This window comes from Balaenoptera musculus, chromosome 11, assembly GCF_009873245.2.
Source record: "Balaenoptera musculus isolate JJ_BM4_2016_0621 chromosome 11, mBalMus1.pri.v3, whole genome shotgun sequence".
Classification (NCBI taxonomy): Eukaryota; Metazoa; Chordata; class Mammalia; order Artiodactyla; family Balaenopteridae; genus Balaenoptera; species Balaenoptera musculus.
The window spans coordinates 24,213,421-24,285,119 of NC_045795.1; the positions used below are offsets into that span (position 1 = coordinate 24,213,421).

The 71,699-nt window shown below is 38.9% G+C and overlaps 4 protein-coding genes across 4 annotated transcripts; 1 reads left to right on the plus strand and 3 right to left on the minus strand.

Moving 5' to 3' along the window:
* Window positions 1–9,728: 9,728 nt before the first annotated feature.
* Window positions 9,729–10,217, minus strand: LOC118904160 (sorting nexin-3-like). Its single transcript, XM_036870029.1, has 2 exons — window positions 10,062–10,217; window positions 9,729–9,965 (listed from the first exon to the last, which is right to left on the minus strand). The coding sequence occupies exons 1-2, from the start codon at window positions 10,215–10,217 to the stop codon at window positions 9,729–9,731; spliced, it is 393 nt and encodes a 130-aa protein (XP_036725924.1).
* An 11,968-nt stretch (window positions 10,218–22,185) lies between these two features.
* Window positions 22,186–28,843, minus strand: LOC118903557 (butyrophilin-like protein 1). The gene is made up of 9 exons (XM_036868709.1): window positions 28,762–28,843; window positions 27,443–27,793; window positions 26,572–26,853; window positions 26,230–26,430; window positions 25,635–25,655; window positions 25,518–25,544; window positions 25,307–25,333; window positions 23,423–23,449; window positions 22,186–22,709 (listed from the first exon to the last, which is right to left on the minus strand). The coding sequence occupies exons 1-9, from the start codon at window positions 28,841–28,843 to the stop codon at window positions 22,186–22,188; spliced, it is 1,542 nt and encodes a 513-aa protein (XP_036724604.1).
* Window positions 28,844–35,621: 6,778 nt separating this feature from the next.
* On the plus strand, window positions 35,622–43,402 carry LOC118903106 (butyrophilin subfamily 1 member A1-like). The gene is made up of 9 exons (XM_036867816.1): window positions 35,622–35,700; window positions 36,279–36,626; window positions 39,100–39,381; window positions 39,499–39,666; window positions 40,042–40,062; window positions 40,156–40,182; window positions 41,012–41,038; window positions 41,244–41,270; window positions 42,744–43,402. Exons 1-9 carry the CDS (start codon window positions 35,622–35,624, stop codon window positions 43,400–43,402), a joined length of 1,638 nt encoding a protein of 545 aa, XP_036723711.1.
* Window positions 43,403–45,841: 2,439 nt separating this feature from the next.
* On the minus strand, window positions 45,842–59,997 carry BTNL2 (butyrophilin like 2). The gene is made up of 11 exons (XM_036870243.1): window positions 59,919–59,997; window positions 56,813–57,160; window positions 54,837–55,118; window positions 53,599–53,619; window positions 49,783–50,130; window positions 48,461–48,742; window positions 47,669–47,771; window positions 47,564–47,577; window positions 47,416–47,428; window positions 46,643–46,671; window positions 45,842–45,903 (listed from the first exon to the last, which is right to left on the minus strand). Exons 1-11 carry the CDS (start codon window positions 59,995–59,997, stop codon window positions 45,842–45,844), a joined length of 1,581 nt encoding a protein of 526 aa, XP_036726138.1.
* Between the last annotated feature and the right edge of the window lie 11,702 nt (window positions 59,998–71,699).

Below are 71,699 nucleotides of genomic sequence, written 5' to 3' on the forward strand. Positions count from 1 at the left end.
AGTTCATACTCTGCTCCTCTCTGTTATCATCACCACTCAGGAACCATGTCAAAGTCTGTCAGAGTAGTGGACAGTTCTCTTAAGATGTCATCACTTTAATTATTTAAATATTTAGTAACTTACCATTTTTGCGATATTCCTCCCAGGATACGTTAATAATAAAGAACATCACTAAGAGGTAGAGAAGGCAAGTTGCAGGGAATGTGTCTACGTCATCTACTTTGGGGTGAGATTCTGAAAAAGGTATGCCAGAGAATTTTCTTATTACCATTCAGCCCAATCTTATTGCTGTTTCTACAACAGAAGTTTTATTCTACACTTCAGGTAACCTGTAGGTCTATGACCAAGTTTCAGTCTTCATAGATAGACTTGAGGGATCTCATTACTTCTAAGTATCACAGGGGTGGATTGCAGCAGCCACTCAGAAAACACTGTGGGATTGAATATCTCAGGGTAGACCAGGGGTTAGAGAAGTGCTTCTCCCATGGGTTGTGAAGGATTGCTGAGTGTGGACACTTCACAATAAATGAGGGGATCTCTGCCAAATTCCAGATATGCCCTCATCACTTTGCTGTATCCTATGAAGCTAAACGTGATCTAGGGCAGGGATTGGCCAACTCAAGTCTGACATACATTTTTGGAAGGCTTGTGATTTCAGAATGGATCTCACATTTTTACGTCATTGGAAAAATGAAAAGAATAGTACTTGTGACACAAAAATAAAAAATTCAAATTTTGCTGTCCACTGAACTCAGCTATGCTTATTCATATACATATGGTCTATAGCTGCTTTTTCACTACAGTAACAGAGATGAGTAGTTGCATCAAGACAAAGTGCAGTGACACAGTTATAACTCCACATCATTTTGAGTGGCTGGACTGTCACAGCACTGCAACACTTTATTTTATATCTTTGTTTTATTACCAGGGAACCATAATCATGTCAAAACAAGTAAAGGAGAAAAAAAGTAGACTTTGAATAAAACATTTTAAGGTACATTAGAGTGTGGATTATTTTATTATTGAATTATATGTATTTATTATGCAAAGATACTGTAGCTTTGCTAAAAAATAACAATATACACTGGCATTACCAGACTAGCACCCATTATAATATTTTCAAATTATCGTAAAGCAACTGTGGGAAAAATTATAAAATTAAATATCTCATTATAGAAAATTTTTTCATGAAAATATAAAAGGAAAAATGATGCTGCAACCAAAGAAAGTTTTTAATAACAGTTTTTAGTCAAGTAAGAGACACCATCAACCAAAGTTGAGTGAGATAAATTGTGTTTGATTGAAGAAGCCAAAGAAATGTGACCAGAGAAAATAAACTCAAGTCTATTAGTTGTTTGGTGAGAACGTTTGTTCGAATGGTTGAAGACATTAGAAACAATATCATCAGTCAATTAAGAAACCAAGGGATTACCTAGTTCTGGGACAAAATGGAATAGACACACTTTTCCCTATTCCTCATAATAACTGAAGCCTAAAACTGTACATATATATACATAAAACAAATACAAGAAGACTCTGAAAGGTGTCAAAAATGACACGTAGTGAGTTCTCCGGGTTTTTTTTTTTTTTTTTCCCTAATATATCCCTGGCTGGGTGCTGGAGAAGCCAACAACCCAGAAATGCCAGTGGGAGAAGATAAACTAATCCCCAAGGAAAGCCTGCTCTTTGTGATCACAGGACCAGGAATAGGCAATCTAACAAAGTGAAAACTTTTAGACAATAACTCCCCTACTCCAACCAAACACCACAGAGAAAACTGTAGCCCCACTCCCGCTATTCAGCAAAGACTGAGGAGTCTAGAGGTTCACCTTCATTCAGCTAACAATGTACCCCTTCTCGTCCTGGCTGTTGTCAGTGAAGGCAAAGTGGAGAGCTGGAACTTTCATTCCCATCCAGCAGCAGTGAGGCCAGTCCCGCTGCCTTGCCACCAAGTCAGTGGAGCTCACACAGAGAACAATAATGAGGTTGCCCTCACTCTACCAGGTGAGGTCGTGTCAGCAGAGGACCAGAGGGGAGCCTGAGCCTTCAGCCCTACACAGCAGTAACAAAGTGCCTCTCTCCTTCCACAGTGTCAATGCTGAGTGGGGAATCTGTAGTTCCACCTTCACTTAGCAGTATGAGATATCTTCTTTTTCTCATACATTTGGTGCCATCTGAGCCTTGATAAAATAGATGATGTAAATAAATTCCATAGTCTCGTAAATAAGACCCAAAATGTCCAGGATACAATAGAAAATCACAATTCATACCTGGGAGAACCAAGAAAATATCATCTCAAATAAAAAAAAGACAATCAATACACATCAACATCAAAATGACAAAGACATTTGAATGATCTGTCAAGGATTTCATGGTGGTCATCGTAAAAATAAGCAATTATGAACACACTTTTAACAAATCAAACAACATAGAAAGTCTCAGTAAATAAATAGAAAGGAGAACAAAATAGAAATTTAAGAAAATACAATGTCCAAAATAAAATACTCACTGAATAGGCTTAGCAGAGAATAGAGATGACAGAAGAATTAGTCGGTGAACTTGAAGATAGTACTATACTAATTATCCAATCTGAACAACAAAGAGACTGAAATAAATGAATAAAGACTCAGGGTCCTGTGGAGCTATAACAAAAGATCTAATGTATATGTCATTGGGGTCCCAGGAGAGGAGAAAGACTGTGGAGCTGAAAAAGCATTTGTAGAAATGATGGCTGAAAATTTCCCAAATGTGACAAAGGACATTAACTTATATATTCAATAAGCTGAGCAAACCACAAATAGGATAAACCTGAATAAATTCGTGCCGAGACACATCATAATCCAACTTCTGAAAATTAATGAGAAAAAAATCTTGAAGGTAGAGGAATGATTCTTTAACTTTATGGGAAAAACTATTAGAATTACAGTAGATTTCTAATCAGAAACCACGGAAATCAGAGGAAGTGGCAGAATATTTTTAAAGTGCTGAAAAAAAAATAACTCAATCAGAATTCTCTACTCAGTGAAAACACCCTTTAGGAATGAAAGGGAAATAAAGACATCTTCAGATTAAGGTTAACTAAGGAATTTCTTGCCAGCAGACCTGTCTTAAAGGAATGGCTAAATAAAGTCTTGAAATGGAAAGGGAATTATAAAACAAGGAATCTTGGAACATCAGTAAGGAAGACAGAACAAGGAAGGAGAACAAATATGGACAAATATGATAGATTTTCCTTTTCCTTTTGAGTTTTCTGGAATACATTTGATGGTTGAAGCAAAAGTTATAACATTATATGATGTGCTTCTCAATGTATATAGAGGCTATATTTAATATAATTATGACTGAGGGAAAGTAAGTGGATCTAAAAGGAGCTCAAGTTTCAAAAATGTATTCAAGCTAGTGAAATGTCAACAGCAGTAGTCTGTGGTAAAGTATTCATGCAGCATACTACCAGACTATTCTCCTATTTGTCTACTCAGAGAACCCTTAGTTTTTGCTTTCATTGTCAGATTAGCTACATACTCAGCCTCCTAATATTGTTTCAGAATCTTATGACACATTTGGACCTTCTTTTTGCTTTTTCACAACCATCTCTCTTTTTTCCTTGTTACTCTTTGGCTCTCACTTTGACTCTTAACCATTCATCCTACCATGAAGCTACCTTCCCACATAAGACTCCATATCACATTCCAGCTCAGCCAGAACCAGACATCTTTCAGGCCTTGCTCCCTGCTTTGTGAGGGGCCTCAGACACACCCAGGAGTCCTAAGCCTTGAATGTGGTAAAGAGGGTCATATTCTTGGTGCTGCAAAGGAAGGAGTGTGGTTATATTAAAGAGTTATCATTTGTTATCATTCTCCTCCCCTTTTGAAATTAAACAAATAAATTTGTACATTAGGCACTGAATCAACCAGAAGAGCAAAATAAAATGTTAATGTGTTTTCTAGGCAGTTGTGTAAGAAATTCCATCTTCTACATATTCTTTTATTTTGAAATTTTTTTCATATATCTATGGAATATATATATGGAATATTACTCAACCATAAAAAAGGAATGAAAATTTGCCATTTGCAATAACATGGATGGACCTGGGTGGTATTATGCTCAGTGAAATAAGTCAGACAGAGAAATAAAAATACTGTATATTTTCCCTTATATGTTGAGTCTAAAAAAACAAAACAATTCAACAAAAGAGAAACTGACACAGATACAGAGAACAAACTAGTGGTCACAAGTGGGAAGAAATTTGGGGAAGGAGGTAGATAAGAGAAGGGGATTAAAAGTATAAACTACTAGATATAAATACATAAGATATCAGAATGTAACGTTACATTCTGATATCTTATGTATTTATATCTAGTAGAATGCACGTTACATTCTGATATCTTATGTATTTATATCTAGTAGTTTATACTTTTAATCCCCTTCTCTTATCTTATACATGCAGCACAGGGTATATAGCCAATATTATATAATAATTTAAATGGAGTATAATATATAAAAACATCAAATCAATAAGTTGTACACTTGAAACTAATATATTGTAAATCAACTATACTTCAATAAAAAGAGACACAGTAAAAAATGATACACTTAAATATTTCAATTATGTGTGTTTCAATTCTATATTTAAAACATCTAACTGCAAACTAATAGAGGTTAGGAGATGAGTTACCTGAAGATTTAAATTTGACTAAAAATCCAATACAATTTTGAATAAAGAGTAATAAAAGAACTCACCTATCTTTTCCAATTGATTTCCTGGAAATTAAAATTTGAGTACATGTCAGTACTTTAAAATAATATATAAAGGATGAAATCTGAAATTTTATTTGGTGAGGTAAATGCATCACTACGTGGAGACAATCACATCAAAGGGAATCAAATTTTACACAAAAAGCAAGAATCTGAGAAATGAGCAATAAACAGGGAAAATCCTTTTTCATCTTTGAATCTGATCTTTACTTTGAAAGCCTGTATGAAAAAACTCATTCATTCTTTTTTTATAAACAATTTTAAAGGAGGGAGGGGCAATATAGGGGTGGGGGAGTGGGAGGTCCAAACTACTGAGTGTAGGACAGGCTGCTAGGATGCATTATACAACACAGGAAATATATTTTTGCTGTGCCAATGTTTTGTAATAACTGTAAATGGAGTGCAGCCTTTAAAAATTATAGAAAAAACTCATTCATTCTGAATGTAAATTCTACATGTTTAAATTTTTTTCAGAAAATGCATTTGAAGATAATATGGTCTCATGTCATTCAGATTATTTAATTGTTGCTTTTTAAAAATAATTATTTAAGTAATTGAGACAAATTCCAAGAATTCCAAGAATTTAAGTAATCAAGATGTAGCCATCTTTACTTTATTCAACTGGCTGGAACATGACTCAGTTATATTCTCACTTCCTGTCCATATTATCATTTTTCTTCTTGCTAGAGACCAACAATTTTCTACTTATTTCTCAGCCAAATGCCTGAGAAATGCCTGAGAGAATTGGATTTATTTACATAATTACTATTGGTACTGTTTGACCAGGAAGTTTGGTCCAGCTTTCCTAGATAAATGGTCATATCATCTGTTGGTATCTTTGTTCTTGCATCCAATCTTCTTCCTCAAAAAATTGCCAGATCACCTGCCTTTGTCTTATGTGTCATGTATAATTACACTTTTTCTCCTAATATTACATTGTAAATTCACTGGCAATGGTCAACAGCAGTGACATCGCTAAATCAGCTGCTCACTTTTCAATGTTCTTCAATTTTCTACAATCTGAATATCTACCACTCCATTCAAATTGATTTGTCCTTTTATAACAACATTGTTTCCTGCATCTACTCCTGCCCATATGACTCTCATTTTCTGTCACTTGTTTGGTCCTCATATTTTTCCACTATTGAATATTGCTTTGAAATTAAGCATATTATGTATATGACATATATATAAAATCATAATAAGGCAATGAGAAAAATTGTGTTAAATTTCAAAAGTGATAAATAAACATCATTGAGGAAGAGAACATAAACTGCATTTCCTTTCCTGTTATATTTGCATAATTTTAGATTCTAAATAGATAGTCAATAATAGCAAAAAAAAATGCTTGTGTAATAATATGGTCTTGTACATAAGAAAACATAGGGGAAATTTACCTGTACAATCCAACCATTCTACTGAAAAAATAACAGTGACAAAAAGAAGGAGTTCATTAAATATTGCAAAACACTTAAATGTTTAAAGTTAACATCAAAGTAGTCCAATACCACATTCTTGCATAAAAAATTTTTAGAGCATTATATAAATCTTATGTTAGGATAATTTGAATAATACCCCACTGATGGCCAGAAATAACATTTCCCACTCTCTATCTGTCCATGAGTTGTCCTTGATTGTTTATTTTTCCAAACAGAGAAGGTTAATTACTTACCCACAGTCTCATTATACGTCAGTTTTTTTCAGGATTTACTATGAATCAGAATATTAGCCACTATAGGTTGGATCTCTACTCCTAAAATGCCCAATTACTGCACATTAAAATGTCTTTACCATGAATATTAAAAGCATCTTGGAATTCCACAGCAACACGTTCCTTAAAAGAAGCTTTTATTTCATTATTACAAAGAGTGGCCAGTATAAGAGTATTGGTTTTCAATCCTATAAGGTAATTTTTCATGACTTTAGAATGCAAATAGCACACTTATCAATTGCTAATTTCTGGTTATATTTTTGAAATAAGTAATGTTCTAATGACATATAGAAAAGGATGTGTGGCAGTCAGGTTGATCAGACTTGAGAGAGTAAAAGATCCCAGTCTTATGTCTTGTACCCTGAGGTCTGCTCTATCTTTGTGACTCAAATATTTTTCTTAGAAGCACTAGACCTAGTCTCTCTCTCTCTCTCTCTCTCTCTCTCTCTCTCTCCTACACATACATACACACACACACACACACAGACAAGCACAAACAATAACAGCAATATCTAAAAATAAAACTCACCCTCATGATTTTCATTTGTCATAGGTAATCTTCTGTAGTGATCTATTGGATAAGTAACCATCTTTGGCAGGAAATTGTTTCACGACTGTCACTTGTGGCCCACAGAAAATTCTCAACTTGGTTCTGAGCTGTGTTGGCAGGATTTTGAAATGTCTTTATGTGTCCCCTCTACAAACACAGGGGGAAGAGATTATACCACCCAAGGCAATATCCTTGGGTCAGAGAGAATTTTCAGTCATGCAAATCAGGTTTCTGGCTCCTGAGCTCTGAAGCTAGGTGCAGTATGGAATTAATCAGAAGCAGGAGGAGACTCTGGACTCTGGACCTTATAGGATTATAAAGCAATACTTTAGTTGCAGTTGTTCATTTGCTCATTTGAATAAATGCACAAATAATTGCTTATACACAGAAAATCAATTGATAAATGGGAGATTAGATTTCTTTTTTTTATATCTCTCTTCATGCACATCAACCTGAGCTAGAGTATCTATTGCTGAAAGAGGAAGAAATTTTATGTTCACTTGATAATTTATACAGACCAATAAAACTAAGCCAGGATTGTTACAGAATAGGTTCCTCTTCTTTTTTTTCTCAAAACTTTATCCACTGATACCAGTCTCCTTGCCTCAAGCGTTTTCTTCAGCTGCCCAAATTCAGTCCTAGACGCAATGCTCCTCAGATTCTGTGACCTTCTGAACCCTTTCTGCTATGTTGGACCTAGACTCTGCCATGGGTTCTCCTTGCATCTCTAATCCTTACGTCGGTCCACTGGGCTCTTCAGTGGAGTCCCTGGGACTCCGTCTCTGACCTCATCTCACACCCATTTGATCACCTGCTCTAACCAGACCAGTCTCCTTGCTGCTCCATGAATACTCCAAGCTGCTTTTGTTTTCTGCTTACTCTTTCCTCCGCCTGGAATACTCTTCCTCCAGATATCCCCACGGCTCTCTCAGGTCTTTATTCTCCTTTCCAGTGAGACTCTCCCTGGACAAACAGTCTAATGTTGCCACCCTCATGCAACCCTTATCTACCTTTGCTACTTTATCTTCTCCTCAGTATTTATCACAGTTTAATGCACTCCGTATTTAACTTATTTAATGTTTATTATCTCCCTTCACAAGAATGTAAACTCCTTAAAGGTGGGAATTTGTATCTACTTTCTTCTCTGCTCTATACCTATAGAACATGAATTAATCCAGTTTTTAAATTAATTATTTAATTTACAATATTACTATTTTTCTCGGTTTACTGCTCTAGTGAGAACCTCCAATAAACTGTACAATAGACGATCTGGTATTTTACATCCTTACTCTGTTTGTTTTCACATCTGGCTAACTCCATTGTCTTTTGAGACTTCTACTTGCATCAGGTAAGGACTTGAAGCTCCAGAATTCAAGTCCTTACTTTTCTTTCAGGTCAATCACAATCTTGTTTGGGGGACAGATTAGTATAAAGGGCACCAAAACACATAGTGATGTCACATAGTAATATCTCACAAAATATTTGTATTTTTAATAGAATTATATGTTTATCGTATCAGGTATAATCGTTTATTAGTATTGATATTTTCCCTAGTGTTCTTGTCACTACAGGCATACCTCAGAGATACTGTGGGTTCAATTCCAGACACCTCAATAAAGTGAATATTGCAATAAAGCTAGTCATACTAAATTTTTGGTTTCCCAGTGCATTAAAAGTTACACTATACTGTAGCCTATTAAGTATGAAATAGGATTATATCTCAAAAAGTACATACCTTAATTTTAAAATATTTTATTGCTAAAATATGCTAACCATCATCTGAGCCTTCAGCAAATCTTAGTCTTTTTTCAATAGTAACATCAAAGATCACTGATCACAGATCACCATAACAAATATAGTTAAGTTTGAAATATTGCAAGAATTATCAAAATGTGTCACAGAGACACTAAATAAGCAAATGCTGTTGGGAAAACGGCGCTGATAGACTTACCGTATGCAGGATTGCCACAAACCTTTAGTTTGTAGAAAAAAGCATTGTCTGAGAAACACAATAAAGCAAAGCACAATAAAACCAGATATGCCAGTATTTTAACTTCAGTGAATTTTATTTTTGTGTATCAGAAATACATTTTTATTTTTATTTGAAAACAACCTAAATTTTTAGACAAATGATTTTAGTATATAAATTTGATTTTGTTTTTATATAGAATATAAAGATTTTCCTCACTGATCTTCCATGTGAAGGGGATTACAAGCCTGAAGGGAGATACCTTCTGCACACAAGCGTGTATCTTACGTGTAGGGTACTGGAAACCAACGTGTAGTGCTTCCACACATAAATTAGGTCGTGACACCACCTATTAAAAAGGGGATAAGAGAAAAATTCTATTAATCAGACTCAAGAAGCAAACATGACACAAAAACTGCAGGTAAGACCAAATGAGTAATTTTAGTTAGAACACTGCAGGTTATACTGGAGTAACAGGTTTGTGAAGCTACAGTGTGTACCACATTAAAACAGCAAGAAAGGGCTATTTATATAGAAAGGCTGGAATGAGGGATTTTTTCACTAAAGCAAATCAACTTCTTGTCAACTGCCAAAACAAAACAAAACTGAGCATTATGAGTTTAGTATACTGAAGGCATATTATACCAGTTTTTATGCAGCATACTAAAGTTAGAACTTCTTCACTGGTGCATATGAATCATTAATAGTCATGGAAAGTTTTTTTTGCCCCTTCTTGCCAAATTTCAGGCATGTCTTATTTTTGATGGAGCATTACATGTGTCTATAATTTCATCCTGTAAAAACATATGAAGACAACTTTCATTCTGTGCCAAAGGATGACCAGCGACCTTGTTCATAAACTGCTCCAGCCCTTGCTTCCTTTCTTCAATAAAACTGTCAACAAATATTCCATCATCTCTTCTAAAAGAAAGTTGACGCAAAAATGCTTTCCCAGGGACTGGGGGAACTACAACCTTGATCTCTCTTTCTAATTCACTTCGCAGCTACTCAAAGTCACTGTATCTTCTTCTAACGGCAGATTCCTTCAGCTTGAAAATAGGCAGATTTGTCTTGACCCTGATTTCGTAGGTGGTGAACCGACCCCGGCCTACACGCACTGTCTGCGGGTTGCTCACATCGATCTCGAGGAAGTTGCTGCGAGGCCCGGAGGCGTCGTTCAGGTTCTGCGGCTTGGTGATCAGCCGCCGGGTACCCGCCACGGTCTCCGCCATTTCACGGCTGTAGCCGACGCCGCCGCGGGCTCCCTCCTCCCCTTCCGCGTTCTGCCAACCCCGCCGCGGGGACGCCGAGCTCGCGCGCAACTTTAGTGAATTTTACAGTGCATTTTTTAATACAGTCATTTGAAAATAATCGTTTTCAGTAAAGACTTTCTAATTAATGAAGGATGAATAAGAAATGATTCATCTACTGTTGCTATTCTGTTTCTCTCTTTTCTGTTTTCTTGTGATCCATGCTTGCTTCCCTCTGTTTTCAAGGAAGTTAAAAATGAGCAGTTGTGATCATATTTAATGATCTTTTTTAAAAAAATTAATTAATTAATTTTTTTTGGCTGTGTTGGGTCTTCGTCTCTGTGCGAGGGCTTTCTCTAGTTGTGGCAAGCGGGGGCCACTCTTTATCGCGGCGCGCGGGTCTCTCACTATCGCGGCCTCTCTTGTTGCGGAGCACAGGCTCCAGACGCGCAGGCTCAGTAATTGTGGCTCACGGGCCCAGCTGCTCCGCGGCACGTGGGATCTTCCCAGACCAGGGCTCGAACCCGTGTCGCCTGCATTAGCAGGCAGATTCTCAACCACTGCGCCACCAGGGAAGCCCTGGCAGGTGGATTCTTAACCACTGCGCCACCAGGGAAGCCCTTTAATAATCTTTTTTACACTTTCATGGTGTCATGTTGAGTGGACTGTGTCTAATTAGAAGTTACAACCTCTCTTCTCTCCCTCTCTCACTGTATTTCTCTTGCTTTTTCCTGCTCTCTTCCTGGAATCCATGAATGCTACTTCATATTTACAAAATAAAACATATCAAGGTCATATAATGGATTTCTGGGGGAGAGGAGATTTTTCTTTAGAAATGTTCTTTTCTTTATATAATTCTGTTGGATATAAATAGTTGGCTGGTTGGATAAGAGGGTCCTTGAACAATGCATTTTCTTCCACCTCACCCTGTCTTGAGGGCTCAGCAGGAGCTGATAGACAAGGGGTAGGAGGCATGGAGATGGCAGCCTAGGCCTGTGCTTCTTAATCCTGGGTGCACAGTATAATCACTTGAGACTAATTTTTTTTAAAGTTTTATTGGAGTATAGTTGGTTTACAATGTTTTTTAGTTTCTGCTGTACAGCAAAGTGAATCAGTTATACATATACATATATCCACTCTTTTTTAGATTCTTTTCCCATACAGGTCATTATAGAGTATTGAGTAGAGTTCCCTGTGCTATACATTAGGTCCTTATTAGTTATTTTATATACAGTAGTGTGTATATGTCAATCCCAATCTCCCAATGAAATTATTTTTAAATTACTGATTCACAGCCCTGTTCTTTTCCTCCCTTCCCCCTCCCCTCTCCCAAGAAATTTCTATCTGATTAGTCTATGATGGTACATTTTACAAACAGGGTAATTTTGGACAGGACAATCCTGTGCTCTATTTCACAAATTTTACATGTAAATGAATAATGCAAAGAATGGAAAGTGTTTTAAGTCTTTTGACAACACTGGAAAAAGAAAGGGAATTTCTCCTCTTTTCCCTGAAGGTCTTACATAATCTGTTGATGGGGAGGAAAAATTTGACCAGAAAGAATGTCATCAGTGCTAATTTCCAAGAATGTTCACCCAGAGACTAAAGCATAACTTATCTAGGCTACCTGCCTCAATCTTTCTTAGCTTGAAGTGACTTACTGGAGAATTACCCTCTTCAAAAATTCTTACCTTTCTAGCTTTATGAAAGGAGGTTGTGTATTCTCCTTATTTTCCCAACTTTATAGAAAGATGAGAGGTAATCCTAAGAGAGGCAGTCCCTATTGTTTCCACTGTTGTTCTCCTTTTTTTTAAATTGAAGTACAGTTAATTTACAATATTATATTGGTTTCAGGTGTACAATATAGTGATTCAATATTTGTATAGATTAAACTCCATTTAAAGTTATTACAAAACAATGGCTATCATAGCAATCAGAGAAGAAAAAGAAATAAAAGGAATCCAAATTGGAAAAGAAGAGGCAAAACTGTCACTGTTTGCAGATGACATGATATTATACATAGAGAATCCTAAAGATGCTACCAGAAAACTATTAGAGCTAATCAATGAATTTGGTAAAGTAGCAGGATACAAAATTAATGCACATAAATCTCTTGCATTCCTATACACTAATGATGAAAAATCTAAAAGAGAAATTAAGGAAACACTCCCATTTACCATTGCAACAAAAAGAATAAAATACCTAGGAATAAACCTACCTAAGGAGACAAAAGACCTGTATGCAGAAAACTATAAGACACTGATGAAAGAAAATAAGATGATACAAACAGATGGAGAGATATACTATGTTCTTGGATTGGAAGTATCAACACTGTGAAAATGACTATACTAGCCAAAGCAATGTACAGATTCAATGCAATCCCTATCAAACTACCAATAGCATTTTTAACAGAACTAGAACAAAAAATTTCACAATTTGTATGGAAACACAAAAGACCCCGAATAGCCAAAGCAACCTTGAGAAAGAAAAAAGGAGCTGGAAGAATCAGACTCCCTGACTTCAGACTATACTACAAAGCTACAGTAATCAAGACAGTATGGTACTGGCACAAAAACAGAAACGTAGATCAATGGAACAAGATAGAAAGCCCAGAGATAAACCCATGCACCCATGGTCACCTTATCTTTGATAAAGGAGGCAAGAATATATAATGGAGAAAAGACAACCTCTTCAATAAGTGGTGCTGGGAAAACTGGACAGCTACATGTAAAAGAATGAAATTAGAACACTCCCTAACACCATACACAAAAATAAACTCAAAATGGATTAAAGACCTAAATGTAAGACCAGACACTATAAAATTCTTAGAGGAAAACATAGGCAGAACACTCTATGACATAAATCACAGCAAGATCCTTTATGACCCGCCTCCTAGAAAAATGGAAATAAAAACAAAAATAAACAAATGGAACCTAATGAAACTTCAAAGCTTTTGCACAGCAAAGGAAACCATAAACAAGATGAAAAGACAACCCTCAGAATGGGAGAAAATATTTGGAAACAAAGCAACTGACAAAGGATTAATCTCCAACATTTACAAGCGCTCAATAACAAAAAAACAAACAACCCAATCCAAAAATGGGCAGAAGACCTAAATAGACATTTCTCCAAAGAAGATATACAGATTGCCAACAAACACATGAAAGAATGCTCAATGTCATTAATCATTAGAGAAATGCAAATCAAAACTACAATGAGATATCATCTCACACTGGTCAGAATGGCCATCATCAAAAAATCTAGAAACAATAAATGCTGGGGAGGGTGTGGAGAAAAGGGAACACTCTTGCACTGTTGGTGGGAATGTAAATTGATACAGTCACTATGGAGAACGGTATGGAGGTTCCTTAAAAAACTAAAAATAGAACTACCATAAGACCCAGCAATCCCACTACTGGGCATATACCCTGAGAAAACCATAATTCAAATAGAGTCATGTACCAAAATGTTCATTGCATCTCTATTTACAATAGCCAGGACATGGAAGCAACCTAAGTGTCCATCGACAGATGAATGGATAAAGAAGATATGGTACATATATACAATGGAATATTACTCAGCCATAAAAAGAAACGAAATTGAGTTATTTGTAGTGAGGTGGATAGACCTAGAGTCTGTCATACAGAGTGAAGTAAGTCAGAAAGAGAAAAACAAATACCGTATGCTAACACATATATATGGAATCTAAGAAAGAAAGAAAAAAAAGGTCATGAAGAACCTAAGGGTAGGATGGGAATAAAGACACAGACCTACTAGAGAATGGACTTGAGGATATGGGGAAGGGGAAGGGTAAGCTGTGACAAAGTGAGAGAGTGGCATGGACATATATATACTACCAAATGTAAAATAGATAGCTAGTGGGAAGCACCCACATAGCACAGGGAGATCAGCTCGGTGGTTTGTGACCACCTAGAGGGGTGGGATAGGGAGGGTGGGAGGGAGGGAGACACAAGAGGGAAGAGATATGGGAACATATGTATATGTATAACTGATTCACTTTGTTATAAAGCAGAAACTAACACACGATTGTAAAGCAATTATACTCCAATAAAGATGTTAAAAAAATAAAGATAAAAAAATACTGAAAAATTCACAATTATGTAGAAATTAAACAACACACTCTTAAACACCAATGAGTCAAAGAAGAAATAACAAAAGAAAATTTTGCAAATATCTTGAGACCAGTGAAAACAAAAATGCAACACATCCAACGTCTGAGATACAGTGAAAGCAGGGAAATTTATGGCTGTAAACTATTAAAAGAAGAAGTAACATACCAAATCACAATTAAACTTTACAATTTAAGGGGCTTAAAAAAAAAGAACAGATTTATCCCACAGCTAGCAGAAGAAAGAAAATAATAAAGATTAGAGTGAAGACAAACAAAATAGTAGAAAAACAATAGTGAAAAGCAATGAAACAAAAAGTTGTTTCTTTAAAAAAAAAAGTTATTCACCATTTGATCTAAGATGGCCATTTTAACATTTTCAGTACTTATTCTGATTGCTGAATGTTAAGGACTTCCAATATTTGAAAACAGCTTTTACCTTCTCCACAATTTTCTCCATTCAAAGCTAAATGTCATTAGTCCCTTTAAATTTTCATCTTATTCCAAGTGTTCAGACCCTTCACAATTCTGTATATTATACCTTTGACATACTCCTTATTAAATTTTTTTCAAATTCAATTTCCCAGCACTAAGCAAAGAACTCTAACTAAAAATATGACCATAGAAAAGTACATTGACATCTCTTGCTTGGAGATTACTTCTGCACTGAGAAGCTCAGAATATGTTCATCTCTGTTCTCAACTCAAGGGTAAATTATTTTAGGGGGGGGGGGGTGGTATTCCCTTTAGATCACAAGATGATTCTGACTTACCGTTTTCATGTGGCTTCTAATACATGAAATAACATGTGATTGCTATCAGGATTTATATACATATGGCCAGACTGATATTGCATAAATTATTCCAAGATGGATATCTAAAAAATCCACTCCAGATGTGTTTATGGTGGACTCACTGATCAAACAATGTTACTTCTTAGTTCCTTCCTTTCAAGGACACTCTAGATACACAGCCGAGCTTGGGCCTCCCCCAGAGTTCAGGCAACCCCCATCTCTCTCCAGAAAGGAGACATTGAATTGATACTGGGGAGAGCTTGGGTAAATTGATTTATGAATTTGTGTGGCTATGAAGGATCCTCTTGCCTTGGTGGGCAATGAGTGTGTTACTTCATGTGGACCAGAGTAAGTGAAGATAACATGTCTACTCTCAGAGGAAGCTTCAAGCAGTTCACAGTGATAATCATATCCATAGAGACAGAAAAAGTGTATAAATCTTATGTGAAGGTAACTTGAATGCCACCCCATTAATGGCAAGAAATAACTTTTCTTATTCGGGTAAACCTTTCCTCATTCACCAGTTGTGCATGAACAGACATTGGTAACCTGTAAACTTTGTCAAATCGTTGTTTATCTTTCAAGACAGAAAAGGTTAATCGTTTGTTCAAAGTCTCATTTTATATACTTTTTCACTACTTAATATGAATTGGAACTATAATCACTAGAGACTGGATTTCTACTCCACCCTTAGAACCTCCAAATAGTGCACATTAAAATGTTTTGATCATGCATATTAATATCCACTTATAATTCCATATCAATATATTATTTTAAAGGTTTGATTTTGTTATTTTGCAAGGTGCCCAGTATGAGAGTATTGGTTTTCAATTTTACAAGGTGATTTTTCCCTACTTTTGGAATATAAAAATGGATGGATTAAAGTGAGATTACTCAAGGAGTTTGAATTGTGAGTTTGGAGTAGAGAGAAGATTCAAAATATGCAGGAAGCATATTACCAGAAGCATCACAGATATGAAGAGGAGAAATATGGGAAGAGTGATAGTATCCACAAATTAAAGTGTACTGAAAGAAGGGAGGTAGAAGAAAGAGGTGGAAGAAAAATCAGTATATAATGAGAGATAGATTGGTGAGGTAAGAACTATTTAAAGATGGCTAATTAGGGAATGAGAAGACAGGTTGACCAGACCTCAAAGTAACAGCTCCAACCCCTAGGCTTTGTACCCTGCGGTCTGCTCTATCTTTGTGGCCCAAATACTTTTACAGAGACTCTAGATACATAGATTCATACATACATATACATACAAAAACAAGCAATAACAGTAACAAAAAATCAAACTTAACTTCTCAACTCTCAGAGTTTGTAAACAGTTTTCTAAACCAACTCATTGTCTGAGTCAGAAGGGCGTTTGTTTCATGTCTGTCACTCTTGGTCCACAGGAAATTCCCGGCTTTATTCTGATCTGGGTTGCCAGAGTTTGAAATGTCTTTGTGCTTCCTATACCAGTACAGAAGAGAGGGACTGTACCACCCAGGGCGGTATCCTTGGGGCAGAGAGCTTCAGTGACGTGAACCACGTTTCTTGCTCCTGAGCTCTGTAGCCAAGTAGAGTATGGAGTATCTCAGAAGCAGGGAAGGAGACTCTGGAGTTTTGTCCTTGTAGGGTGATAAAACAATATTTTAGTTGCAGGTATCCATTTGCTCACTTGAATGCACACAGAAATTATCACATATACACACCAAGTTCAGTTGATAAGTGGCTTTTTTTTTCCCCTTCATACAGATAAAGCCCAATGAGACTGTCTAGTGCTGGAAAAGGAAGAAATTTTATGTTCACTTGACAATCTATGAGAACCAATAAAACTTAAGCCAGGGTTGTTACAGAGTAGGCAGTGATTCTGGGTTCCTTTCCTTTTCCCCAAACTTTATCTGTTGATTCCAGTCCTTGCTCCAGGATTATACTTCTGCAGTCCAAATTTAGGACTAACCTCTATCCTTCTCAAATTCTGCCTGTCAATGTAAACCTAGACTCTGCTTTGTATATTTCTAATCCTTACATGGGTCCACATTAATTTTATGGTGGAAAAATGTGCCATGTGTGGCTGTACCACATTTTGTGTATGCATTGATAGACATTTGGGTTCTTTCCACTTTTTTGGCCATTGAGAAAAATGCTGCTATGAACATTTTTGTACACATTTTTTGTGAATGTATACTTTAATTTCTCTTGGGTATATAAATTGGAGTGGAATTACAGAGTGATGGTAGTTCTATGTATAACTTTTTGAGAAACTTCCAAACTGTTTTCCACAGTGATTGTGCCATTTTACATGCAACAGGCAATGTATAAAATTTTTAAAAAAATTCTATTGGGGTATAGTTGACTTATAATGTTGTGTTAGTTTCAGGTGTACAGTGAAGTGAATCTGTTATATGTATACATATATCCACTCTTTTTTAGATTCTTTTCCTATATAAACCATTACAGAGTACTGAGTAGAGTTCCCTGTGCTATACAGTAGGTCCTTATTAGTTATCTATTTTATATATAAAAGTGTGTATATGTCAATCCCAATCTCCCAATTTATCCCTCCCCTCCTTACCCCCTGGTAACCATAAGTTTATTTTCTATATCTGTAACTCTATTTCTGTTTTGTAGATAAGTTCATTTTTACCCTTTTTTTAGATTCCACATATAAGCGATATCATATGATATTTGTCTTTGTCTGACTTAACTTCACTCAGTATGACAATCTCTAGGTCCATCCATGTTGCTGCAAATGGCATTATTTCATTCCTTTTTTATGGCTGAGTAATATTCCATTGTATATATGTACCATATCTTCTTTATCCATTCCTCTGTTGATGGACATTTAGGTTGCTTCCATATCCTGGCTATTGTAAATAGTGCTGCAATTAACATTGGGGTGCATGTATCTTTTCAAATTATGGCTTTTTCCAGATACATGCCCAGGAGGATCATACGGTAGCTCTATTTTAGTTTTTTAAGGAACCTCCATGCTGTTCTCCATAGTGGCTGTACCAGTTTACATTCCCACCGACAGTGCAGAAGGGCTCCCTTTTCCTCACACCCTCTCCAGAATTTGTTTGTAGAATTTTTGATGATGGCCAATCTGACCAATGTGAGGTGATACATCATTGTAGTTTTGATTTGCATAGCTGTATGAGATTTCTAATTTCTCTGCATCCTTTCCCATACTTGTTATTTTCATTTTTTGGCAGGGGGGGTGTAGGGAGGGCATAGGGTAGACATTCTAGAGGGTATGTGTGATATTACATTGTGGTTTACATTTCCCAAATGACTAATTGTGTTGTACATTTTTTCACGTGCTTATTGATCATTTGCACATCTTCTTCAGATGAATGTCTATTCAAATCATCTGTTCATTTAAAAAATTGAATTGCTTTTCTTTTTATTGTTTAGCATTAAGAATCTTTATATATTCTTCATACTAAACTCTGATAAATAATTTGTAAATATTTTTTCCCTTTCTATGAATTGCCTCTTCACTTTTTTGATAGTGTCTTTTTCAAAAATTTATTTATTTTATTTATTTTTGTCTGTGCTGGGTCTTCGTTGCTGCACACAGGCTTTCTCTAGCTGCAGCCAGCGGGGGCTGCTCTTCGTTGTGGTGAGCAGGCTTCTCATTGTGGTGGCTTATCTTGTTGCAGAGCACGGGATCTAGGCGCACGGGCTTCAGTAGTTGTAGCACGTGGGCTCAGTAGTTGTGGCGCACAGGCTTAATTGCTCCTCAGCATGTGGGATCTTCTTGGACCAGGGCTTGAACCCGTGTCCCCGGTGTTGGCAGGTGGATTCTTAACTACTGTGCCACCAGGGAAACCCCTGATAGTGTCTTTTCAGACACAAACCTTTTAATAAAGTCAAATTTATTTATTTTTCCTCTGTTTGGTTGTGCTCTTGGTATAATATCTAAGAAGCCAGTGTCTAAGTCAAGATTTATACATATGCTTACATTTAGATCTTTAATCCATTTTGAGTTGATGTTCTATATATGATGTGAGATAGAGGGCAACTTCATTCTTTTGCCTGTGGATGTTTATTGTTTCTTCACCATTTATTGAAAAGGGTATTCTTTTCCTATCAAATGGATGAAGTGATTTTTTTGATGCTTGTGAAAAATCAATTGGCCATAAAAGTGTGAGCTTATTCTGGATTCTCAATAAATTCCATTGACTTATATGTTTATCCTTATGCCAGAACCACACTGTATTGATCACTGCAGCTTTGTAGTAAGTTTTGAAATTGAGAGATGTGAGTTTTCCAACTTTATTCTTCATCAAACCATCTTGAGATGGTTTTGGCTTTTCTGGGTCCCTTGAATTTTCATCTGAACTTTACAATCAGATTGTCTATTTCTTCAAAAAATGTGTTTGGCATTTTGACAAAGATTGCATTGAATCTGTAGGTCACTTTGGATAGTATTATCATCTTAAAAATATTTTTTCCAATCCATGTACACAGAATATCTTTCCATTTATCTATGTCTTTGTTAATTTCTTCCAACAATATTTTGTAATTTTCAATTTGTAATCTTGCACTTCCTTGATTATATTTATTCCTAAGTATTTTATTATTTTGATGCTGCTATAAATAAAACTTTTTCTTAATTTTATCTTTGGATTGTTCATTGCTAGTGCGTAGAAATGCAACTGAATTTTGTGTGTTGATCTTAAACTTTGCAACTTTGCTGAATTTCTTTATTACCTCTAATAGTGTGTGTGAGTGGGGATGTGTGTGTGTGTACTGTATGTATTTTCTGTATAAGAGGCTTTTGAGTCTATAAATGATGTAGACTTCAGGAAGTTTTTTCATGTGCCAGGAGCTGCTCTGTAGTCCTTCCAGGTGCATAAGGCACAGGTAATATCTGTCACTGTAAAAGGATACTTCTGAATATATTCAGCTTAACAAGATGCATGTTCAACTTCAACTTAAGGAATTTAAAGAATTCTTATATTTAATAAATACATTATCTAGACTCTGCAGTTTTTATGAGGTCTCAATTGATGACCATAGATATTTTCCATATATTTTAAAATGTAACAATGTTTCAACGTGTGGTTGTGAGATTGTAAAACTTTAATTCTTGTTCACCTTAATGGGATGGCTTCCTAGCCTCTAGAACTGTGAGAAATAAATTTACACTGTTTACAAGCCACTGAGTCTATGGTGTTTTTTGTTATAGCAGTCTGAACAGACTAAGAGTGATTTCTTTTCTTTTTTTTTTTTTTTTTGCTGTGTGGCTTGTGGGATCTTATTCCCCCAACCAGGAGTCGAACCCGGGCACCCTGCAGTGAGAGCACAGAGTCCTAACCACTGGACCACCAGGGAATTCCCCTAAGAGTGATATTTGGATCTTGAGTTTATAATGATCAAATTTAGAATATATTTTAGACTCTCATTTTCTCAAATCTTTTTTCTGTCCACACATCTCTCTCTTCAAGGTCTCTAATTACTTTTGTTTTAGGCCCTTTAAAGTTTTCCATCAAATCACTGATACTCTTCATTTTTTAAATTATTTTTTCTGTACATTTCATTTTAGATAGTTTGAATTTCTGTCTTCAAGTTCACTAACCATTTATTTCTGCAATGACTAATCTACCGTTAATCATATCCAGTGAAATTTTCATCTCACACGTTGTACTTTTCATGTCTAGAAGTTCAACTTGGGTCCTTCTTTTAAATGTATATCTCTAGTGAATTGTTTGAACATATTTTAAACTATTTGGAATATCGTTATAACGTCTGTTTTAACATCCATGTCTATAAATTTGAATACCTGTACCAGTTCCATGTCAATTTTAACTTATTGATTTTCTGTTCATTATATGTTGTATTTTCTTGCTTCTTTCCTTGCCTGGTAATTTTTGATTGAATGTCAGTGTGAATTTTTTATCCTGTTGAGCTTTGCTCTGGAATGAATTTACGATACTTGTAAACGATTTGGTCCATTTGAATCTTGCTTTTAAATTTGTTCATCAATATTGGATCAATATTTAGTCTAGTGCTAATTATTCCCCGTTACTAGGGAAAGACTTTTGTGGGTACTCTATACAGTGTCCACTGCATTTACAAGGTTTTCTAGTCTGGGTGGTAGGATCACACTCTCTTCTCACCCTTGTTTAAGTATTAGTTACTGTTTCCTCTAATCATTTCATTTTAACCTAATAGATAGTTTTGATTGGAGGGAGAAGAAGGGCCTTTCCTTACCTTTGCTGGTGGACATACTTAGAATTCCCCAGAATACAAAGTAGTCATTCTCCGTATTAACATCTTAAGCAAAGCAATAACATTTCTCTCTCATCATTCAATAGGATAAATACCTCAATGTGCTCTCAGTTGTTTCTAGTTTTCCCAGACCTCCAACATGTTCACATCATCACATTTGTTAGAATTGGATTGTGATTGATATTTATTTTTTTCTCTCTCAAATTATCCTTGCATTTAAGATATAGTTTAGCTTGTTATCAAATTGCAGTTTAACTTTTCTCCTTCAACATTTGAAAATAGAACTCTTTTGTCATTTTTATTCAGTGTTGCTGTTGAGAAATGTGAGGAAGTGTATCTAATTTTTATTCCTTGAGCAGTGCTACTAAAGTGTGATCCTCAGACCAGTGCATATTTATAAAACGTTTCTTACTAGTTCTTTATGAAACAAATACAGAAATATAGTATTACAAAACTTTAGAGCAAATTGACAGAAAATATTAGTTATATTTTATCTAATAATGATATTACCACTTGTATGTCAGTTTTTAACTCACTTCATTATTTCCAGTAATTTATTCAGAAAAGTATGTCTGTGATATATAATATATAATGCAAGAAACATTTACAACAATAACCAAAAGAAAGAAAAAGATTCTTCTCTGCAGATTGTTTGAGAAACACTGCTTGATGTGGTTAGAAACTTTGGTCATGCAGATTCATGGAGCCTTAAGCCAAGAGGCCTCGTAATCAGTGGTCCTAGGGTTTACAGAGAATGGGCTACTATCTCCATGGTTTATAGGTTCTTCTTCTAAGTCACTTAATATTGTACAGATGGGGAGAGCTCCATGGATTTAAGTTTGAAGTAAGGATAGAGTGACCCAGCGAATTTGGCCTGAGTGAAAGAGAAGATGTGGGTTCCATCAGTCATGTTATAGAAAGAAATGTCACTATCCTCATAATCCAAGAAAATCACAATCTTTCGTGGACACTTTTCTATCAGGAGAGGCTCTTCCAGGAAAATGTTTTGGGGAGAACAGGTGAGAGCCCTGTATTCACGTCCCTTCTTCTCTAAGACGCTGAACTTCCTCTGTGGTAGATGGCTGAGTAACCCACTGCTCTCCGTGGGCTTCTCATAAATGCCTAGAGTCCATTCATCAGTGTCCTCAATGTCCACCTCCCAGTAATGTCTCCCTGAAGTGAATTCTTTCTGATCAAGTTTGATAAGGTTGCAGTCTCCTTGCTTATTACATAATAATACCCGTGTTTCCTCTCTGACGTCCTCTTCTCTCTCTGGGTCAGAATTGTTCTGATGAAAGCTTTCATGATTTAGAGTCACAAGAGCTGGAAGAAAAAAAAAGGAAAGGAAAAGGCCAACATTGTATATTTCAGAAAACTGTTTCCCCTGTAACTGTTTTGTTACAGGGGAAACCTTAACAAAACAGAGCAAATGGGTAAGGAGTACGGATAGAATGCATCTCCTCTGAACATGTGTGTTGGGGGAGGTGGTGCTGGGGGGCAGCTGATGTGCTCCCATCTTGAGTTCTAGGCTACTTATCTTATCCTATCTATACAGTTATATAGGTCAGTGTCTTGGCAGAATGCCAGAGTGAGCAGGGGACTTGAAGTGTTTATTGGAGAATGGTGTTCTTTCCATGTTCTCTGCAAATTAGACCTATGTTCCTCAATTAGTAACAGGCTCCAAGTGAGCTGACCTCTCTACAAAGAACAGCTGAATTGCTATTTTGAGCACTTCTTACTTAGTCTGGGGTCTCCTCAGCTGAGGGGCTATCTTAATTTCTGTTTTAGAACCAAGTGGACCCCATAGACGAGGAAGCTGTGCCAATATTTGAAAGTGGAATCACGACCAGAGTAGCTAAGCCTAGCAGCAATTTTCAGTTCAGGCTAATATTTAATGATTTTCATGTTCTTCCCTCTCTTTACCAGAACAATAGCGCCTCTGTCTTTTCAGCGAGGAGATGATGTTAGGAAAGAAAAGCGGGGTCTCAGAGGGCAGGTTGGAAGGGAGCCCAAAAGATAAATAAAGAACAACTTACCAGGTTGGAAATGTTCTTTCCTCCAGTCTGAAAAAGAGCAATACAAGTTGAAACTGGGACGGAAGCATACCCAGGGAATGAAAAGGAGGTAAGATGCTTCCTTCCCTGACTCATCACCTTCTCCTGTCAACATTCTCTTCCTCCTCTAAACCCCTCAAACTCTGGTAGTATCCAGAAACTACAGGACAAATAGTATGCTTTCTGCGCTCTGTCTCAGACTAGAAACTATCACATATTTCAGCCCGAAGCTGGGGTGTATTCTCCAGTCTAAGCCAGGTTTGGAGACCCCTGGAGCAGGGTCTAATGCTCTACATGCCCCTCTACTATGCTCTCAAGACCTTTATGGACCTCCTCACTGACGATGAGAGCTATAAAGTGTATTTTTAAATTAAATTAAATTTTATTTTATTTTATTCTATTCCATTTTATTTATAGTTTTTCTAGCCTGTGATCTCCTCAGAGTAGAGTTTAAGCTTATGACTAAGGCATTTAAATGGGCCCTTATTACTTTGACCCAGATTGTAATCAGATTACTTATATTTTTCTCCAGAGACAGATTCCTCATGAGAAATAGAATTGCATCTGCTTCTGCCTGTGGCCACTTCTCTTATGACAGGACTTGTGATTTTATTTAAAGATTGGGTATTCTCATAAAGTCTTGGGACAATAGGCAGATAAGGACATATCCATAATTCTTGATTGAAGCAGCACTGTGGTCTCTCACTAAACTGCCCTCCTGTCAGAAATGTAGCACTCAGATGCGTAGAATCTATGAATATATGAGTCAAGGAGGACATCTGAGATCACGTATTCCAGTCTTTTTGTCTTAGAGATAAGGACACTGAGCTCAAAAAAAGAGAAAATAACCTGACTTCTCAGCTGTAATCGGTAGAGTTGGAACTGAAAGTCAAAAGTCATTCTTAGTACTTTGCTCACTCCTTTAGAAACACGGGAACATTTTTCAGTATCTCATGAAAGAAAACTCAACAGAAACTGCTTAATCAACCTTAATCCTTGGGAGGACCTCCTCTTATCAAAGCACTTATCAGGCTGTGTGTAGTTGTCTGGTTTCTGGCTTACTTCTCCCAATGGACTTTAAGTTTCACAGGGTCAGACTATAATAGTTTGTACCACCAACATCTAGCACAATGTCTGGCATATAAAAATTGCACAGATACATATTCAAGAAATGACCTGGTGTGCTTTTGAGGTCCAACTCTATATTACACACACACACACACACACACACACACAAGTTATAAACTCACAGAATACATGGACAAATTTTAGAAAGTATAAATATAGCCAATTCCCCCACCACCAGATAAACATATTTTTGCAAATGATATTCAAATATTTTTAAAAGTTGTTTTTCAACTTTTTCACACATAAACCTTCTCCCTATATATTGAATTTTACTTTTTTTATTTCAAATAGGTAAAATAAGTGAAATCATAGTTAATATATATTTTTCCAAATATAAAATATAATACATTTTCTGCTCTTTTAAACTTTATTTGTAGAATAGAAATGCTGATATAATATATTCTTTATTGTTCCCAAATCACTCTTTATTCATCAAAATCACTCTGTGTTCTGTCCCTTCCTTCTTCATAGTGGATGAGCTAACAATTCTTGCTGAGTCCTACCCTAGCCTTGTGGTGGAACTGACCGGGCAGCAGTTACTTCTCCTTCATCATTAGCTCTGGAAGACAACTGATTATTTGAGCCTCCAAATACAAAATACTACAGAGTGATACCAAATAAATTTTCACAACCTTCAAGTGTGTGTGTGTGTGTGTGTGTGTGTGTGTTTATGACTCTGCTTATTATGCTCAGAATACCAGAGGCACTTGGCAAGACTAGGTCCATAGAGTTACGTACCAGGATATAGCAAGGCCTTCTTCCAATCTAAAACAGAATGAATAGAGGTAAGACAAGATGAGACATTAATCTGGGGCCTTGAATTTTTCTTCCTTCCCCTTGTTTCTCTTCCACTAATCATCATTCAATCCTTTAGTCTTTTCCTCTAAGGATAGGGAGCTGAGAACTTGTTGGTCATCAGGACATCAATTGACATGACAGAGTCTCTTACCTTCATTGTATAATGCCTTTCGCCTTTCTGAAAGAAACAACATTCAATGAGAGACCCAGAACAGGTGTGAAAAGGGTAACAACTTCTACACAGGGCATGAGAAGAAGCAAGACTTACCAAGCTCTGCCTTGAGGTTCACTGGAAGAGGAGGAGATATAAAATCCATCAAATTGGGTTTTAGCTGCTCCTAAGTTCGGTGACTAGCTAAATGATTTCAATTTGACCTTCTCTTAAGGGTCCCATAGTTAAGTAGGTGAGGAAGATTAGCAAACATATTAGTCAAATGTAAAAGGACAGGCGCTAAGAAAAGTTACGTGGGAAGTATCATGGGGTCACACAGGAAGGAGAGCCCATGCTTCATAGGAGTTTAAGATTTCTTAGGTGTTTCTAAAGCCTATTCTTGAAGGACAAAAAGGAAGAGAAGATAAGGGAAGACATTTCCACAAAGAGAAACAGGTTGAGGCACAGTGGTGTGAAAAGGTATGGTGTGGGTTGAGCTGCAATTTGGAGGCTTCGTGACCACTTCCCACAGACCTCCTAACTTCCCAAATGATTTTCTCCTTTCCATAGGACTCCCAGCTCTGTGGAATTCTTGGTACCCTGCGTTTCCCTTGGGGTTCTTCAGCAATCTTTTATTTCCCCATCCACCCTACACAACCTGTATCTGCAGCTTTTCCATGAACCTCTGATTTGACCTGCTGCCCTGATTTACTTTTGACTCTAAGTGCCGCTTTCTTTTCTCTCTTCATCTTCTTTGTTTCATGTGATTCTTCCTGCCTTTTCTTTACTTCTCTCTCTTTGGCTTTATGTTCTCTCCAGCCAGTGTAGCTGATCCCGACGAGGAGAAGCACCAGCAAAGGCAGTGTCCCAGCCAGGGCTGTCTTCCACGGAGACGTCCTGGGGAAGAAGGGCTCTGACACAGGCATGTGGAGACACAGTGAGAGACTGACCTGGAGGAAGCCCTGCCCTCTCTCCAAGGCTCCCTTCAGCCTTCCTTCACTCCTCCTTGCCCTTAACGCACCCAACTCTGCCTTGGAGTTTGTGCCTTACTGACCTGGGAGGAAGATGGCTGACACTTTCTCCTGGCCAGAGAAGGGGTTCTGGATGGAGCAGGTCACATTGTCCAGAGAGCTGTCCGTGACCACAAGCGATGCCTCCACATGGAACAGCCCATCTCCGTCTTGGGTCTGAGACTCAGAGCGGGATGGTAGCTTCACTCCCACCATGTCTCTCCACTGCACCCTGGGTTTTGGGAACCAGCCACCTGAGGAGCACAGAACTCGGATCCCGCGATCCTCAGGACCCATCATGTACACGTGAGGGGCAGAGCCCAAGCCTGAGGAGAGAAGACATGTGCCTGAGGGCTGTGGTCCTTGGGGCTCAGGAGTCCCTGAGGCTGAAGGTCTAACTGCCTTTCACTAGGCTGGTGAGCAAACTGAAGCTCAGAATTCAAAACTACTCACAGCCAAAGTTAGGCTTACCTGTGATTCAGTGTTTAAATCAACTTAATGCTTTTGCACTTTACTTGGACTGAGAGAGCTTTGGGGTCATTCCAAGAAGAAAAAAGAACAGGAACAATGAAAGTTAGAAAAAAGCAGTTTAATTCTACAAGTTGTCTCTCTCTCCTGATTGGGTCAAAAATATTTGAAGGCCTCAGTACCTATCTGAATTAATACTAGTTAATTAATTTTTGTGATCTTTTGGATACCAAAATATCTTCAGAAGGATTGCCTCCTTTACTGTTTAAAAGCAGAGTATGTAGTCTTATCCTCACTGTACAGTTTAGGAAATTGACATTCTGCAAGGCAAAATATTATATCAACATATGGAAGATCACAAGAAATGCCAAGTTAGGAATCCATATGTTCTCACCCTTCCCTTTGCTCTACACCATGACACATACATTGTGTGCTAAGTTAACTTACCTATCACACGCAGCTCCACAATGGCTTCTTGGGAGATGTGACCATCCTTAAAATGACACCGATATTGGCCATCATCAGAGGCACGGATGTGTTGGATCAGCAGGGCCACAGCGCCTTTGCCAATGGAGTCGCCCACCAACTCTGTCCTGCCCCGGTACTCCAGCATTTGCTCCCCTCCTTGTTCCTGTCCGTTCTGGTACACAAGCACTGTGGAAGAGAGCTTGGCTCGGTACCACCGGATCTGCATGTGGGCTGCACTCTGCTCAGGAGACAGCTGGCAGGGCAGACTGGCATCTGCTCCTAGCAGGACCATGATGGGCTGAGCTGGTCCCTTCACGGAAAACCCAGACACTGCATGAACATTAGAGACAAATTGGGGGAATGAATAGGGGTGGGGGGCAGGATGAGATGGTAGACCCACCTGCATTCTTTATGTAGGGACCCAAAAGTATTTCTCTCTTATTTGTGTTATTTTTTGACCTCAAATTAAAGAGACAATAGCAGAAAATGTCATTATTGTGACTTCATAGCTGGTTCTCTTCAAACCTGGAGTCTGAAAACTTCATCTTGAGGGGGCCCTTTTATTTTATGAAGAAAGGACTTATGTCCCAGAAAGAATAAATGGGTTGTCCAAGGTCATAACCAGATAGAGCTCAGGGATCCTGAGTCCAAATTCTTTGTGCTCAGACTTGGGTTTTCTTGGCAGTGAAAACATTACAAAGTATGTTTTAACAAACAGTTAGGGCTTCCCTGGTGGCGCAGTGGTTGAGAATCTGCCTGCCAATGCAGGGGACACGGGTTCGAGCCCTGGTCTGGGAAGATCCCAAATGCCGCGGAGCAACTGGGCCCGTGAGCCACAATTACTGAGCCTGCACTGCGCAACAAGAGAGGCCGCGACAGTGAGAGGTCCGCGCACCGCGATTAAGAGTGGCCCCCACTCGCCGCAACTAGAGAAAGCCCACGCACGGAAACGAAGACCCAACATAGCCAAAAGTAAATAAATAAATAAAATTAAAAACAAACAAAAAACAAACAGTTACATCAAATTTAAACAGGCTAAAATCAGTCATACTCAATAAAGACTTAGATAAATATTATAGCTATGAGTTTAATGAGGTCTGCTCAAAGGTGTGTTGATGTGGAGATCACTCCCACCCTTCGTCCGACCCTTCAAGCCTTCTGTTAGCAGCAGGCACAGCCACAGTTTCCCCAGAAATAACTGCTTTGAGAAGATGCAGAGTTGGGACTGATGGACCATTATATGAGAAGAGCCACTGAAAACACACCTACAGATAAAAAGCATGAGGGAGAACACTGACCTGGGGAGCACCACATGGACACCTGGAGAAGGAGAAGAGTGGGGGGAAAGCCAGCAGGAAGGAAGCTGGGAAAACCCGCCATCTTCTTCAGAGCAGAAATTGCAGCAGGTGGAAGCACAAGATGTTCACTCTGACAATGAGGTGCTCTGTCGGAGAAGGTGCTGAGAAGCTAGCCGAGTGAAAGTGCTTAGAAAACAAAAATCCCGTGTTCAAAGACATACTTTTATACACAGGTTTTTGGCTATTTTCCCTCACAGACCTTGAGACAAACACCACCAACGCCCACCCCTTCCCAATGGGTTTTTTGTTTTTCTTCCCTCCCTCTTTTTTTTTTTTTTCTGAAAACCGTTTCCCCAGCAGGTGTAGAAAACTGTAAACTGTTCTCTTGTGTCCTGTGGGCTCACTTGCTTATCTACAGATTCACCTTCTCACCGGGACTCTCTTGAAACTGAAAACCCTGAGTTCAATGTTGAGAGATGAAGTCAGACACAAAATTTGTCCACTCCACTCAGCCAAACTATTTTCCCCCTTCATTCATTCATTCATACATTTATTTATTTATTTTGACTGCAAATACTCTTGTGGCTTAACTCCTGAAAGGGAAGGGAGTTTTGTCACTACATGACCCAGAGCTCAAGCCCTTCTTTTTTCAGGACCCACATGTCCCACAGACACACCTGCACATCACCATATGTTTCTCTCTCACCATCCAGATTGAGCCAAGGGGGGTTGCTGGAAGCTCCTGGAAGCTACAAGACCTGGCATCTACAAGACCCAGCTCTAGAGACAATTTGCACCTGGTTGTTCTTGAGGTCAGCCTCCAATGGTGTGGCTTCAGGGGCTGGAAACGGCAGGTTTCTAACCCATTCCTGGATTAGGAAAATATTCTTAGGAAGGAGGACAAACAGGGCTGCCAGTAGGCACTGGCATTTGAATACCTCTCCTGGAATGGGTTTAACGAGAAAGTCACAGCCTGCCTGCAGCTCTTTTACTTACTTTGAAAGTGGAAGTAATAAAGGTCACCCCAGGGGACTTTGGACTGGGCTGAGCTATAGAATGATAGGAACTCTAAAGTTGCTTTGGTCAAAAATGCTCAGTGTAGCTCCCCCCTCCCACCTGCAAAGGACTGAAATGACATTATTTGGGGAGAGGGAATCATCTTCCTGTATAATACTCAGTTCGGCCGGTAATCCAAATGTCCATCTAACAAAGCTAGCTGATTTAGAGAATAAGCCCGGGAGAAGCACGCTTACTCTCACCACACTATGATTGACATTGGAAGCCACGTGCAGAGCTGCACAATATTGGGGGAAATAAGAGGTTGGAAATGGAGGGCTCTGTGCTCCAAGAATAGAAGGTCTGTATTTCCAAAAACCTTAGGGCTCCCCAAAGTAGAATAGATATAACTACACAGTTTTACTGTGCTAGATACAGAACGCTCACATGGCATTTTCTTTCCATCTCACACACTTTCCAAGTTTAATTCATGTTTCTTCGTGTCACACAAGGTTTACAGATAATCAGGGACACAAATAGCAATTGCATAAATATTAGTATGTAAGCCCATAACAGTCTGGCCAAATGAATACCAAGATCCTAAATAAATATTTTCTAGAGACAATGAGGTACATTTCCCTTTTTAAGAAATCAAATGTCTTGAGATATAATTTGCATGCAACAGAATGCATGGTTTTAAAACATGCATTTGAATGAGGTTTCACAAATGCTTACACTCATGTAACCACCACCTCCATCAAACTGTGGAATTTTTTTGTCTCTTGAAAATTTTCCTCATGTCCATTGTCCATCAATCCATTCCAGGGGGTGGAAAAACAGTATTCTAATATAAATCATGATAGCTTAATCTTGCCTATTCTAAAACGTCAACAAAAATGGAGTCATACAGTATGTATGTTTTTGTGCTTGGCTTCTTTGGCTAAACAAAATGTTTTTTGAGATTCAACAATGTTGTGTGTATCAGTACATTTAAATTTTTTTTTATTGTTGCATAATATTACATTGTTTGAATATAGGACCATATAGTCTTCCGCAATTCTCTTCGGTGCTGTCTCCCCACCTCGTGCATGACCTCTCTTTCCACTCAAATTATTTCCCACCAAGCTGGGCAGCCCTCCTCCATAAGGCCCTCCTGTCTCATTTGGGGTCTGACACCTACCATATGGTTAGGGTCTGAAATATTGAGGAATGGGAAGGGAAAACTGAAGGAGAGAAGGAATGGGCTGAAGACATGACTTGCTTTTTTTGTTTACTTTGAAATGTATATGTTTGTGTGTGTATTCTATCTCAAACTGTAAATATTCTATTCTCAAAATAAATTTGAAAAATTTATATACATACTTATATATTTTTCCCACTAATAGAGAATTGTTGCATAAAATCAATTAATCTGTGGAGAATATTTTGAGGAATTTCATTGAGTACATACCAGTGTTCGTGTGAGAGAGAAAAGTGAAGAGGGAGCGAGAGAGAACTACAAGATATTATTGATTTCAAAGAGCAGTTTTTAAAACAGTGTAAACAGTATGATCTTGTTTGAGAAAAATAGAAGGATAGACATCAAAATCACAGAAAATAATTATATGGTATTTCTTTCTTTTTTTTTTGCAAAGTACTTTTTCTTTTTTTTTTAAATTTAATTATTTTTATTTATTTGTGGCTGCCTTGAGTCTTTGTTGCTGTGCATGGTGCTACTCTTCATTGCGGTGCACGGGCTTCTCATTGTGGTGGCTTCTTTTGTTGCGAAGCACGGGCTCTAGGCACGCGGGCTTCAGTAGTTGCAGCACACGGGCTTAGTTGCTCCGTGGCATGTGGGATCTTCCCGGACCAGGGATTGAACCCGTGTCCCCTGCATTGGCAGGCGGATTCTTAACCACTGCACCACCAGGAAGTCCAGGGTATTTATTTCTGAGTAGTGCAAATATGGGTGTTTCTATCTATTATTTTTGCTTATCTCTAATTTTCAGATTTCTCTAACATAAAAAGGTAAAGAATAGTGTGTGTATATGAAGATTTTTAATACAAATATGAAGTATATTAGGAAGGATTCCTTCATAGGAGATACAGGATTGAAGAAATAATCAGCATTCTTGGGAATGAAAAATTGGCTTAAAGTAGAAAACAAATGGGAATGTCAAATATCAGAGTAGACACTCCTGAAGGTCAAAATATTGGGTTAGGAAAATGGAGTTACTACATGATACTTTAAGTCAAAGAGATTTAAAAAATTAGGAAATATAAGTTAAGCAAATAGATCCAGAACTTCAACATTCACCTAGTACACTTTCCAAAATAGAAAGGAGATTAGGGGCAAGAATCAAAAGGAAGGGTACTTCACAAAAAGTTGGAGTATTGCAAAAAAAAAAAAAAAGTCATTTATAAATGAATTCTTATAAAGTTTTAGAGCTCCAAACAACTAAACAAAAACCAAAAACCTCAAAGCTTCCAAAGTCCAGAAAAATGTGTTATGTACAAAAGAAATAAATCAGATTCCATCAAGTTCAATCTGTCATTCATTATTAATTACTAGAACACAATTGAAATTAGTCATTATTTTTGTCGACAAAAATTCAACTAACAATCAAGTTAAGAAAAAAAGGTGGAATTTTATTTGAGCCAAACTAAGGATTATAACTTAGGAGGCAGATTCAGAAGTTCTGAGAACTGTTCCACCTGTTAGAAGTTGAAGGCACAGTCACACATATTTTTGAGACAAAGGATCACACATATTTTTGAGACATACTGACATTTTACATAAAAGTTCACCAAAGATACATAGTCCAGGTAAGCATGTACAAAGCAAGCAGCAAGTCTCCATGATCCCCTACAGAGTAGGGAAAGAATGCTATTCTTTTAGGAAGTTACATTGCTGTCATCACAAGAAAGAAAAAAAAGAATTGATCTTTACAATCAAGCGGGCATTCCCACCTTTGAGGAGGTCTGGTTAATGTATAATGCAGATACACATTGCATATTACAGGGGGAAGAAGGAGGCCCAAACAGACAGAGAGAGAGAGAATTTTTGTTTAACTTTTCTTGTCCTGCTTTAAAATATAAATTTTATTTTATCACTTTCCTGAGTAGAAACTAGAATTATCTAAGCAACAAAACATTAAGTGTAAGGGCAAAAGAAAGAAAATTCTGGACAAGCAAAGGATCAGAAGTTTTCTCCTCACTAAACTTCTCTTACATGAAGAAGGAAGGTTGCAGGTTTTGAACACAGGGGATTGGAGCAGGGAAAAGGTACAAATAATTTTGAGATACATCCCACATTCTGTTTACACCCGCCCTTTGTGGGGTACTGTTATTTGACTTGGAGTAAAGTGGAAGATAGGAGATTTCAGATATTGTGTCCTGGCATTAGTCACCTAGGAATGGAGGAATCAAGGACTGACTTTTTCTCCTTTTCTGATAGCTTCTTCCAATAGAGTAGTTGCCTCCACGGAGACTGCGTGGCTTTCCTGCGGTAGTGATTTACTTCATAAATTTGAATCATTTTCCCAAAGCATGATAGTATTATTCATACTCATGTCAAATCCCTGCCTGTTTAGGAAATGCAAATCCAAATCTCTAATGAGATTAGATACTTGAGCAAGTTTCAAAAAGAATACTTAGAATAAGCAGATATTTTGGTATTAATTTTATAGGCAGACCGGGGAGAGGCTTGGCATTCCAAGCACGGTGGAGGAAAGGGTTAGGTTAAGTATCACACTGACTCATTCTACTAATCCATCTTAATTGCCTGAAGTGGATTTCTGTTAATCAAAAACTAAGAGAAATTGTTAGATCCCACCAAGTCATAAAGTAAAAGATTTGATATAGCATAGTTGTTTAAATGTAGCATATTATTTAAAATCTCTATGACTTCATTTATACATTCTGGAATGATTCTGTTCATTTCTGGTTAATTATAATTATAAAGTTTTTTGAGTTCCCAACTGATTTTGCGTTTTTAAATTCTGCTGTATGCCGTTAGCACCATGCAATCCTTGGAAGTTATATGCTCTTAATGGATGTCCCTATTTGAAGGCACAATCTTGTTTCTTTGAATGATTTCTCTCTGAATTTTACTTTTATTTTAAAATTAATACTACCATATCTAAAATTTTGTTAGAATATATCTGGTTTATATTTGTTTATTTCTTGTTTTACTATGTCTCTTACAATTTATACATAGATGTTCAATCTTAGATCCAGAATTTCAAAAAATCTAAATTAGAACTTTAATTTTTTCAGGCTCTAACTCAGAATGTCTTTCTGTCATTCTAAGCAAGAAAAACAATTATTCTAGAACTCATAGGATTTGAAGGATCTTCAAAACAAAAATCAATTATGTAAACAGAGGACAGCAATCTCATCCTCACCTCTTCTCATTGTTTACACTATGGAAGGAGGATGAAAGTTTGCAGAGAATCACTTTGGGAATTTTATACCGCTTTTCTTTCATCCTGGTTGAGATGGATATAACCCCCATGTCAGTGGAGGAAATTTCTTTGTCTGGGAGAAGGTATGAATATGCCCGTGTCTTTTCAATTCCCTGTCTAATGGAATGAGGGGCCTAACTAATAGATGAAAATTTTCATCAGAATGGCAGATATATTGAGATCAATTGAACAAGACGTTAAAATAAAAATTGCCAACACTTACACAGAACGTAAAAGTTACTGACACTCTTCTAAGTGCTTTGCCTATATTAATTCATGTAATCCTCACGAAAACTTAGGGTAGGTACTATTATTAAACCCATTGTCAGATGAGGAAACTGAGGCACAGAGAGCTTATATAACTTGCTCAAAACTGTGAGCTTGGAAGTAGCCTTACCAGGCTTTTAACTCAGGCAGTCAAGTTCTAATATTTATGTTATTAGCCTGGATACTATACTTCTCAGAGAGAAAGAAATCACTTGTTTTTGATCCTCTCCTTTAAGAATGTAATTATTAGATAGATTTATTATTCATGCAAGGTCAAAGTTCTCTTTCCTTATCTTATTTTACTTTCAATTTTGAATATGTCGGTGTGACAGAGGAGAATCGCACTGCTGAGAGGTTCCTGAGCAGGGGCGGTCTTTCTTCCAGTTTTCTGAAACCTTTTAAAAAAAAATACCTAAGGCTTCCTTCGGAACCCCAAGCTTTCTAACGTCTGGTATTCCCTTGGCTTCTTGGAGCAAGTGTCACAGGAGAGACCTGTAGGCAGCCAACAAAAGGTAACCTGGAGGAATGACGGAGAGCATATATTCCTGGTGCCTGCGGCAGTGAGGGTGAGAAGTTCCAGGATGCCTTCATCTCTGTAAGAAACACTTCGGAGATGTGGGAGTTGCATTTTCTTGGTGACGGGCAAGAGGGAGGGAAGTGAGAGAATCTGGGCAAGGACCCTGGGGGTTGACAGAGGAGAAGCCAAGTTATATATGTTCCTTCCTCCCATAGGAATGTGTGGGGAGAAAATTGGTTGAGGCCAGAGTAATGTTTATGCTAAAGCCTTCTCTCTCAGTGGCTACTCATTGCCTTTGCTCTGTCTTTCCGTCCATTGGATAAAATGTTCTTCTTGAGAGAGGAGTTTAGAGACATTGTGGTCAGATTTATCACATCAGAGAATGGCTATTGAGATAAAGACCTTTTTCTTGGATAAGGGAAACAAAAGGTCTTTTTTGTGAATGTCAAAGTCTTCCCTGATGTTCCCTGAGAGAGACACTACAGTCATTTGAGCGCTTCAGGAGGCCATTTCTTAGAAGCACTGTGAACCCCCTTGGCTATAATCTTTTTTACCTTGTGGGTCCCATTTTTGTCTTCACTCCAGCTATTTTCAGGACCTCCCTCTGGGTCGTACTGTTCTCTGCTCTGGGAAAGATGGTGTGTTCCCTGGACTTCTCTCTGCCAAGAGACCTCTTCTTTATCCTGCTTCTCCAGGTGTCCATATGGGGCTCAGGTGAGAATATTTTATATTTTCTATACCTGGATTCTCTTGCTCTCTGAACAGAAGCATTAAACTACTCCATCATGTCTCCTATATACCTAGGTTAATTCCAAATCTTTTATTTTGATACAATAATGTATTTGTCCATATACGAGGACAAATAAATCATTATATGATTATTTTAGAGGGCAGGACCAGGTAGAATTACTTTACTGATGTCTTGTAATTCATTTAGATCTCAGATTCTGGAGGAATGCATTTTCTGATGCCCAAGACCTGATTAAAAACTCTATAGCTTCTTGATTTTTCAGCACTCTCCCCTCCTCCTTCATTGAATTTACCACCATGGCAATTTAAAAATCTTCTTTTTAGTATGAGATCACTCTGTTGATTGTAAGCTCCACAAGGGTGGAAATCCTCCTTGTCTTGTTCACTGCCTTCTTCAGCCTGAATGTGTGCTACAAATTATTGCTGTATGAATGAGAGAGAGAATGTCTATGGGGCTCTACTGGACCAATAATAATGCTGTGCTCTAAAAGGTCCAGGCAGGGTATTCTGATATTCTTTTCACTTGTGGCTCTATTTCACAGATTCCTTTTTGGTGATTGGTCCCTCGGAGCCCATTGTGGCCATGCTGGGTGCAGACACGGTGCTGCCCTGTCGCGTGTCCCCAGCCATGAGCGTGGAGAATATGGAGATCCGGTGGTTCCACTCCCAGTTCTCAGATGCTGTGTATGTGTATCAGAATGGAATGGAGCAGGCGGGAGAACAACTAGTAGATTTCAAAGGGAGAGCAGAGTTGGTGAAAGACTACATCACTGAGGGAAGAGTAGCTGTGAGAATCCACAGCCTCCGGGTCTCAGACAATGGAATGTACAAGTGTTTTTTTAAAAAAGGAAGTGATCTTGAAGAAGCCCTTTTGGAGCTAAAGGTGATAAGTGAGTAATATCTGAGAATACATATCACTCTAAGGGAAATCTCAGTCTTCTGTACTTGATTTTGGGGACAAGGATGGTGAACAGGACAGAAGCAAAAAAGCAGCTATCCTTAGAGCTGGTCAACATCTTAGACACTGGATTTAACCCCAAATCCTCTTCATCTATTTATACATTTATTGTGCTGTACTTTAAAATTAAACTATTTCCATAAATATCTACCATAAAAATTGATCATTTATTTCCCTCTACGTTTCTCCTCACATATTTTGAAGGAAGGCACCATGATTAGCAAAAAGTACCATTACTCTCAGAGACCAGAATTCCAGCTGGGTACCATGATGGACAGAGGCTTAACAGGGAGTGTTAGTGGTCTGGAACCAAATCCACTGTTTGGAGGAAGTGACTGTGAGGGTTTGACAGAGGAGATTGAAGTGCTAGTTAGTTTTGCCTGTTTTTTAATTTCACATTCATAGGCTCTTTTATGTCTGGCTTTTTTTTTTTTTTTTTTTTGCTCACCATTATATTTGAGATTTTTCTATGTAGTTAATTGAATGTAGCTGTAGTTCATTTCTATCTCTTTTTTATTGTTTTGCTTTTTACATTCAGATCTTTCATCTATAGAAATGTATTTTTGGTATAAAGCTTAATGAAAAGCTCAAAATACTTTTTCGTAATGTATATATTCACTTATCTCCATACCAGTAGTGAATAGTGTAGAAAATCTCCACCAGTTTTCAATGCATTGTTTCCCATAAACTTCTCATAGGTACCAGGGTAAGTCTAAATTTTCTGTGTGGTTATAATGATTTATCTGTCTATTTCTTTGGTGTTTCCATTTCTAAAGCTATATACTCTCTACCAAGACAAACATGTTGGTTTTTTTAGTTGTAATGTTTTTCTCATATTTTGACTATGTTGGGCCTACCTTAAATTAGTACTTCTCATTTAATACTATCTGACAAGATATCTATATATTCATTTTATCCATCTTCTTTATGTATAACTTTAATGGAAAAAAATTTAATCCATTAGATCTTGAACAAAAGAGTGACAAACTCTCCTGAGCCATGTTACTGTGATCTCACTTCAGTATCTTCCCAGTAAGGGGTCAAAGATTTCATAGTTATGGAAATAACCTCATTCAGGTGACAGCATTTTTCAGTACCTTTCCCATATCAGTTCTTAGACTTACTGGTGTAAAGACAAGTCCAACCTTTAGAAGCAGTTGTTTGATTATATATCCATGCTTATCTTTCACTCATTTAAACTTTGTCTATTACAGCCACTTCTAATGCTCGGAAATGGGTATTCCTTCTTTTTGCTCTTTCTCAACGTAGATATAGGTTTCATCTGCTTACGTCAACTTGGAACTTCAATGATTATATTCTTCCAGGAAATGCAAAGTCTATTTGGTTTATTAATTCTTGCTTCCTAGGCTTTGATCTGTTCCATTTTGCTCAGGAGCAGTTTCACTCACTTATGTTTATTTCCTTTTTTCAAGAGAATTGGCAGCTCCCTCAGGCAATTCTGAGAAGATGGATTGTCTTTCAGACTGCTTTCTGTTTTCCAGAAGTATATTCCCCCGGGAAGGTCAGGGATTGGTAGTTAAAATTATTAGCTCTATTATAATTTTTAGCCAGAAAAAAGATGATGTAGCTGAGGTTCCTGATATATTTCCCACAACTGAGAAACTAGAATAGGACTGAGCTATTGGTGGTTCCATACTTTGTGATATCAAGTTTTAAAAAGACAAAATAATATATAGTCTTAGAAGTTAGAATAGCCATCATTCTTGAAGAGACAGTGAATTCATCTAGTATTCTGGTGCTGTTATATTTTGATATGGGTGTTGGTTATGTGAATCTACTAGCAGACCTAGCCTGTGTGGAGTTGAAGAAGAGGAGAGGTAGTGGAAGGAAAAGAAAGGAGTGAGAATGGAAAAGTAAAAAGATCTTGACTCTTTCATGGACTCACTTCACCTTGTTACCTTCATGTTTTAGATAATCTTTATTCAGTGGAAGAAAGAAAATTTGGAAAAATGACAAAAGGAGATTGTTTAAGGAAGTGACTACATGTAGTCTCAATTTAAGCACAGAAGTCTTCCTTGAGACTCCAATAAATGGAATAGACATATGATATAGATATAGAATAGATATGGATATAGTGGCAACATGTCTACATTGGCAAATTTTACTCTGTTCCTTCCCTATTATCCTTCTATGGCCAATTGCAGATATGCTTGTGTAGAGGAGATATGACAGGCATTGGTATAAGTTCCAGTATCAGCTTCAATGTTCTTGTAAGTTTTGAACTTCAGATACCCATTTATCTCATGGGAAAAGAAAAGAACCCCCTTCCATCCACAGAGAGCTATGGTGCTTTGTCCATCTTCTCCCACTGGTGTAGCTGTGAAACACGAGGAGCTTTTGGACAAAAAATGTCCAAGTCTCAGATGAATGACTTTCCTCTCCAGGTTTGGGTTCTGGTCCTCATATTTTCATGGTGGGTCCAGAAGATGAAGGAATAAGGCTGAAGTGCACAGGCAAGGGATGGTTTCCCCAGCCTGAAATACAATGGGCAGATGCAAAGGGAGAGAAGATCCCATCGCTCTCTGAGGACGAGACACAAGATAATGATGGGTTGTTTCAGATTGAGGCATCCCTTCTTGTGAGAGACAGCTCAAAGACAGAAGTGTCCTGTTCCATGAAGAACCCTTTCTTTGGACAAGAGCAAGTGGAAACCATTTTTATCCCAGGTCAGTGTTGCTCATTTGGGGGACAGGACAGGAGTAAGGAGGGGATATTTAGGACCTGGAATGGGCTAGACTTGCTTGGTGTATGTTTTTAATCAGGTTTGGGGGGTCCTGTGTCAGAACCCTTCTTCCCTAGGACCTCTCCTTGGAAGATAGCATTCGTTGTGACTTTGGTGATACTTGGGGTTTTCGTTGGTGCTGTTGTGTATTTGGCTCGGAAAGAACGACAGAAAAAGAAGAAACTATCAGAAGTCAAGAAGGAAAAGGAGAAAGAAAGTAAAGCCAAAGGTAAAACTGTGAATCAGACTTGGTGGGGATCTCTGAATTTATGGGTTTGTTAACATGATTGTGCATGTGGATGGCATCTTTTGGGAACAAAGAGATATGTGTAAGGATGAGTTAGCGTGCCAAGACCTCCAACAAAACATGGAGCCCAGGACATCTATGAGAAAAAAAAAAAAGTATTATAAAGTCCATTGGAGAGAGAAAAATCACTGGTATAAAGATAGAGTTTTTTTTTTAATGGTCATAATAATTCTCAATTAAGGTAATTTTTTTGTTTTAGGTATATGGAAGTAGCACTTAGGATCTGGGCTTAGTAACATAGTCTAGAAAATATTTATTTTCTGTTAAATCCATTTTGTTATTTTCTTTCCTTTTTAGAATCATTTGAGAAAGAGCTTGGTAAGTTTTCTACTTTCTTTGCTCTAATAGAGGAAATAGAGTCATTACTGTATGCTGTATGTCTGGCATCTCACAGGCTGTTATTCCTTTCAGCCAGAAGGAAGAAACTGTATCAGCAAGGTGAGTTATACTGATGTTATGGTTGGATGAACCATTTCATCGGCCCCTCTGTTCTGGTCACCTCCTATTTACCTTGTTGGTGAGGGAGGGATCCCATACCCTAAACAGTATAAGATGCTCAAACGCATGACACCCAACACTGGACAAAAGAGATTGACAGCAGTTTTTTAGTCACATGTACTCACATCTTGGGGGAGAAAGACACCTCACACCATGCAGGACCACATGGAGGCTGCCCTTGGGAGCAGAACAAATTAGCAAGGTCTGCAGGAGCCAGGCTTTTCAGGAACAAGAGAATGAGGTGGCCCTGTTTTCTGTGGAAGTATGTAATTGGCTTGTTTGAATAATTTTTGCAGGCTGACAGGGAGGTAAAGTTCATTAGGTTGAAGACCAGCTGGGGTTCAGCTGTTTTGGCCAACAGGGAAATTAGCTGAGAGGGGGAGCTTTTCCTGCTGGGTGGAGGACATACCTGGTGAGAACAGGAGAACTCACAATTAGGCATTTGGAGCCCTGTGAAGCTCAAAGGTATCAAGGCAGCACATAGAATTTTAGGCTTTCCAATACACTCTCACAATGTAAGCCTACTTTTCCTTTCTCCCCGCAAAAAACCAGACCCTCGTATTTTATCATAGATGTAGATTGTGGAAAATGTAAGAAATAAAACAGGAGATGTGAAAGAGGGCAAGTACATCAGAATTGTCATTGAGATAATGAATGCAGAAATATAGTACTATCATAAACCCTCAGATTTCATGAGGTCACTGCAATTTCACACTCTGAAGTGGCATTCCAATGAATGAGAGAATCTAATTCCTTTGTTTTATTTCAGACTGGAGAAAAGCAGAGTTATATCCTGGTGAGTAACCGATGTTGTCTTGGGGCTTCAGGTACTTCAGGATTTCATGAGGCATTTCCAGAGAATTTTTCAGATAGGTGCCATCATCTGGAGATTTTACTTTGAATCTGGGAGTCCAAAAAAATACAAGAGGTAAAGGGATAAGCATCTCACTAGTTTGGAGGACACGTCCTTAGCATATTTTCTCATATGATTTTCTTTTTAGACTGGAGAAAGGAACAGTTCAAAGCAGGTGAGTGCCCTTACTATTTTTTCTCACTTAATCTCTTTTATACAAATGAGAAACTACTCTATTTGTATAAACTCCCAGTAATACCTAACTGGTTATTCATTTCATGGCTTTCACTTCAATCTCATGCAGAAATGTTAACAGATTTCTTACTGTTCTGACACCGTTCGTTCATCAGCATAAAATTATACAACTATTTATTCAGTGCCAAATAAATAAAGTGGAGCTGGTCTCTAACTTCATGGGAAAGCGCGTGTGCAAACTGTGATGAATCTTATGAAGGAATAAAAGATTGCCATGAGAAAAAAATCGTGGATTAGAGGAATTACCCTGAGGAATTGATATTTAATCTGAGACTTAAGTGATATGGTAGATCTATTCATGTGAATAACATTGAAAGAATAGTTCAGTCAGAAGGAAGTCTATTACGTACCCAGTCTGAGACACAGAAGAGCCTGTTGCATCTCAGTGGAAAAATGGCGCCTGACCATCTTAGGGTCTTTCCAGAATTATGAGTCGACTCTCTATTTCTACTGCTTGCTACTTCACTCTGAATATCCCTGTATCCACACACATTTCCTAGTTAAGTTAATCCTCTGAAAATTAAAATATATTATAATTGCTAACATACAAATTCTTATGAGAAAAATTTTAATTATTGAAGATGTTTGGTTTGACAAGAAGCAGATTAATTACTACTAGTATTAGCACTATTGCTACTATGAGTACAGGTATTAGTGTTACTACAACCATCAGAAGCTAAAATTTACCAAGTGTTCATCATGGACAAGATGTAGTACTAAGTTCTCTGCACATTATCTTGTTGACTTTTCACACTAGTCCTGTATGTACTGAGGTACCATAATGATGTACATCTTCATGAGATTAAAGTGGGACAGAGAGAGACAAAGTAACTTCAAGATCACTGCTACTAAAGACAGAGTGATTATCAAAATTCAGCTCTTTCTGACCACAGAGCCTGGGATTTCAACCATTAGAAATATAATAAGAGTGTATGAGAAGTAGATGACTTAGTTTTTACAGAAGCCTAGAGAAAAATGACACCAAAGAAGCTTAAATGAAAGTGGGTACACTGTGATTGGAAATAAGGCATGGCTTAACTATTAAGAGCAAGCAGTAAAGCAACCAGCATTTGCAGGAGGTTAGAGAAACACCAACTTGAAATATATGATCCTGGAGATTTTCAGATGAGACAGACTTCTTGGCTAAATGGTCTCAGCCTGTCTGGAACACATGGTTACCCAAGGTCCTATCCAACCCTGGCCTTCTATGATCTACGCATCATGTGTCTCCTATGAATGAACATAGGATAGAACATGCATTGTTTAACCTAATCTTCCATTTCTCTCCCTCTTGTTTTTCTTCATTCTCCTTTCCCAGTAATTTTCATCTTTCCTAAAACCAACCAGTCTCCACTGTGGAATGACCTTTATTTTTTTTCCCCCATACCTACAGTGGTTTTTACTCTGGATCCAGCCACAGCTCATCCCAACCTCATCTTATCTGAGAGCAGAAAACATATTTATTCAAAAGAGAGTGTTTCTCAGAATGGTGACGTCCCAACACACCAAGAGCAAGGGGAGTCTGAAGCCATCTTCAGTGTTCTGGGCAAGATTTTTCTTACTGCGGAGAGACGATACTGGGAAGTAGAAGTAAATATTGGGACAGAAGTTGGATCTAGAACTAGATGGGCTCTGGGTGTTTGCTCAGACACAGCAAAGAGAGACGGGTGGTTTGTAGAACATCCAGAGAAGAATTTCTGGGTGGTGGTATACAAGGCAGGAGAATTCATATTTCCCACCTCTCAGAGAAAGTCTCTGTCACTGAGGCAGCACTCCTGCAGGATAGGAGTTTTCTTGGACTGGGATGCTGGGAATGTGTCCTTTTACAATATGATCGATGGGTCCCACATCTATTCTTTTACTGGAATCACCTTCTGTGGGACCCTTCGTCCTTATTTTAGCCTTCAGGGTGCTGGCGCATCTTTGACCATCTGTGCAGCTTCAGATCACACTGAAAATTGTCCTGATTCTTCTCCAAAGACCTCTCTAACTCATTTGAATAGTTGTGATGCAAGTGTCCCCCAAGAAACTAACTCTCTATTACCTCCATAAGAAGTGAAGTGTCAGCACCTCTGCAGCCTCTGCTCAAGCTTCTTATAGGTATGTTGTCCAAGAAAGCTCTTCTTCTTGAAGAGTAGGTCATTCTCACTAGGTATAAATCCAACCCCTTTCAAAGAGAGGTAGAGGGAGAAAGAGAAATGGCACAGCTAGAAAATGTCTGGGGGAATTTCCTCCAGTGTTCCCTTTGGGGAAATACTCTTTCTGGGCAGCAACGATTTGTCACGAGAAAACTCCAAGTTAATTCATGGGCCTTTCTTCAGTTCTGGTACTTACTGTGTTTTGAAGTAAATATGTTTAAAGCTACATTTAAAGAGAAAATCTCTCTTCTTACTATTTTTGTTATCAAATATGGAGGAGGGAGTGATGTGTAAAGGGAAGGGTCTCAGTTGAGCAGTACTGTTGGAGATACACACAGAAATCTGTTCAAGTCTTTTAAAAGTTAATGGCTCAGCTTGTTCTTTCTTCAGACTTTGGTGTCCATCAACTTCTAAACTTGGACTTTGCCAAGGTGTGTTGAAGACTGATATATAACTGTAAAACCATTTGAGGAGAACAAGCCTCCTGGGAAGGAAGAGCCCTTTTTTTTAAAAAAAAAGAACAAGTTCTTACTGGTCAGCAAGTCCAGAACTATATGTGAATAAAAAAGGAATGGATGTTACAATTTATGTTTTCAGAGAAAAAATAAATCATCAAATAGGAATGAAGAAACGTCCTCAGCCTTCATGAAGAAACAATCATCATTAACATTGCCTTTTTTTTTTCTTTCTGACCAAGTTCTTCCTGCTGTTGAGGGTTTTTCCTTTGCCTTTAATGCATCTAAGCCTTCTCCAGGTGTTTATCACAAAGCTTACATTTTCAAGAATATAAAATATGAGCTTCTCCTGTGGAATGAACCCTCTCTGTCTGACAGTAGACGAGATCAACTTACATCCACTTAGATTTTTCTGCACTTCTAGCAGATCTTTAAGTGGCAAGTCCCTTTAACAACCTCTCTTGGAAGATACACCGCCATAGCAAAAGTTCCCTAACACACAGCCACTAAGTGGTAGTCAGTATTTGAACCCAAGAAGAATAAATCCAGAGCCCAGAATATTAAATTTACTGACAGTAAAGGAAGGACTTAAATAACAAGCAAGAAATAATAAAAGCAGGAGAGAGGTAAATGAACGGTGGGGAAAATATTAATAGGTATAATCAAATGGACATGTGGATGAGGATATGTGAGGGTAACAACAGAATGGGTACAAATGGTATTGGAAGTATGGTATGGAACAGGAAAGACAATGGGTTCAGTTTGGGATATTTCACTTTTGTCATATATATATGTGTGTGTGTGTACATATGTATATATATCACACAAAATGTGAACCCTGATGTAAACTATGGACTTTAGTTGAAAATAACGTACCAGTATCAGTTCATCAGCTGCAACAAATGTACCACACCAATGCAAGTTGTTAATAATAGAAGAAACTAAGGGGTGAGAGGGGAGGGATATGGGAGTGCTCTAGATTTTCCACTCAATTTTGCTGTAAACCTGAAACAACTTTAAAAAAAATAAAGTCTTTTAATTAAAAAAAAAAAAAAGGATGAAGTACTGGTACATGCCACAACATGGTTGAACTTTGAAAACATTACACTAAATTAAAAAAATACAGACACAAAGAAATCCATATATAGTATTTTATGATTCCATTTATATGAAATACCCAGTATAGGCAAATTCACAGAAACAAAGTATATTAGGGGCTGGAGGGAGGGAAAAATGGGTCTAACTGCTTAATGGTTATGGAGTTTCTTCTTAGAGTAATCAAAATATTCTGGAGCTGGATACTGATGAAGGTTGCACATATTGTGAAGGTAAAAATACCACAGAATTGGACACTTTATTTTTTTCTTTAAATAAAATTCTAGTGGATATGAAAATTAAATACACTTTGATTACATTCCTTCCTAATTTTGACTGAACTCAGATTTGAGACATCATTTCAGTAATTATGTATCTTTCTCATCTTAGTAATAACATCTTTCCCATTTTGCATTCTGCCATTGAGATTTCTCTCTTCAAGAAACTGTAAAATCAGAGTCTAAAAAGGCCCGAAAACTGTTCATGATTTTTGGTTCCCTTTAAGTTAAAACAACAATAAGAATTGGGCACTTTAAAATGACTAAAATGATGGATTTTATGTGTATTTTACCACTACTGGAAAAATTAAAAAACTAAATAAAATAAATGTGAAAATACTTGTGAAATAATAATATTACATACTACAGTATTACACTACATAGCTTCAAACATAAATTTATGAGTTTAAAAACAGAGAAAACATATCATGACCCAAAAGAGAAAACTCCAGAATGCCGCAGATGAATAATCCTCAAAGGACAGCTAAAACCGTGACGTCTGCCTTCCTAGAAAGCAGCAGCTTGTCATTTGCAGGTATTCCTTATTCTCACTTCAGAAGATTTTAAGACTTTTTCCAAATCTTTATTTCTTCACATTCTTTCTTCTCCTATGTGTGGCTTCTCTATTTTGATTCATTGTGACTTTAAAATATTTTTATTTCCATTGCATTTTATTACTTGTGTTGCATTTATTGCTTATGCTTATTCTATAATTGTTAATTTTAAATTGTGTGCTTTTTTCACTCTAAAACAGAAATTGATATTTTCATATACATCACACATAACACATTTTTCTCTTGGACTAAAATTTCTGAAAAATGTCCTTCCTCCACATTCTTAATTAACTTTCTGAAAAAGTCTGGCGCAAGAATTACACACTTCATGTGATTTTCAAGATTATATCTTAGTGATCAGATTTTTCTCCTTATATTCAGCTGTATTTTCTTTACCTCATTTTAACTGTATTTTTTGTTTTCTCAGCCCCACTTGGATAATTAATGGTCACCTTTCTAGAGAAAACGATCAAATATTTGATCATTCCTTGCACTTCCTCCTCTAGGCTAAATTGCATTTCCCATTGGATTTTCTAAGGGTCTTTTATCACCGGATATCAGATTGTGATCCGTAGGCAGGATGTCAGAGAGCTTGGGATATGATAGGTCACAGAAGGGATCAGTCTCCAGGTCAGATTTGATGCCAGAGTAAAGTTAAAGCCTCTTGATTAGGTAAATGGGTGATCGTGTGAGTCCCCTTCAAGCAGTTGGTGAAAGGAGAAAAGAGCTGGGACTTAGAATATAATCCTGGTTTCCAGAATCCAGGGTTATTGTTTTCCTTGGAGGTGTCGCTGAGGCTCTCTTAGGTGCAGGGAAAATGTCAGGAGAACCTACAGTAGGGGACCAAAGAATGAAGGGGGGTGCAGAATTTCAGAGAAGAAAATTGGGGGGGAGGTATAGATGAGGAGAGGAAATGGCCCAGTACTCATTTCCATAGCAACTCACTGCCCGAACCCGTTCTCAGTTGACACAAAGATGACTCCTTCACGACACCGTCCTTGGCAACACTCAGGACCCATACTGTCCGGTCCCTAACCTCCGCTTCTTGTAACCACCTTCCTGAGATGAGCCCCTCCTGGCCCATCGCAGTGAGGAGGCCGTCAGATCACTGTAGGAAGTCTGGCTGCGTGACTGTCTGTGGGCTACACGCTCATTTCCCTCAGAAAAGATCAGTTCTGAGTGAGATGTATTTGGATCCAATGTCTCATTCACTGCAGAGAAAGAAAATCCATTCTGATAATAATCAATACAGGAATATTTTAAAATATCAATTTCATGATATTAACACCCAAACAGGAAAACAAAAGTTACAATGACTTAAGAAATTTAAAGTGGAAGAACTTTCTAGGGCACACAAAACAGCCTATCAATACATGAGAAGTCCTTCACTGGCAGAGCAGGAATAACCAATAAGCAAGTCACCATATTTGTAATGATCTTAGTGAAATGTTCATGCCAACAGAATCCCAGTTAAGTCTCAACTCTCAACTTCAAAGTAAGGATGGCTTTGCCCCTTTTTTTCTTCCTCTCCCTTAACTAGATCACTTGGGAATGTGCACTGGGAGATTAAATTATTGTCTTTTAATCCTTTTGCTTCTCTTATCACTGTAAACTGATCTCTTTCAACACTGATCCTCAATTACATGGATGTAAGCCATGAACTCTCATGTTTCATCAATTATTGACTATCCACTGAATGTCTCTGTGCTTCAGTGCCTGCTGAAAAGAGAGGTTAGGGAAAGTGTACAGTAAGGTTCCCATCACAAAGTGTGCTCCACGCTGTTTCTGTTTTCCTAACTTACCTTTTCTACAGCTCTTCCTCCAGATCAAGCCTACAGCCCCAACAAGAGGAAGCAATCCCAAAATAAGCAGTATCTTCCATGAAAAAGTCATCCCAGGCTCTAAAATGGAAACCCCAGAATCACATTAAATCATAAAACTGGGAAAATTTCAAGATCGTTCTTTTCATCTGAGAGCTCCTAGACTGGAGAGGAAGGTGAGAATTAGTCCTGTCAAGAAGAAAGTGGGTCTGCTTCTCCCTGCTCTGCAGAGGCTGAGGAGAGGCTGGGGGTTTATGCTAGCTTTCCTGTTTGCTCCTCTCAGAAACACACACAGACGCACAGACACACTTCTGCCCCTTCTCTTTTCCAATTATACCACCACAATCACTGGAATAATGAGGGCGGCAAAAGGATAAATTTACCGAGTCCACAGCCATGAAGATGGTGTTAAGGAAAATTAATTTCTAATCCAGAAGAAAACCCATCATGAGGGGGAAAAAATGATGTCATTGTTTTCACATTAGAAGAAAAGAGATTGTAGATATAGTGATGATAGAATCAATTCTTGGAATTCAGTAGATAACAATGTAACCATATAACCTTAGGGCTTTACTTGGGGATTTCAGGAAGAAACTCTAAAGAGTAGAATCTGTAGGTGTCCTGAAGACCAGCTTTGCAAGAGATAGCAAGAGACTTCATCAGAAAGAAAACATAAAAAACAAAAAATAGAAAAGCAATAAAATGAGTAAGTTTGGGTTGGTCTTCATATTTATTTCCCAAAGCTGAGAAGAGCACACGGAATCACTAACCTGAAGGAGAAAAAGTTGTCATTTTCTCCTCACCAAGAAGGGGATTGCTGATGGAGCAGGTCACATTCACAACAGAGCTGTTTGTGACCAGTAGAAACGCCTCCACATGGAACAGGCCCTGGCTGCCTTGAGTCAGGTCCTGGGAAACGGACGGTATTGTCTTTCCTTCCATGTCCCTCCATTGCACATGGGGCTGTGGGAACCACCCTTCTGAAGTGCACTTCAGCTTTGTTTCTCCATCCTTCAGTGCCTCCATGGAGATCCGAGGGGAAGAACCCAAACCTGGGAACAGAGGTCAAGGAAGGCAATTTAGAGTCTCTGCAAGTGGTTACACAGTCAGTGATTGCACAGAGGGGGAAGAGAAGGGTTCAGAGGCTCGGAGAAGAAAGCAAAGCTTAGGAGGGAATTATACTCCACTCAGGAAGGAGACTAGCTGGAGCCTTTACTTGTTTCCTTTTGTTTGCAAATTTTTATTTTTATGCTTTGTATTCCTAAAATCATTCTGGGACAGATTAAGGGATACAATACATTTCAAATCCAATTTTTTTTCTTCTATATCTGAAACAAAATAACTTTGACCAGGTAGGTCATGAGTCACATGGCCAGAAAAAAAAAAAAAAAAAAAGACAGAGAGAATATCCTCAAAGAACAAAATCTTATAAATACATGTGTCCAATGGCAGAAAATGATGAAGCTCATTAAAACTTTTAACATGTGCTCTCATGGATGTTTTCTAAACATATTTATTAATTTGAATACACCATCAATGGGAGAAACAAGTAGATTTTCCACAATTTAGGCAATGTCCTCAATGGCATTTGCTAACCTTGGCAAATCAATTCTCACCCACAAACATAGGCAGTGGGAAATCATGATGCAGGGATTGATTTTGTCTTTCCTCCTCCGTCCTGCCAATACTGTCAACGTTTATGATTTTTGCTTATGTGGTGGGTCTAGTTCAGCCTTCAAATCATCATGCTTCCTAATAACTACATATTTCCCAGAATTTTAAAAACACACTGAAATAATGAGTCCTGTGTACTTATGGAGTAAGAATCTCACATTTTACTAGGTGTATGGCCACTTTATGGAGATCCTGGGAAGGATACAAATTCTACACACAAAGAATCAAATCTGGTCCTTTAGGGTTTGTGGACTTTATGTATTTATTACAGCTCCTGCACATGGGAGAGTTTACCATAAATTTGATGAGTGAATGGACATTAAGAAAATTTCAGGTGCCAGAGAAATTTTCCATGAACTAGCAAGTTAAAGCAGTGGGAACAGATGTCGATTTCAAAACATCTATCTAGAATCCTTACCTATGATCTTCAGATCCAAATCAGCCTCCTGGTAGACACCGTCTTTTTCAAAAAGGCACTGGTACTTCCCATCATCTGAAGTCCTGGCATTGTTTATCTGCAGGGTCAGCCTCCCCTCGTTGATAGCATCACTCACCAATGCAGTCCTCCCTCGATACTCGGCCATCTGCTCTCCAGCCACGTGGTCCCCATCCATATAGACATAAACAGCAGGATAACGGTGCCATCGCACCCACCTCACCTCCATGCTCTGTGCATCAGTCTTTGGGGACAGGGAACAGGTTAATTGTATGTCTTCTCCCACTCTGACAAGGATGGGCTGGGAAGGTCCAATCACTTTTAAGGAAGCTGTTAAATACAGCAGACAAAACACAATGAAAGATTCAAACTGGAGCAAATAGTGTCATCAGTAAGAACATCTTGAGTAGGATTTAGAACCCAGGGACATCCCAGGGGAGCCCTGAGGTTCAAAGTCATCCCCTGGAGAGGTAGAGATTTGGTGGAATCAGGATAGAGGTTGTTCCTATTCAAGGCAGAACCATCCCATGATGTGTGTCTGTCTGAAAATTATCACTAACTGAACCCACACCTGCAGCCCCTACCTATAATCTTATGCAGTTTTCAGCCCAATAAGAAAATAATTTTGCAATTAAAATCAAATTAAAATTTTATCATTTTAAATTTGCACAACCTTAAACTACTTCTTAATCTGTGTATGTCTCAGCTTCTTATACCATAAGACAAATGTATCACTATCAAAATCATAAGGTTTTACTGGAGTTAAAATAATCCATATAAAGAGTTTGATGACCATGCAGTGTGAGTGGAGACCTGAGATTATAAGACTTGAGGTCATTGGAGCCAATCCCACTCTAGACTTTGATAATGGGGAGGGAACAAAACTGAGTCAGGTGGCCTTTTAGTAATGAAATGTGAAGAAACCTTCCCCTAGTTTGTTTTATAATACCTTATATGTCAGATCCAGCCACCGTATTTCAGTTCCCCAAGCTCCCACATATGTGGGGCTCTAAACACACACCAGTCAATGTTCTCAGGTGATCTTGAGAAATGTTATAAGATCAAGAATTGGGGAGACTGGCAAAATACGAAGCACAAAGCAAGAATGAATACATAAAAACGAGTCTAATTCCCCCATTATGAAGAATGGAGATTTTCTCTGAGGGCTTTCCTGGCTTTTCCTGGATCCAACTTCAGTTCTCATCAGGTCCTGGCCATGCTGATTATGCTCTATACTCTATTTAGTGTCATCCGTTTCCATCAAATGGTAGAATGTTTTTACCATTCTAATGCTGAAGTGTAATGATCATTTATAAAGAAATACAAGCATAAATTTGTAAACTGTCTGGATGGGGAGTCAATGATCAAAGGCAAAATGTCCTCATTATGTATTTAGCCAAAATCTTCTAGGTACTACTCCAGAGAGGAAACTCGTTGCCAACATAATTTTAATTTTCAGATTATTTCATTCTATTTTTTTTTAAACAAATTTTTAAAAAATTTTTATTTATTATATTTATTTATTTATGGCTGTGTTGGGTCTTCGTTTCTGTGCGAAGGCTTTCTCTAGTTGTGGCAAGCGGGGGCCACTCTTCATCGCGGTGCGCGGGCCTCTCACCATCGCGGCCCCCCTTGTTGCAGAGCACAGGCTCCAGACGCGCAAGCTCAGCAATTGTGGCTCACGGGCCTAGTTGCTCCGCGGCATGTGGGATCTTCCCAGACCAGGGCTCCAACCCGCGTCCCCTGCATTGGCAGGCAGATTCTCAACCACTGCGCCACCAGGGAAGCCCTCATTCTATTCTTGCTAAAATTTGACTCGCAGTTATATCCAGCATGTTGTTTGCTTTGTTCGGCAATTTTACCTAAAACATATTATCTCTACTTCATATGTATCTGTTTAACTCTAAAGACAAAAGTAGGAGTCAGAAGAAAAAAAAAAGAACTAGTAGTTAGTTTGTTGCTATTTCTCCATCCATGTATCTTATAGTAATAAAGCAGACTGTTTCCTTATCTCTGTTATCCATATAAGTTTTTTTTTTTTTCTCCTGTCCATGACCTGTGGTACAAATCAACTCTCAAACTGGATTACTCTTCCAGAGATTGGTAATTAAGAGCTAAAATTGACTGTTTCCCAACTGTAAAATGATGATAAATCTATTCACCTTTAAATTATTGTAAGAAAAGAAAATAATTCCTGAAAAGCACTTAGCATCGTCCCAGGCACGTTATTACCATTTCAAAAACTTGGTCATTATCTGTATAACCAACAACATTATTTGCCAGAGTAGGGAACTAGGACTTCAGTCTCAGGACTTCTAAGGAAATCTCGGTTCACCAGCAGCCTCTGAGCTCTAATTCACAAGCTCTAAAAACACGGAGGTAGCTGTGAATCTCCTACTCTACTCTCTATTAACAGCTCACCCTCAAAGCTCCTGAGGGCACAGCCCTCCTCCTGACAGGGAGCCCAGGGAAGCTTTGTCTTTTCATATTGTTTCAATTTGGGCCCAGAAGGTGTGCACAACCTAGAAACAACAGGACATCAGATTGTTATTTTGTGTGCTAGGTGTCCAATGGGCATGTCAATTTGGTTCAGATAACTTAGAGAAATGAGTCTTCACTTACATTTTTCTTAAGGGCCAGAGACGTGGGTCAACCTGCCCAAACACTGGCTTGGCTTTCTGAGCTGTAACTAACAAGCTCTGCCAGCCAAGGTTTCTGTCCTATCACAAGCAGGTGTCACCTGGGTGGGAGGGTATCCGACTTGCAAGGTAAAGTTCGCACATGTGCACTCTCCTCAAACTGTGGAGTTACCTTTGACCGTCCCAAGGCCCTTTCCTTTATCTTTATGGTCCAAAGGGGTCCAAAGTGTCACACTAGACTCTGACAGAGATTGGGGTGTGTTGGTCACCCTAATTTTCCTCAAAAACTCCTACATGGGCCGAAAAGTGTGCTTAAACTCACCTAACATGCGCACAGGCACGCACCCACATAAGCACATATTCCTGTAACAGGTGACTTGAGGGAGAGCAGAGTACTGATGCAAGGAGAAAACGAGCAGGTAGGGGGCAGGTTGGTTGTCATGGGCTGGGAGAAGAGGTCACAGAAATGAGGAACGGGAGGAAGATGATAAGGCAACAAAGGAGAAACTGAAAGACGTTCAAAAATCAGTTGGTTACTGTTTAAACCACTTATCTTAGGTACAGTAAAATCATACCTGCAGTCCAACGATCAAGTAAAGAAAAAAAAAGGAAAATGATCACCCCAAGCACAGGGTCCCAGGCTGCATCTAAGAAAGTCGCAGCTCCCTCCCGAGATTGATGAGGTCCGGCCTGCGGGGGTGAAGAGCAGGTGCAGAAACCGTAGCAGGGCCAGAGGTTGCAGGTGGTGGGTGAGGACCGCCAGTTATCACGATGGCACTGCTTCCTCACACTAGAAACTCACACTAGGGCCTCCAGAGCTGGGCCAGCTGTCCTTTGCCTTGCCCTACACACTCCCTTTCCTCCCACCCAGAAGGACAGAGCTTAGGTCTGCACCCATTTTAGGCATCCACCTGAGGCTCATTGGGGTCCCAGGAACACTGAAAGTGGCAGGTTACGAGGTGCAAAGACGCCTGCAGGAAGCTGCGCTTTGCTGGTCCCTCTAGCACTAAATGTGAGACTTGGGAAGGTCATGCCTCAGTTTCTCATCTGGATCATGAGGTGTCACCTTCTCTGTGCACGCTTTGTCCAAGGAGCACCACCTTCCCCTGGGGAGGGCAGAGGCTCGTGTATACTCGCGAGAGCCACCACCTCTACTTACCCAGCTCTGTCTGGAGTTTTTCTGGAAAGAGAATGAAAATAACATATCAAGGAATTTGGTCTAAGGGAAAGGAGAGAAAATATTTCCAAAAAAAAAAAAAAAACAAACCCCCAAATTCTACATTTTATGGAAACACTTGATTCATAAGAAAGAAATAAAATGTAGAAAAATAATGATTTTTCCCCATCCACCTCCTGGTGGTCCAGCTGTTTTTCCCTTTCTCTGCACAACAAAAATGCTCTCAGTTCTACCACCCCATGATTCTGCTTGTTTCTGCTTATATTTAACATATCGATATTTAACTATTTCATAAAAATAATAATATTCTTTTTATACATGCATGAAAAGTATAAAAATATATGGACATAGACAATTATCACCCATAATTACAAACTGAGAGATATATAAATATATATGTATGTTTTGCAATTATGTATATATATGTATTGTTCCTTTTAACATTAACATATAACATTTGTTTTAACTTTTTTTCCTGTATCCATTTATATGAATAACTATGTACTTATTTCTTTATATCTAAATGTAGAGGGTGTCCCAAAAGTCTTAGTGCAGTTTTAAGTTATTTAAAGCCAATAATCTTTCCATGATAGGAAATATCTATTTATAGATAGATAGATGATAGATAGATAGATAGATAGATAGATAGATAGACAGATGATAGATGTAATCTTTATCATTTAAGTAGTCCATCAGGGGGATATTTTCAACCATTAAAATTATTTGAAAATACCATTTTTCATCAATGCTATAAGTAACATAAGACACAACACTCCACTGTTGTATTGGGGTTTTGGCTATTGTTTTTGTTGCTATTTATAAATGAGGCTATAATAAAGATGCTGCTATGTAAACAGCTGTCTCCATCTCTGATTATCTTCAGATGATAAGCTCCTAGAGGTAACTGGCACAAATACAGTGCAAGAAAACATTTCAGTTGAAAGAATATAGTTGTATTTCCTTTACAATGCAACACATACTTGTGAGTAAAGAAAATTAATAAAGAAAGAAGTAAAGGCAGAATCTGAAAGAAACTGGAATGTCATTAACAATAGCTATACAGCGTATATATTTCCAGCCATAAATGTTTTATAGTCTTTAATGCATATTACAAAATATTAGATATTCTTCTTGATTAAAAAATATTAGGTGCTATGGAACAGTCCCTGCAAACTTTCCTGCTAATCAGAACATCTTGGTCCTAGAGGCAGAGCACTGACCTGGGATGGAGATGTCTGACCCCCTCTCCTCAGTGAGTGTGGGGCTGTGGATAAAGCAGGACACAATCTCTGTAGAGACATTCCTGACCACAAGAGTGCTTTCTACATAGAACAAGCCATCTTCATCTTGGATGCTATGCTTAGAGATAGTCAGCAACTTTTCTCCCGTGATGTCTTGCCAAGAAATTTGAGGTTCTGGGAACCAGCCTTTTGCAGTGCACACAAGCTGGAGTCCGCTTTCCACAGATCCATCCATGTGGATGTAAGGGTCAGACCCCAAACCTGTGGTGGAAAGACACAGCCCTGAGTCCCGAAGCCCATGGAGGCACAAATCACAGAGGATGGGAGTCCAATGACATTGTTCAGAGGGAGAGAGCAGAAGTTCAAGGTTCTTGGGAGCAAAAGGTGGCCCAAAGTCCTCTTCCCATTCAAACTGGAGTTCACATACACTTTATTTATACCCCAGTCTCAATCCTTAAATTTTAGCATATGAGCAGTATTTTTATTCAGACCCAGACAGGAAAATAAGAGAAAGGGACATAATAACGTTTTGCTTGTGTCTCTAGCACTGCAAATGAAGATGTGTTAAAATTTACTCATGAACTCCCTTATGCCACAGACTCTGCCCTTTTCATCTTAATATTATTGTGTCAGGCACTTTGACTTGTTGGATAATATCTTGACTCCAATTTAAATAGAATATTTAAAATAAAGTGAGACATCATTTCCAGGGAGAATATTCTTCTCATTTCTTTTGTTGGTGTTTGTGAACTTGGGGTGCAAATAGGTAATCTGGGTTATGTAAAATGGGAAGCTTCATGTTGAGTTTCTGTATCTAAATATTCCATTCCATGGGAAAATGTTTTCGAGACATCCCAGTTTTATATAATCATGAAATTCTTTCTCTATTCAACACAACTCTCAAACCCAGACGAAGAGGATTCTATTTTCCATAGATGGTAGTTCTGTCTCTATCACTTGCTGGGGACAGAGACCCATTTTCTTCACCTAGAGCCTTAGAAAATGCATGGTTTCTTTTCAAATGTCCATGATAGTGAAATGCCTTAGTACGTGCCCTCCCCACTCCACATCTCAGAAGTATGTGGATTCTTTCATCCATCTTGAATCAACTTGAACATAATAACATTAATAATCATACATAGGTGTTGAGACAAAATGTGTTAGGGAACAGAAAGAGGTCACATCAGCCAGAGGTGTTAACATCTCCAGAGAACTATTTCCCTGATAAGGCAAATGGATTTGCCTGATTTTCTCTTTAGCACATGGAGGAGTTATTCCTGCCAGGGAACCATACGATAGTTTACTTTTCAGGTATTTGTTTCTCCACAGAGACATCCTTTCTTCAGTCGTTCCCTTCTTCTGACTCTGTCCTACTTTGCTAACACAAAAACATCATGCAGACCCTTGTCACTCACAATGGGTATGTCCCCAAAGCATCTGTGAACCCCCAATTCACTGAACACTAGTATACGGTAATCTCCATAAAAGCACCATGTTCTTAACCTGTTAATCTCGTCACTAGCTTTCTAACTTGAGGCGGCGTTACACAAAGAAGCAATGTGTTCACATCTCAGTGACTGTGTACTTGAGGCTGAGTAGAGAACATGGGTGCGGGGCAGTCCGCTAGGGTCGCTCGCCCAGCAATGGACTTGCTCTTGCGCACTAGCCTATATGGCACGAATTCTTGCCTCAGCCAAACTGCTAGTGACTACGTGTCATCAATGTTAAATAATCCTCAAGAATAGGCAAAACTGTGTAAGTTAAATTTGGGGGAATTGTTTGTGAGTTCACTTTAAAGATTTCAGAACCACCTGCCTCCAAATGAATCAGGATAGAGGACTGGACAGGAGCAATTGCCTTGATGATTCGAAGGGAATTCTTCAATTGGAACTAAGCTTAACACAAATTAATATACTTCTCCTTCTGAGACCCTATGTCTTTTCTGAGATACTCACCTGCTACTTTGAGCAGCAAGCTTGTTTCTCCACAATAGTTTCCCTCTTGGAAACGGCACCAGTACTGCCCATGGTCAGATGGCCGGATGTTGTGTATCTTCAGAGCCACACTTCCCTCAGTAACGTTGTCCTCTATCCACTCTACCCGGCCTCTGTACTCCTGCATCTGCATCTCCGTCACCTCAGCTCCATCCCGATACAAAAACACAGGTGTGCTGAGCTCTGAGCGGTACCACCTCACCTCCATGTGCATCGTGGTCCTCTTGGGGAGGAGCTGACAGGTTAGTAGGGCATCTTCCCCGACCATGACCAGGGTAGGATGGGCAGAACCAATCACTCTAAAGTCATCTACAAAAGAGTGACAAAGAGAAACCGGGAAATGCCAACTGGAGGATCAATATGATTGCTTTGGGATGTCTACTCTATGAAAATGGAGGCACCTGGAGGAGGGAAAGTTTTATTTGCAATGTTTTAGAGAAACCCAGCATTATGATTTGCATGTTTGGTTGTACAGAGACAATCTTGTGTACCAAAAATAACATGCAGTTCAAAAATTTTAGTGTGAGCGCTAAATCTATTACTTACCAGCTGTGTGATTCGGGGGCAAATCCATTATTCTCGATGAGATTTTGAGATTTGCAATATCAATTTCTTCATCTTTAAGATTTTAAAACCACCATCTCTGGGTTGCTTTTATTCTCAAATAAGTTAATGTGTAAATTGATTTTTTTAATTGGGAACTTTATTAGTTAGTGATTTATTTTATATTTTACAGTGATTTATTTTCTAGTTAGTAATTTCACTTTGGTGACTGACATTGTAATCACTTTTCCTAAAATTTAGATAATAGATTTATTCAATAGATTTTTCAGCTTTTCAGAATTGTTTTTGTCTTGTCCTATGTAACGAACTGGGTTTGTTTTGCTTTGTTTTGTTTCGTTTTGTTTTTGTCTGGACCAGGCAAGACTCCAGTTACTGGGGCTATGTAAAATGCAGTGTTTTTTTTTTGTTTGTTTTTGTTTTTTTTTTGGTAACTCTTTCTTGTTTTTAATGCTACTAGAACTTATACTCCTTATGTTTTCCAGTGTGCTAAAATTAAAACAGCCAATATTAACTGCATGCATATAAGGAGGCCTATAATTATTTTGATACTTATGAGAATTTATAGAATATAGATATAATAAATGAATTTAAAGAGATGTTAATATTAACCATATTAACCAACATTATTGTTTGAATTTCATAAAAAGTTCATTATTTTTAAAATATTTCCTGGTTGATGATTACTTCTAATACTTTGCAATTGAAATTTGGGGTGCACTTTGATGATAATTTTAGTAGTGGTGCTTTTGAGGGATGATTTTTTTTTTACATGAAGAATTACCTTTTGTGCTATACAAAACAAAATTTCTTCCCTGTTCCAACCTTCCCATTGTTCCCTGCTTCTTTCTTAGAAATTCTCACCTAAATTTTTGAATCAGATAATATCTTGTTTCTCTCAACGATAAAAAAAACTTGAAATATGTATTATCCTTATAAAAGACTTCTACAGACAAGTTTATTGACCTAGATGGAACATAAAATGCAGTTTTTGCAAGGACATTTTGTGGTGGATTAAGGGTAGTGATTAGTGAAGTAAGTCAGAAAGAGAAAAACAAATATCGTATATTAATGCATATATGTGGAATCTAGAAAAATGGTACAGATGAACCTATTTGCAGGGCAGGAATAGAGATGCAGATGTAGAGAATGGACATGTGGACACAGGGAGGAAGGGTAGGGTGGGACGAACTGGGAGATAAGGATTGACATATATACATTACCATGTATAAAACTGATAGCTAATGGGAACCTGCTATATAGCACAGGGAGCTCAGCTCCGTGCTCTGTGATGACCTAGACAGGTGGGATGGGGGGGCAGGGGGTGGGAGGGAGGTTCAAGAGGGAGGGGATATATGTATACATATAGCTGATTCACTTCGTTGTACAGCAGAAACTAACATAACATTGTAAAGCAACTATACTCCGTGTAAAAAAAAAAAACAAAACAGAAAAAAAAAGGCAGTGATTAGTATAAAGAGTTCAAACCTTCCAATAAAATTTTAAGTCATGTTTGACGTCTTCTTTATCTGCAAATTGAAGAGCTGTTTAATAATTCTGTATGTTCCTATGTTTAATAATTTCATATGTCATGTATATTATGTTTTTTCTCATCCTAAAATGCTGTCCAGGGCCATTTGCACTTTGTGCAGATCCAACCCTCCTAAGAAGGAACTTCATCTCGTTTAGTTGCTGCTCAACATCAAGTAGATGGTGCTCAAAAGGTCACTATGGAATATAGGTAGACATCTGCTTGCATTGTGTTGATGGAATCTGAATATAAAGCTAGAACTGAAGTCATACCATCTGGGCGACTTCTTTTACAGGTTAGGAAGGTGCATCCCATAGCAGGGAGGGCAGCCTCACCACATCATATAGTTTCTGACAGCCTCAGTCTGGAGCCTGTGTCTTCTGATGTCCTATCCAATGTTTTTTCCCACTTTGCAATCCTGCATTTTCCTTGGGGCTCTGATATTACCCACTGACATTGAATTTTCACAATCCCTTCAAAGTACAATATTTTGACCAACAAAATTCAGCTACTGAGATTTCCAAGCCCATTTCTTAGAAGTCTCCTTCTAGTTTCTTATTTCCAAGTACTTTTATGCTGTTTAATTTATGGTAAGAAGCAGCCACTTTTTTCTCACCCCAGAAGTGTTGTACTAAATAGAAGCAGGAGAATGGATGACTTACTGTGTTCCAGGTACTGATTTAAGTGTTTTCTATGTACAGCCTGATTTAATCTTAAAGGCTGTGCTAAGCTATGAGATGTAGGTAGGTTGTTATTCTTATAATAAAGATGAGAAAACTAAGGCAGAAGGTATTCAAGTAACTTTCCAAAGGTAACACAGCTGGAGGTGGAGGAGCCCTTTTTATAACACAGGTGCTTTGACCCCTGAATCCCCACTTTTAATATTGTACTAGCCCTTTTGAATTTAGAACTCTGCACCCAGACTGGACCTCTGAGACACTCGAATATGCAGTAAAGGGAAGAAGAGCATCCTACCTGACTGCTTCATGCTGAGCAGTACAAAGAAGAAGGAGGCAACTACACCAGACAGACTGTATCCTGGAAAATCCACCATCTTCCCTGGAACAAACACAAGAGAAAATATGACTGTACCTAAATGAGGCTGTAATACAGCAAGCATTTCTGTGGTTTCCAGTGGTTACGTAGACATAACGAGAAATCAACATCAACACCTTCCACAATCAAATGATGAAATGGGCTTGGTTCCCTTTCTCTGCATTTATCGATCATTTCCAACCTCTTACTTACTGTGTTGTACTTTAAACTATTTGGGGTCCCCGAGGGAAGATTTCTGATTTAAATGAAAATATCTTCTGGGCTAAAGGGACAATAATATTTAGATAATTTAAAAAAATCTCTTTAGACCCATTTATTCTGAGCATGCAGAATTCTAGAGCCCTCCTTCCAGTCCCTCCTGCAAAGTCCTTCATCTCTACGGTCTCCAAGATGTAAAGGAAAGAGCAGAAAGGCTCTGCATCCTCATGCTATAGCCAGGAAGCCATTGCTACGGCCTCGGGAGGACCCAGGGACAGGGGATGCCTTGGAAAGGAAAGGAAAGAATAGTGGAAATGGTGATACAGAAGAAGACTGGCAAAGAAATGACCTTGAATGACCTTTCAGTATCATCTAGAGGACATATAGAAATGAATTTTAAAAAATAGCCCAACTGGCAGAGATGGGCAAACCCAACATGCCCATTGTACCACCATTATAAAAATACTTCTACACAGATTAAAAAAAGTTTTAAAACTATCCGGAAAAAAAAAAAATAGAATGCTAACTTTAGTTTTGGAAAATGAAGAATTCAGAGTGAAGCACGTCTAAGACTTATTCTACCTGCTGTGTCAAGTGTTTTATGGAAAGAAAAACTTGCTTCACACCAAATAGAAGAACCTGCATAGGAGCAATGATAAGTTACTGCTTCTCTCTCCCTGTAAACTAATGTCAATATGATTTTATAGAGCAGGGGGGAAAAACAACAGTCATCTGAAATGGGGATGATGAAACATGTGGTTCAGGAGATTATTTTTACTCCATTATGACTATTTACTTTCTAAAGTGATGCATAATTTCATCTAAAATATCTCTAGGAAAAGTGATACAAGCCCAGTCACAAAGCCACAATACCTGAAAGAGTGCTCAACTATTTATGGAAAATTAGACTGAGCATTAGAAGACACCACAGAACAGTACTAGTTTGCCACTTGAAATAGATCAGTCATGTTGCCTCAGATGAAAGGAAATTGCCTTCTTGACTCCTTGACTCCTCCTGTGAAAAGTAGAAACATGTTATTCCACCAAGTAAAAGCAAAGAAAACCCACAAAGACCGTGCTAAGCATCACTGCCTTTTCCTGTGAGATAAGGACTCACACTTGCTACAAACCAGTTTATAGGTTTGTGTTCCTTTAGGCTCTTTATGTGAAAGCCGAGGGGAAACCTACAAATGCCCTCTAGAAAAAAAGCTGTCCAAATCATTGAAGCTTTTGAAGAAATTGTGAAAATGCATCTTAACCTTCAGTGATGCTCAGAAAGAGATTTGTGAGAGAGTATAAACAGGGTGAATAAATGCCTTAGACCAGGGTTCTCAATGGGGACGGAGATGGTTTTGCCCTTGGAGGACATTTGGCCAATGTCTGCAGACATGTTTGGTTGTCACACCTCAGGGGAGGGGACTCCCAGTGGGTATTAGCCAGGGATGTTGCTAAACATCCTACAATGCACAGGAAAGCCCCTACAGCAAAGAATTACACAGCCCAAAATGTCAATAATGCCAAGGAAAAGCATTGCCATAGACCATCGGCTGTCAGCGTGCTGAAAATCTTTGGCACATTTTTTTTGTAAATAAATAACTGGACTCACATTGTAATCATTAAATCAAAACATTTTAATCATAAGCTTTTGACATCTCCGCGTTACGACTTGAGTGTAAGCCAAGAATCTTCTGAAACCCTCATTGATATTAAATATGGTAAACTTTGATATTGTAAAGTGATATGACCTAATATGCATGTGTTTCATCAAATTCTCAAATATCCATGTTTCATTTAGTTTTCTGGATAAAATGCAACTGTTAAGATGAGGTGATAAGTGATGGTATTTAGGCATTGGGTAAGTAACAATTCCAGATTTCAAGGTCTATGTGTGCACTATTAAAATTCATGCCAAAGAAAATTACAAGTTTCTACATGTCATGGGTTGTTAGAGGATTTTTTTTTCAGTAAAAAACCTCAAAAGTTAAATTCTCAAAATGCCAAGTAACCGTAGTAATTAACTGGTGTTAATGAATTAAATCAGTTCATGAAGTTTGAAGCTTATTTATCTATATACACTTGAACAATAGATCCCCATTTTTATAGAGAGAAAGCAAAGTAGCATGAGATTTCTTGCAGCAAAGGTGACTTTGTGTTTACTTCCGTGACCTTGAGAATCTCACTCTATTTCCTTGAACCTCTCCTTTCTCTCCTCTCTGAAGGAGACAATCATTCCTAACATTTTTCCAGCTGTATCATCGCCATGTGACAGACAAGGAAGCAAGGCTCAGAGGCACAAGCCCAACATCCGACGTGACAAATGAGTCATGTGATCCTGGTTTTCTGAGGTTTAATCTAGAGCCCCTTCCTCACCCAGCCTGCTTCACAGCAATATTGTGAGCCTCGAATACACTATGGCAGCACTTTGAAAAACGTAAAATGGAGTTGAGTATAAAATACAAGTAGGGGGGACTTCCCTGGTGGCGCAGTGGTTAAGAATCCGCCTGCCAATGCAGGGGACACGGGTTCGAGCCCTGGTCCGGGAAGATCCCACATGCCGCAGAGCAACTAAGCCCGTGTGCCACAACAACTGAGCCTGCGCTCTAGAGCCCGCAAGCCACAACCACTGAGCCCGCGAGCCACAACTACTGAGCCCACGTGCCACAACTACTGAAGCCTGCACGCCTAGAGCCTGTGGTCCACAACAAGAGAAGCCACCTCAATAAGAAGCCCGTGCACGGCAACGAAGAGTAGCCCCCGCTCGCTGCAACTAGAGAAAAGCCCGTGCGCAGCAACAAAGACCCCACACAACCAAGATTAATTAATTAATTTAAAAAAAATACAAGTAGGTGATATGACGACAAGGGGCAGAGGGTCCCTGACAGGTGTCTCTATGCCCTGCTTCGTCATCTTAGTCAACTTCCCTTTCCTCCCCGAGCTGTCCTCCACCAGAGAGTCTCCAAACCACTCACGTGTCCCCGTCTTTGCTTGGGGGAGAAACCTGGGGCTGCTGGGGCTTCTCCTCACTGCGTCTCAGCTGTACCCTGCATCAACAGAGCAGATGTCCAAAGACAGGTCAGAGCTTGAAGTGCTGACTGGAGCAAGAATTGAGGGACAGCCAGATGGGGTGGAGGGAGCCCCCGTCCCCCAGGGCTTTGGGTGAAGGAGGATTTAAGCCACCTCACCCAAACTGAAGGAAGAGCCAGATCCCTGAAGATGAGATTCCAGTCAGAATCGCATGTTAACCTCCTGGCTGTAATCCTCTGGAAAGTGAAACTGAGATGGCGAGTGAACTTTGGCTGGGTTTAGTTATGAGTTCTTTAGAGCTGCAGACCAAACCGTGACATTTACACTCCTCACCCTTCCCCAGAAAGCCAGGTCCCATTGGACACCCATCTGTGCCATCTCATCAGGTCTTCACACAGCACCTCAGGCTGGTGGTCTGTCTACAGCATCCCCTCTACCTACCCACACGTCAAGGACTTCCATCTAATGCCAAGTTTCCACCAGAATACAGTGTGCATGGGGCTTAGAGTAGGAAGCACGACTGAATACCTAATATCCTTCCCCTCTATTCACTGATGAGAAAACAGAGGCCCAGAGAAAGGCATTACCTTCTCCAGGATCAGAGCGCCAGGCCAAGGTCTCCTCCGTGCTAGTTTATTGCTCTTTTAACTTTGGTTCTTTATCTCCCTTTGCTGGGTAATAAAGAGCTTAATTATTCTCAGACATTAAACCAAAGAAATTTAATAAGCTTCTCAACACAACGTTTAGGCACAAAAATTATGATGATGGAAGTTATAGGCACATTTTGTGTGTGTGTGTCTGTTTTGGTTTAAGTTAGATTTTCTTTTAAAGTCCTCTTAAGTCCATTTTCTTGAATCAGAGTGCAAGTACCCCGGGGGTCTGCAGATACGGGCATACTTCCTTTAATTATGCTTCCCAGATATTGCATTTTTTTTTTTTTAAACAAATTGAAGGTTTGTGGCAACTCTCAGTCAAGCAAGTCTATTGGCACCATTTTCCCAACAGCATCTGTTCACTTCATGTCTCATGTCACATTTTGGTAATTCTTGCAATACTTCTAACTTGTTCATTATTATTATTTTTGAATGGTGATCTGTGATCAGTGATCTTTGATGCTACTCCTACAGCTCACCGAAGGCACAGATGATGACTAGCATTTTTTAGCAATAACGTATTTTTAATTAAGATATGTACTTTTTTAGACATAATGCTACTGTACACTTAATAGACTACAGCACAGTATAAACATAACTTTTATAAGCACTGGGAAGCCAAGAAATTTGTGTGACTCGCTTTATTGTGATACTTGCTTTATTGTGGTGGTCTGGAATCACACCTGCAGTATCTCCGAGGTATGCCTGTATATTCTCAGGAATTCAAGAGTTCTCCAGAACAATTTTTTCTTTTTTTCTTTTTTATTTATTTATTTATTTTTGGCGCGTTGTGTCTTTGTTGCTGCGCGCGGGCTTTCTCTAGTTGTGGTGAGCGGGGGATACTCTTCGTTGCGGTTTGCGGGCTTCTCATTGCGGTGGCTTCTCTTGCTGCTGAGCACAGGATCTCCGTGCATGGGCTTCAGGAGTTGTGGCACACGGGCTCAGTAGTTGTGGCTCTCGGGCTCTAGAGCACAGGCTCCGTAGTTGTGGCGCACGGGCTTAATTGCTCTGCAGCACGTGGGATCTTCCCCGACCAGGGCTCGAACCTGTGTCCCCTGCATTGGCAGGCGGATTGTTAATCACCACGCCACCAGGGAATTCCCTCTCCAGAACAATTTAAATTTAATTTTAGGTGTTCATTTCAATGTAAAATAGAAGCATATGCAACATTATGGTGTGGTAGTGTTTAAGCTGATTTTTTTTCCTGAGGTTTCTTCCTCTCCTCTGGTATGATCAGCCCATATTTGGGCCATCTAACTTGAAACTGCTATTCTTAATGAAGAATGTTTTCCCTCCAATCTTCAGTGTAGATAAAGACCCTTCCCATTGTGGAGGATGAGGGGTTTGAAGAGGAGACAAAAATAATTAAACATTGGTGAAAGTTCCTTTACCCTGTTTCTTTCTCTCAATGAGGGTAGAAGGGACCGTGCCCCACTTCACCTCTGATTCCCAGAACGGCAGCGGTGCCACAGACGTCTCTCTCCTACAACAGAACCAAAGAGCAGCAGGAAAGGGAAAGCTACCCAAGGCAAGAAGAATTGTGCCCTGGAAGCTTCAACTATTAGAATGAAAATTTGCTGCCTAAAATGCTGGCATAGGGTGATACAGGAAGAGGAGAGTGATGGTATGGATATAACAGTCATCATCACCAATATAGGAAGGACAGGGACGAGCAGGGGCAGTGTGACCATGACATACAGTGGGAGCCAACGCTGTAAGTATGAGGAGAGCCTTCTGCACCAGCCCTGCACCACCTCCTACCTGGGGACTTAGAAATAACCCTGGGCAGAGAGCTGTTTTTAAATTATTAATTGTTGTGAAAGCCACGGAATTTTCTGGAAATTACTAGATTGACCCCTTTGCTCTAAGACATTATAGGGCTTGACATAAAAATTAGGATCAGTAATAGGAAAACACAGAAATTTATTTTTTCACACCCAATTTTGTGGTATGAAAATATTCTACTCATGACACATATTCTGTATCGTCTTGATGGTATATGTTGTTGGAATTTTCCCAGGACCTTAGGACTTGTCTTTGCGTTTTGTTTATGGTCAGTCACATTAGCACCAACTGACCACTTAAAGAAGCTCTATTTAAAATTTTATGCATCTCTTCACAAAAGGCCCGTACATACACTTTTTCAAGGGGACCCCAGTTTTGAAATAAGAACTGTGTCCTGAATTATGCTGTGGATTATGGATATTCATTTTGTGGAGGGACATGTTGGTATGTGGAAGAGAGAGGCATGAAAACAAGACAAATGCTCCTATCAGTGAGGAAACCAGGGAGAATGAGGATTCCAGAGAAGGCAGGAGGATGGAGGGAAAGGGTGTCATGCATCAATATGGCCACCAGATGGCAGCAGAGACATGCTCACTGTCTGCCCCTCAAGGGCTTTTGTTCAAAACCTGATCACTCCAGACCTTTCCTCCTCCAAATGCTACTGTCCTGTATGACACACATTCAAGACTCTCTTAGCTAGTAGATGACAAAAGGAGCCCTGAGCTTAGGATGTCTGAGATTTAAATTCTAGTTTTGCTATAAATTTGGGCAAGCTTCTTCTTTGGATAATTCTGTTCATTTCTGAGGTTTCAATTTCATTAGCTTTAAAATGTACGCTACTCACATTTAAACATTCCTAAAGGGTATGTGAAAATATAACTGTGACACAAAATCCCTATTTAGGTTTCATTATTGGGAGTAGAGAGTCTTGGAAAGGTCGGAGGCTAAAACAATAGGAGAGATAAATGAAAATAAGAGAAAAAGCCTTATTGAGAGAGGACATCAGGACTCTTGCTATGAATTCAGAGAAATTCAGGTGATCACTGTCAACTTCTATTTGGGGGACCTGGTGGAAATCTATTTTGAGAGTTGTCAGGTGGACTACCATAAAGGTAATAATTATTTCATGGAGTCCCCTAGCAATGGGTCTTATAAACGTAGGGTTCTCTCTGGGCAAAAGAAAGAAAAAGTATCAACTCAACTCTCATATCCTGGTGGCAGAGCAGTCTATCATTCTACTGTCTTCTTGGTTTGTTTTCTGACTAGAGGGGAGAAAGCACTGGCAGGGCTCTGAGATGCCCACCCAGATGCTGAGGCACGTGTCTAATGTTCCCCAAAGCACAGAGTGGGGAGGGGGGTTGATGCTCAGAGTTGGACGGTGGGCTTTCTTCATATGCATGACCACAGTGCAGTTGGCATCTCGGGAAGGGTAACCTTCTATGTCTCTCTCCTCCATCACCTTTGACGCTCTGGAACAACTACAGATAGGAAAGTCTGACTCTCGCTATTGTTTGGAAGAAGCCCGAAGCTCTAAAATCTTGTTTAAAATAACATTTCTTGGATCTGTTCCTCTCGCAAATGTGTTTTTCTGACACAGGATAAAAGATAATTAGCTTTGATAGAGGGGGATGATTCCCTCACTTGAAGGCAATATTCGAGCCTAAAATGAGAAGTTCAAGCTACCCGTAACAGGGACAGTAGGGGGAGGAAGTAGACCCACCAGGGGGGCTTTGTGTGGAGGAGGAAGCTGACCAAACAGGGGCAAGTCAGCAACCCTGACCTCTGGGAATGTTGCACCCCAAAGGGTGGTGTGTTCCCAGGTATAAACAGCCTGAAGATTAACCCAAGTCCTGAAGGGGTAGAAGCAAGTTACTCTGTGTCCGTGGCCATATTGGAGGCCCCGCTGTGATATCTCAGGTCCATAGAGATGAAGGTGATGTGGTAATAAATGCTCGGGGAAGATCTCTGAGGACTCCTTGGTGTGTATGCCTCCCTGTCCTACTCTACCTTATCCAGTGTCACCTTGGCCTCAGTAGGGGACACAATGGACATGGAATTGTGCTTCTCTTCCGGAGACCTGCGGGGCTTAGGGCCATGACCGTGTTCCTTTAAATCAAAGGGAAGCACGGCATTGCCATCTGGCCAAAACCCAGGAGGAAAAAGAATCAGTGACAAAGTGAGATCCTACAGACTGAGGAATCATTTAAAGGAGAAGGAAGAATATAGTGATTTCTAAAGTTCCTGCCACAAAAATAGGGTAACTGTAATACTGTGATTGGCCCCAAGGACTCTCATTCAGATCCAGCTTTCTTAACAAAATCTCCCCATCTTACAGATTTTCCACCAGAAGTCAGTATAAAAATAAAAAGCAGTGGAACTTTTGCACAGTGGTGCTTAAAACACTGAAACATTTAGGGTTGGGGGACTGAGCTAAATCCTAGCTGAAGAGCTCATTGTACTGTTAGAGCCATCCCAGTCTTAGAATCCAAAAAGTGTCTGACAAACCAATTACTCCTCTGAAGTGTTTAAATTTTTTAAAATGTACTTTTAAATTTCAGTTTTTACTTTGAAATTTACTTTTGTGAGAAAGTTACAGAATTGTAAACACAGTCACTAATTATCATCCATGACTTTTCGAAAGTGATAAAACTATGTAAAATTGATTCCGCTGCAGGTTTTAGCCTGTAGGAGTGAAGCTCATGGGAAGAGTTGGTGAAACACACACTAACGCACTAGCAAACTAGCACAGATGCCTCAGTTTGGGAATTAGGAGGACCACAGGATGTGTCTTAATAACTGCAAACTCCTCCCAGGACCCCAGAGAATGCACAATCACAGAGATAGCCAAGCATCTCACACCGGAAATAGGAGAACCTTCTGAATGTTGGGGAAAAGAGGGTTAAAGAAAAGCACACCAACCTAGCAAGCCTCCTGCCTTTGCACCCTTGTACCCTCCCATACTTCCTTGGTTCAAATACTGTGCTCGGCCCTCCTGGCAGTCCCAAGCAGGCTATTGCAGTTCCTCATGTGACCAGTAGATGTCATGTTTGTCCAAGAACGTGCACCAGGTTTCAAGGAGGCTAGCGACTTTCTGAGTGCGGTGGGGAGGGCTGAGAGCTGGGTCCTAAAATGTCCCAGATCCTAACTTCCAATCTCTTCCTTTCGTAAATTTTGCGAAATGGGAGCAGAAATAGGAAAACTGATGCTGCTGAATCTGCTCCAGTCTCCTGGGGCTCCAGAATTCGGTGACTGAACCACCCTATAGATACAGGTGGGGATGGGAAAAGAAGAGAAGGAGAGAAAGACACGGAAAGAGAGACTGAAGGGGAGGCGGAAGGAAAAAGGAAAGGTTTCTTGAGAGAGAGGCTGCTTCCTTATCTTACATTCATTGTTACCGTGTTTCATCACCAGGCACTCCTAAAGAAGCAACGCTGAAAAAATTATAAATCCAGTTCTCAAGGGCATTTACAGTTTTAAGAGGAGAGAACATAGGCACTAAATTATAATAGTTCAGTGACGAATGAGGGAGTCAAGAAAATCTTTATGGAGGAGATGCTTCACGGGATGGAACATACGGCATGGTTCATACTTCACTGAGAGCTGTGAGCCACGGGTGCAGGAGCTGGCGGAGGTGGAGCAACTGTCAGGGACACGGAGCTTTCAACATCGGAGAAATATCTACTTGTGGACACACGTGAGAATAAAGAGTATTCCAGATATTGGCAGAGAGAAAGGAAATCTACACACTGAAGGCTATGAAAATTATTTAAACTGGAACATGGAAACAATTGGTGACTAGTTCCATGATCACGTCTAAGATGTTTAATTAACTGTATCTGGTTGTAATTTAACATAAAATTGGGTATGAGAAACAATCTTTAAAATATTCTTTAATTGTTTTGATTAATCAGGCTTTATTTCTCAAAATAATATTACTTTAAAGTTTAATATAAGCCAAGCAGATTTCCCGTTGTTTCAGACTCTTTTGGACAAAGAATGAACATTGCAACCTGGAAAGCATTTTATATGATTACATAGAAAACCCTAAGAAAGTTATTAAAATGTCCAGAATGTGTGAATTTAACGACGGCAATATACAACAAAACAATTGTAATCTTATATGCTAGCAGCAGAATACTGCGTATAAAATTAAAAGGTAATTCCAACAGCGATAAAAACATAAAATACTTAAAGATGAGTTTAACCAAAATATGTTTGCTCTCTCTACAGTGAAAACTATAAAGCTCTGATGAGAGAGATTAATGAAATCTCAAATATATGGAGAGATAGTATATGGCTGGTTGTGGAAGAATTGATATTGCTGAAACACCAGTTCTCCTCAACATAATCCTGATCAATGTTCCCAGCAGGTTTGCTGTGTAGAAATAAACAATTCTAAAACTTATAATGTGCAGGGTAAAAAAAAAATGTGGTAAAGGCAAGAAGAAACATTCTACAGCCAAGATACCTAAATTATGTACAAATATGAAAAGTCGTTCAACCTCCTCAGTACTAATCAGAGGAATGCAAACCAAAAACACACTGGAAAAATAATAAAAATGTCGAAACATATCAGTTGTAAGCAAGGATGTGGAACAATGTTTCTGCCAGTATACAGCTGATGGGAGTATAAATTGATGCAGTCATTTTGAAAGTCAAAATTACATAGTAACATTGAAAAGAGGTACATACTGCATTATACTCTTAAATATGCACCTAGAGAAACTGTTGTGAGCTCATAACAACTTTATTCATAAGGGCGAAACATTGAAAACAACTTAAGTATCTGTTAACCATTGAATGGTTACATAACTTTATATATCTTCATATAAATTATAGCTAAATTCACAAACATAAATAACTTTCTTAGGGCTATTGAAAGTGACCTTCACCTGGATTTTCGGAGTGGTGCATATTCAGCATTGGCTCTCTCCTGCTGGCCACTGTGTAGGGCATTAGAGTCACTCTCGCATGGTAACCAGTCACTTTCTGATAGCGTTCCGTGCTGACAGTGCTCTGTAAGCAGCATGATAATCATAATTCCCTTATGGACGTGACCACCCCCTGGAAGAACTCAGCAGTCCCACAATCCTCACTTCTTGCCTAAATAAGATCAGCTCAGCTGAAATTAATTCCTGGTGCATGATGACTGGTGTGTAGTTGACATAATCAGAAGACACAAGAGCAGGAAATATCACCAAGGAGGAGCAGGTCCACGTGGGGAGAGCGCTGTCTGCAGCTGCTCACATGGTCAGATTTTTTTCTCCGGTCTGGAAACCATTCAGAGATTTTTATCATAAAGAAACATTTACATCAGCAGAGGAGAAGAGTGAGGGAAAATCCAGGAACCGTTGGCGAAATTAGGCAGCTCTCTGCGATGAGCTCTATGTTTGGCTCCATGGTCCAGTGACATTATTTCTTCTGGGCACCAGTTCCAGCCTCTGCCTTCAGTTGTAGCTTCTGCTGCTCCAGTTACCGATACCTGCAAAGCCCAGGCCAAAAGTCCCTTATTCTAGGGCTTCTCTGCTTGTCCTCCCCTCCCTCATGATTACTTTTAACAGCTTCATTGCACTGTTGTGTGTCTGTACTTTATTTGTTCAACCTGTCACTTGAAATGGACATCTGAGCTGTTTCCAGTCTTTTCCTACTGCACATAATTTTGCAATAACTAGACTCATATGCCCTTGGGCAATTTTTCTTGGGGAGCAGTAAGACTGATAGGACTGAGGAGCAATAAATCTAAACAGAGAAGAGGAATGGCAAAAAAATTTCGTCAGGAAAGTACCAAAGCCCCCTCCAACCCTGGCCTGCACCCTAGCACATCAGAGCCAATCTGAGAGACGAACTTTATAGGTTTATGGACCCTGACCTTCTGCACCAAACTTGCTCCAACTTTCCAGAGCCATCACCTTGAAGCATGCTGAACATATAGGCAGATTGTCAAGGGTGAGAGATGCCTCCAGAACAGGAATATAATCCAAAGAACCGGCTTCTCTCTCAGGGCAACTCACAATAATGTATCAGATCCTTCACAAAAGAA

What these genes read in the sequence shown, in the direction of transcription:
- LOC118904160 (XM_036870029.1), bottom strand. Translation starts at nt 10,217, where the DNA reads ATGGCGGAGACCGTGGCGGGTACCCGGCGGCTGATCACCAAGCCGCAG. An exon ending in TCACCACCTACGAAATCAGG is followed by an intron (nt 9,966 to 10,061) that starts GTCAAGACAAAT and finishes TTAGAAAGAGAG; the next exon opens with ATCAAGGTTGTAGTTCCCCC.
- LOC118903557 (XM_036868709.1), bottom strand. Translation starts at nt 28,843, where the DNA reads ATGGCGGGTTTTCCCAGCTTCCTTCCTGCTGGCTTTCCCCCCACTCTT. An exon ending in TGTGGAGCTGCGTGTGATAG is followed by an intron (nt 26,854 to 27,442) that starts GTAAGTTAACTT and finishes TTCTCTCCTCAG; the next exon opens with GCTTGGGCTCTGCCCCTCAC. An exon ending in GTCAGCCATCTTCCTCCCAG is followed by an intron (nt 26,431 to 26,571) that starts GTCAGTAAGGCA and finishes TGCCTGTGTCAG; the next exon opens with AGCCCTTCTTCCCCAGGACG.
- LOC118903106 (XM_036867816.1), top strand. Translation starts at nt 35,622, where the DNA reads ATGGTGTGTTCCCTGGACTTCTCTCTGCCAAGAGACCTCTTCTTTATC. An exon ending in GAAAGAAAGTAAAGCCAAAG is followed by an intron (nt 39,667 to 40,041) that starts GTAAAACTGTGA and finishes TTTCCTTTTTAG; the next exon opens with AATCATTTGAGAAAGAGCTT. An exon ending in ATCATTTGAGAAAGAGCTTG is followed by an intron (nt 40,063 to 40,155) that starts GTAAGTTTTCTA and finishes TATTCCTTTCAG; the next exon opens with CCAGAAGGAAGAAACTGTAT.
- BTNL2 (XM_036870243.1), bottom strand. Translation starts at nt 59,997, where the DNA reads ATGGTGGATTTTCCAGGATACAGTCTGTCTGGTGTAGTTGCCTCCTTC. An exon ending in CTTGCTGCTCAAAGTAGCAG is followed by an intron (nt 55,119 to 56,812) that starts GTGAGTATCTCA and finishes TTTCCACCACAG; the next exon opens with GTTTGGGGTCTGACCCTTAC. An exon ending in TTTGGATCTGAAGATCATAG is followed by an intron (nt 48,743 to 49,782) that starts GTAAGGATTCTA and finishes CTCTGTTCCCAG; the next exon opens with GTTTGGGTTCTTCCCCTCGG.